Source organism: Caretta caretta, chromosome 6, assembly GCF_965140235.1.
Source record: "Caretta caretta isolate rCarCar2 chromosome 6, rCarCar1.hap1, whole genome shotgun sequence".
Classification (NCBI taxonomy): Eukaryota; Metazoa; Chordata; order Testudines; family Cheloniidae; genus Caretta; species Caretta caretta.
Window position 1 is genome coordinate 104626975 of NC_134211.1, and position 72089 is coordinate 104699063.

Below are 72089 nucleotides of genomic sequence, written 5' to 3' on the forward strand. Positions count from 1 at the left end.
GGAATTCCCAAGACGGAAGGGTGCAGTAAAGGAGGAGTGCAAAACTTGAACCAAATTCTCAATGAATATCAAGACTTGGCCTCAAACTGACAAAGTGGCCATCAGTTGCACACATGTAACTTTGTTTGTGTAAACACTGGGTTGCATACATTTCAAGACCAACACCTGTGTATGGAGGTGATGCGCTCATTTGCATAAATTCCACCATATGCAGATGTTGATGCTCAAAAAGTGAAAAAGTTGAAAGCACATAAATGAGGTTTAATCCCACTTTGAAAATCTGACCCTTGAAACTTTGAATGTGGTTTTCCCACGTTTGCAGTCATACTCTCTGTTCTTTTTACCTGAAGCACCTCTCATACTAAGTTCCCTCTAAGCCGTGCGGCTGCGCAGCTGCCTATTAAGTGCCATGCAGGTGCTCAGGGCTGCGGCGGAAAGAGATTCCTCTCCTCCAGCCCCAGACCCAACCCAGCCTGGCCCGGACCTGCCACGGGCGTGGGAGAGACGCTCCTCCCCGGCTCCAACCCAGCCCCAGCACAGACCTGCTGCGGCTGGGGGAGATGTGCTTATCCTGAAGCCCCAGCCCTGGAGCTGCTGCAGTGGGGAGAGGCACCCCTCCCCCCAAGCCCAGGTGCTGCTGTGGGGATAGACAGCTGGGGGGAGTTCTCTCTCCCTGTTGCAGCCCTGAGGCAGCCTTCACCTCAAACCCCTCATCCCCAGCCCTACACCAGAGCCCAAACCCGTAGCTGGAGCCCTCACCCCAGCCCTGAGCCCCTCATCGCCGGACCCACCCCAGAGCCCATACCCCCAGCCGGAGCCCTCACCTCCACCTCCACCCGAACCCTCTGCCCCAGCCCTGAGCCCCCTCCCACACTCCGAACCTCGGCCTGCCACATGAATTTTGTTATGTGCACCAACATGGAGGTGCTGTGTGACACATCACCTCCATATTGGCGCACATAAAATTCATTCTGCACATCAGTGGGGAAAATTAGAGGGAACACTGCTCTCATACACACTGGAAATCCCAGCCATAAAATATTTTATTGGATGTAGGAATTTAATTAGCTCCTGTGATTACAAGAGAAATGAGTGAGAGGCTTCCAGGAGCACATTCTCTTCTGTATTGAAGTGAATACAGTCTCTACAGAGAAAGGAATTTGGCCCACAGTTTTTTAAAGATGGAAACTGAAGGCCTGTTTTTTCACTTAGAACGAGAAAGGCAACAAACCATACTGAAACAATGTCTTTGTACGGACTGCATTTTCACTAGCTGCCCTACTTTACAATAACTTACCAATTACTTTACATTTTCTTAAAGCTAACCAATTAGAATTCCCATTCTTTTTGAAGCTTCAATTCAAAAGCCCTTCATAATTATTTTTAAGGCCATTGGAAATATCAGACTTAAATCAAACTGTATCATAGCGGTTATAACTTTCTGCAGGGTATGCCAACAAGCTACAAAAAGAGAATTGCTTACTGCCTGATTCTTTACATCTTCTTCTGGTGGAACATCATACAATCTTCAAGTTTTTGATGATCAAAGCATACAGATTTGGGTATTGAGCTGGACTATGCAAAAATAACTACTCTACAGTTTCTTAGCTTGATAAAAAGGATTCTTTTATGTTTTCAAAGACACTTTTTTTGTCAGATAAGCGTTGTGACACTGCACCCCATATTCATCCTAGTAATATTATTATAATATAGTTATGGCATAATTATGATGCCTTTTGTATAAGATAAGTCATGTGAGGTGTCATTGGAAAAGTTATGATTTGCTGAATAGGATTATCCTATTTGCATTCATCTATCATTTGTGTATCTGAAGTTATGAATACTGACTAGGGATCTGTATTTCAAATGAGCTTACTCTGAAAAATACCCACAGCCAGACTTTCAGGTACAACAATGAAGAAGCTAGATGGGGCTGATGACCCATCAGCAAAGACAATGGACTGTGGAATAGCTTAACCATCCTGTGGGTGTTTTAGCCAGCCTGTAAGCAATGGGTACTATAACGCTGCAAGGTCATGTGACCAGACCACATGTCTCTGGACTCCATCTTAGGATGTCTGTAATTTTCCACAAACCGGTCTGGGAAGTTTTGAAACAAAGGGTTCCCACCATGTGCTAAAACAATATAAGGCGGGGAGTGACATCATCTGGGATTCTTCACTCCCCACACAAGAAGACACCTGGAAACACCTGAGGAACAAAGACTGAACTGGGGGAAGTGCTGGGCTCAGGCTAAAGGGATTTCTAGCCTATGTATGAAAGACCTGAGGATTCCAAGCTGCAAAGCAAGTGCAGCTGGTCCCATAAGAATCTGCAGCCTGCCTGTATCATCAGCCAGGGTGAGAATTTGCTAGTTCATATCCTATCTTCCTCATGTCTTAGACTTAGTTTGTGTTTTGTTTATTTACTAGGTAATCTGCTTTGATCTGTTTGCTTTCACTTATAATCACTTTAAATCTATCTTTTGTAGTTAATAAACTTATTTTATGTTTTAATCCAAACCAGTGAGCTTTCACTAAAGTGCATGGGGGAAATCTCTGCTTGGTTACCACAAGTGTGCATTCTTCTCTTCACATTGAGGGAGCGGTTGGCTGGGTATTAAACCCATATACTGGCCAGATTGGACCAGGGAAGGATGGTACTGCTCTGGGATCCTAGGCTGGGAAGCTAGTGGTTAGAGAGCCTGTGTGTAACTGCAGCTGGGTGTGTCCCTACCTGTGTGAATGCTGGTGAAAGTGCTGGTTTGGAGGGCTCTGCAGCTCATCACAGCAGCACAGTGTGAGAGGGAGCCCAGGCTGGTGGGTCAGAGGGCTTGATAGTACCCCAGTTCCAGGTGGCACCCTGGGGGGAACCCCTCACAAGCATGTATAAGATTATATTAAAGTCACATCAGTATTTTCAGTTTTTCACACCCTTCTCTACTTCTTATCTTACATATATTCTCTTGTGATTTATTTATAGATATATGGCACATATGGAGTTTAAAATGAGGAGGAAATTCTTACCCTACTTTAAAGATTACAAAAGTGTGACCCAATCATTTTCACATAGTAAATGTGAGGTATTAAATAAAAGGGTAGGGAAAATACTTAGGCAGATTCTTGTGTTGTTTAAGTTTTTGCTGCAGATTGATTATCAATATAGCTTTAGTTAGGAGAAATAGTGATAAATTAGTTACTAGGAAAACAAAGTCAAAGTTCAGAAAGGTTGGTGGAGATCAAGGATAGAGAAGTGGGTGAGAGAAGAATAAAGGAAAAGACTTTTTTTTCTATTTAGTTGGCTTCAATAATTAATATTGCTTCAATTGTATATGGGACAGCTACATGGGAAGATGTAAAATTTGTGGAGATAAATAGTTTCTATGTAGTAAGCATGTTTTAAAAACCTTTCTGTGAACCTGGCTTGATTTGGAGTCTGTAATGAAATGAGGCAAACCTCTACTTGTTTTGTGTTTGATTTTGAAAGATCTGGAGTGCTCTGTTGATACTAATTTGGCTCAATAAATTGTACAATGTATAACAGAGAGCAGAATTTGCCCTGTCTTCTTAACCTTGAAACTATTTAAATCAGAAACACAACTCATTAGGGTGAGTTCATCAGGCAATTCTGTTGTATCCTATGTGGATTCACAGGGGATGTTAGTACAAAATTTAGTCCTATATTCCTACAGTAGACTGTTAAGAGAAATGTGTAATAGATTAAATATATTACGCAGCTAGGGAATTACTCCTGGCAGGTAGGAGTACCTGTTAAGTAATTCTGTAGTCTACAAAATGAAATGTGCTTGTGTGAAAATCTTGCTGACTGGCTGTGTTCTTCTTCTCGTCTATTTGTGTCTGCAAGTGTGTGTGTGTGTGTATGCGTGTGTGTGTGTGTGATTTACACACACAAAAATACATTAAAAGAATATTAAGTTTAAAAATTCAAGCACTCTGAAGTTAGGAAATGTCAGAATTAAGTTTGCCTATGCAACCTTCATTTGGCCTCTTTGTGCATATGCAGTCTTTGGGCAGGTCTACACGGCAATTAAACGCCATCAGCTGGCCCATGTCAGCTGACAAAGGTCAAGCTATGGGCCTGTTTATTTGTGTTGTAGATATTTAGGCTTGGGCTGGTGCATGGGCTTTGAGACTTCAGGTGAAGAATATGTTTCCTATCTTAAACACCACCTTCCCCACAGACAGCCCCTCTGTCCGAAAAATAAATAAATGCCATATAATTCCATTTTTAAAACTACACAAGTTGTGTGTGATTAAGCAATGCATGCACCCACAAGCTTAACACTGCTTCAGGCATGTGTATTATGGTTGGAATAGGTCAGAAAATGGGGGAAACTGAAACGTTAAAAAATGCTTTTGAAAAGAACTGAGTTTCAGTTCCAAAAATGATTTTTTATTAAAAATCGTTTTTTATGCATTTCCCCTCGTATTTTGTCCTCTGTTTCCCACTCCTCCCTTTTAGTTATTTTTTTCCAATTTTGCCATTGAAATGGGGAAGGGGGAAAAACAGGGAATAATCTAAAAGACAAGTCTCTGTGAAATGGAAAAAGTTAAAAAATTAAAAATTTGTCTGAAAAATTTTGATGAGCACTAATTATGATGCACTCTTTAAATGAGTGATTACATACTATTTATCAAATAATACAATCTAGCGTACTTTTAAATTGTTCTTTAGAAGAGAACAATATTACTATCTCAAGTATAAATACAGGTAAAAATGTATGCAGACAGAGGCAAATGAGGCTGCCATGTTCAAAAGTATCTGCTAATGAGTATATCTTCACAGCAGATAATATTTATCATAATGGAATTTCCAGAGCTTAGCACCCAATACTAAATCTTTAAGGTTTTGAAATATTATGAGTCAGGAAAATCCAGAAGTTAAAAGTAAAGGACTCAGCATCTCATTTTAACTGGCTTTAACTTTTTTAATGCACACCTTCCAGTATGAAAAGTCATCCAATATTTATGAAACCAGCACAAGTCTTTCAGAAGAAAAACAGAACATACATTTAAGCTGAATATTTTAGATTTCCAATGGCTGTAGCAGTTGTCTGTAGAACAAACCCATTAAAAGTGATTTAGTGTGACATTCTTAGTACACCCAGGAAGATGACAAAAATGCTACTTCATTAACAATAACCCTCACCCAGTTCAAGCTACTGGAAAGGAGCTGTCTATGAATAGGTGTCTAGTCAGAAGTGGTCACCTTGTAGGTGTTGCTGATGTAGAGAGGCAGACTATGTATAATTATGAGATGACTGTGAAACATGCCTAAAATTTGCTTTTCACTAGTGGTGTTGTGCTGTTTGTTCAAAATCCTCAGCCAGGGTATCTACAGGGTATTTCCTTAATTTTCCACATAAACTTAAGTTCATAACAGCAATAAAATATTAAGGAGCACATTTTGGAGGCTTTATTTACACTTTTCAAGAGGCTGAAAGCATTCAGCCTCTGGCCAAAGTCCTCAACACACCAGAGGTTTGTGGTAACCTCCTAAAAACACATTCTCTGGAGTACTCTAAGAAGGAATTATTAGTCATTGCATTAAACTTACCAGTGGAATAGTTGGATGACAAGTTTAACAAAATGTTGCTACACACAAAAGTAATTTTTAATTTAAAATGGAAAGTAGAACAGCTTACATTTCTATAGTTCCTTTCAACTCAAAAAATCCCCATAATGAAACTGTATAAAACAGCGTCTCAAGTGCAAAGAACTGTGGAGTGAAGGGAAGCAGCTGTTTAACATTGCAGAGCAACCCCACATAAGAGATCAACACAGGGAGTGAAGAAAAATAAATCTACAGAAGTAATTTCAGGTAGTTATAAGGTAATTTCCCAAGTTGGAGTTTGGCCAGAGTACTGCAGTTATTACCCGAAACTTGTGGGAAGTGCCAGAGGCTCTTTAATGAGCACAAGAGATCAAGACCCTTATTTTTATGTCTTGTACAAAAATCAGTCTGTCCCATAGCACAGTGTCCCCGGACACTATGGCAACAGTACTGATTTAAGCAAGAGTTCCACATAGATAACATTCCTGTATTTTGTGGGTCCGTCCTCAAACAAAAGATTCCTTAACAGGAAGCTCTGTAGACTAAAATCACGCAGTGTTGTTCCTCCACTGGAAGCAATAGTAACTGAATGAACAATTAAGATTGGACAAGGATAATTGGTTATTTGAGTGATGCTAGTGGTTTAGGAAATTGAACATTTGTTTTCTAATGCCTTCATAAATCTGGTGGGGCTCAATTCCATTACACTTAGTTTGTTTCTAAAGCAGACAGGTGTGGGTACAAATTTAATGACTGAATAGTGAGAGGTCATATTAATAAAGAAGGCTACTCCAGAAATAACAGACAGTAGCACATTATGATGATGTGATTATGAGTATGGATTGGAAGCAGGCTGTAAAGCTTCCTCATCTTCATTAATAATATAATAAAATAATAATAACTCTGATTTATATATAATTTTCCACCTATGGATCTCAAAGCACTTTACACAAGTTAATGTGAAGCTTCACATCCATGGTAAGTAAATATTATATCCATTTTACATAAGGGGAAATGAAAACAGAGGTAATATTATCACTAAGCGCTGTACTGGAGCTCCAGTCAAAAACTACAAACTGAAGTTGGACCAAAGTAGAGGAGATGAAAAGAGGAAAACAAGTAGTGTTTCTGGACTGCATTTCATTTTTCCAATGTGACTTATTATTCCATTTGATAGTCATAAGAGAATGCTTACCCAGACTTAGCTGTATAAGTTTAGCCATCACCAATTAGAAACAGAAGTACTAACTCATTGTAATATTCTATTCCTTCTTCTTTATATATACCTTGATTGATGCATGATGGGTTGGGTTCATTCATGAGAGCAGTGGAGTCCCAGTAGGCAGAAATATGACCTATTTTGACTGTGCTATCTTTGAAATGTGTGTTGAGATGCAGTTGGGGATGTGCGGACCACTAACTAAAGGTTTTTCTGTGCCATTTTTCACACAAATGCACAGAAGTCATTGCCATCCACTGTATGCATCAGAACAGCAAGTAACAAAATATTTGTAGTTTATTAAGCTTACAAACTAACATAAGGTGAGAATTATTATATATTCATAATATTCAGGCATTTTCTTTACAGTATGAAATTAGAGAAAATTTCAAAGAGAAGAAAACCAAAAAGCTATTACATCTCTTTAAAATATTTGTGTGGTTTCTACGCATAGAGCAAAGGCTACTCCTATAAGCTTGTGTTTGACAGAAAGCCTGGAGACTTTTGGCAAGTATGCAGAAATGTATATTTAAAAAAAAACACAGACTGTTTCTATGTTGTGCTTTCTGCTGTGCCACCCTGGGATGTGATCTCTTCAGATTTTATAATTGAAGCAGGGTTGAGCCTAGTTAGTAGTTGGATGGGAGACTGGCAAGGAAAACCCAGAGTGGTGTAGAAAGCAAAGTCGGTGATTCAGTAAACAGCATTCTTGCTTCCGAGTCACCACTGAACTGAGGCCCCAGCATGCTGCTGAAGGAGCTGCCTTTCAGATGGAACCTACAAGCAAGTTTGCATCCTTCAGCATCCTTAATAGGACTTTCTTTTAAAGGGAAGGGGTAAGGGCCAATTTCTCCCTTGAATTATATCCTGTGCTTCGCATCAACTTCCAGAGTAGTAAATCAGAATAGAATCTGGTCCAATAGGTGATGGCCAGAAGTGAAGAAAAATACCATGTCCAACTGAAACCCCAAGAGGAGGGTCAGGTAAGAAAGATATAATTATCCAAACTGAAATTTGGCTGGGTCACTGAATTGATATATTGAACCAGATTATATTCTGTACTAGTTGCGGGAACAAAGCTCAGAATGATTCCTTGCAGCTAGTGTTTTTCATTGTGACTGTAATAATCATTTGAACATAATTATGAGGAACCTGAAGCCAAAGAAACTGACAAAGATTTTGTATGTGGGAGAAATTCAATATTTCAATATTTTTAATCTTGAAACATGTTGATTTTTTACAAAAGAGAATTGGACAAGTGCTTTGGCCCAGTCAAGGCGTGTGTAGCTCAGGACCCAAGAAAAGAGGGCAGTGGTGGCATTACTCTACCTTTCTGCCTCACTGGTCCTGGTTTCTGACATAATTTATAGCAGCCTCTAAGTTGAGCCAGCTGTTAGCAGCCCCCTAGGGCCTGTGACACAGTCTGGGATCACTGTGCACAGTGTGTCGTTGACACTGTCTTCAAACCCTAAAAAAACATCCCCTATCTACATCAATGGGAGCTGGGAGTGGGAGACTCAGTAACTGGCTGGCAGAGCTGTGTGTACTTGGCAAAACCAACTCTAAGCATATACGTCCTTTTTTCCCCACTTGACAAATCCTGTTACTGCAAAGTGGTAACCACTGGATTTTCAGTATTACAAGGAATAGGCATGGATTACTATAATAAGAAAAGAGTGATCTCTGTAAGACTGACTTTTACAAATATAAACAAACATAGGAGGGACAACAAAACACAAATATGGGAAACATTAAACAGACCTTGCTTTCTAAGAGATTATTTTGTGGGGAAGTCCAGCCATATAGAATAATCACCAATAAACCCTCTGAGTATGACATTTTCATAAATTTAGACAGAGGGTTAACTAAGATAACTGTCACTACCCCATTACCTCTTCCCCATCATCTACTCATCCTCACTCCTTTCATGTGCTTTACCATGGCCCACATCTTCTTTTCCTTTTTGTTTTCTCCTTACATTGCCCCTTCATTCGCATTTATTATTATAAATATTATTTATTATTATTACTGTTAGGCCCAGGGGCCCTAGTCATGGACCACCCTGTTCATAGAATCATAGAATCATAGAATATAAGGGTTGGAAGGGACCCCAGAAGGTCATCTAGTCCAACCCCCTGCTCGAAGCAGGACCAAATCCCAGTTAAATCATCCCAGCCAGGGCTTTGTCAAGCCTGACCTTAAAAACCTCTAAGGAAGGAGATTCTACCACCTCCCTAGGTAACGCATTCCAGTGTTTCACCACCCTCCTAGTGAAAAAGTTTTTCCTAATATCCAACCTAAACCTCCCCCACTGCAACTTGAGACCATTACTCCTCGTTCTGTCATCTGCTACCATTGAGAACAGTCTAGAGCCATCCTCTTTGGAACCCCCTTTCAGGTAGTTGAAAGCAGCTATCAAATCCCCCCTCATTCTTCTCTTCTGCAGGCTAAACAATCCCAGCTCCCTCAGCCTCTCCTCATAAGTCATGTGTTCCAGACCCCTAATCATTTTTGTTGCCCTTCGCTGGACTCTCTCCAATTTATCCACATCCTTCTTGAAGTGTGGGGCCCAAAACTGGACACAGTACTCCAGATGAGGCCTCACCAATGTCGAATAGAGGGGAACGATCACGTCCCTCGATCTGCTCGCTATGCCCCTACTTATACATCCCAAAATGCCATTGGCCTTCTTGGCAACAAGGGCACACTGCTGACTCATATCCAGCTTCTCGTCCACTGTCACCCCTAGGTCCTTTTCCGCAGAACTGCTGCCTAGCCATTCGGTCCCTAGTCTGTAGCTGTGCATTGGGTTCTTCCGTCCTAAGTGCAGGACCCTGCACTTATCCTTATTGAACCTCATCAGATTTCTTTTGGCCCAATCCTCCAATTTGTCTAGGTCCTTCTGTATCCTATCCCTCCCCTCCAGCGTATCTACCACTCCTCCCAGTTTAGTATCATCCACAAATTTGCTGAGAGTGCAATCCACACCATCCTCCAGATCATTTATGAAGATATTGAACAAAACCGGCCCCAGGACCGACCCTTGGGGCACTCCACTTGATACCGGCTGCCAACTAGACATGGAACCATTGATAACTACCCGTTGAGCCCGACAATCTAGCCAGCTTTCTACCCACCTTATAGTGCATTCTTCCAGCCCATACTTCCTTAACTTGCTGACAAGAATACTGTGGGAGACCGTGTCAAAAGCTTTGCTAAAGTCAAGAAACAATACATCCACTGCTTTCCCTTCATCCACAGAACCAGTAATCTCATCATAAAAGGCGATTAGATTAGTCAGGCATGACCTTCCCTTGGTGAATCCATGCTGGCTGTTTCTGATCACTTTCCTCTCATGCAAGTGCTTCAGGATTGATTCTTTGAGGACCTGCTCCATGATTTTTCCAGGGACTGAGGTGAGGCTGAGTGGCCTGTAGTTCCCAGGATCCTCCTTCTTCCCTTTTTTAAAGATTGGCACTACATTAGCCTTTTTCCAGTCATCCGGGACTTCCCCCGTTCGCCACGAGTTTTCAAAGATAATGGCCAATGGCTCTGCAATCACAGCCGCCAATTCCTTCAGCACTCTCGGATGCAACTCGTCCGGCCCCATGGACTTGTGCACGCCCAGCTTTTCTAAATAGTCCCTAACCACCTCTATCTCCACAGAGGGCTGGCCATCTCTTCCCCATTTGGCGATGCCCAGCGCAGCAGTCTGGGAGCTGACCTTGTTCGTGAAAACAGAGGCAAAAAAAGCATTGAGTACATTAGCTTTTTCCACATCCTCTGTCACTAGGTTGCCTCCCTCATTCAGTAAGGGGCCCACACTTTCCTTGGCTTTCTTCTTGTTGCCAACATACCTGAAGAAACCCTTCTTGTTACTCTTGACATCTCTGGCTAGCTGCAGCTCCAGGTGCGATTTGGCCCTCCTGATATCATTCCTACATGCCCGAGCAATATTTTTATACTCTTCCCTGGTCATATGTCCAATCTTCCACTTCTTGTAAGCCTCTTTTTTATGTTTAAGATCCGCTAGGATTTCACCATTAAGCCAAGCTGGTCGCCTGCCATATTTACTATTCTTTCGACTCATCGGGATGGTTTGTGCTGTTGTGCTGGGGGCTGTAGTTTCATCTCTGTCTTTCCCCATATAATGTAATTTCATTCTAGGTTACACTCTTTATGCTCTGCCTCTCCCCTTGTCTATCTTTTCTATTCTATTCTATCTTCCCTCTTTTGGCTTTTCATTCTCTTCTGACACTTCTGCTTCTCCTTCTACCTTTCCTCAGCTACTTCTCTTCGCCTGGTGACCTATCTTTGATCATCTCCTTTCCTCCTCCTCCTTTACCCTTCCCTTCCGATATCTCTTCCTTTTTTATCCACCCGTCTTTCTCTTACCTGGCTACAAACTCATTGAGCACTTCAGAAAGCTCCTCCTGCAGAAGAGCTGGGAATTCTCAAATTTCTGATTGATCTTTGGAGAGGAGATGCAGCTCAGTTCTGGGCATGAGATATGTTTGAAGCATGTATAGTTCACAAAAAGTCAGAGTTCTCAGATGAGATCAGCATCAAATTTAAAAAATCTTGCTAGATGAGCCTATTATAGTATTTCCCATTCATCACAAGCCTAATTTCTAGCAAGCACTTGGTTGAAGCACTGTTTGAAAGCTATTGAAGGAATGCAGGCATAGCATTTTGATGGAGTTACTTTTGTTTGTTGGTGGACTATAAAAAAATAGCAGGTTCTGGATCATCTTGGTTGGGTATTCTGGGCACAATAGTTATACTTAGCTCTTTTAATCCTTCCTTAAAAGTCAGCGTCTTCAGTCTCCTATATGCCAGGTACAGCTGCATCAGTCAGATATATAGAGGGACAGACTGTTTGGGACTTGGAGTAGTGCATTCATTTCGGAGCACCTCATTACATGAAAGACTAAAAAATCTGAGGGGGGTGAGAGCAAAAAGTGATGAGCAGGCTTTATACTTCTAAGAAAAGATTAAGGACCTGATCCAAATCCCATTCTGTAAATGGAAAGACGTCCATTGTCTACAGTGGGCTTTGATCAGACCCTAAAAGAATTAAATAGCTCTAGTTTAGCTAGACTACAACTAACAAGGTAGGGGGCATGCATCTGCTCTAGACACATTTTATTTACTGATTTATAGGAAACATCTTACATCTTGACCTTAAGGGCCAGGCGGGGGGGAGGCGAAAAGGATAAATAAGTATGCTTGCATCTCCAGATAGTCAAATGGTAGCAGCCATTTTTAAAATCTGAAATACAGTCATTCTTCAGTAGAAGATCTTATATAGGTACAAGGAATTAAATCACCCAATTTAATCTGGATTAGAAATGGCCATATTGCATCTGGGTTTATATTCAGTGTTAAAAATAATGGTAACAATCATTATAGATAGCTGTTTTCACTCCTTAGTAATGTTCCTTGTTTATTGTCTCTTCACATTACATTTTACACACTGGACAGTGGTATCGGTCAATAGTCTTTGTTTTTAAGCATTTCGTTTCGGAACACAGAACTATTTTGCCATTTCAGTAAATTTTGCCAAGGAAATTGACTACTAAATTAATTATTTACCATAAGCAAATAACCAAGACAGATGAAAAAATTTGGCTTGGCTGTTATCCTTTCAGAATGACACCAGGAAAAAAATATATATTTGAAAGTCTCTGGTGCCCAGGGAGATGAATGTAATGCCTAAAATGAATTGATCCTTGCCTGTCAAAGCCATTTTCATGCTAGACTAATATGTGTGAAAATCTAAACGACATCATAGTCCATCAAACTGTGTGCTAAGAGGCCAGTTTTGCAAGGTGCTGGATGCTTCCCACTCCCATTGACTTCAATGGGAGTTGAGGATGCTTAGCACTTCTCATGAGGCTCTAAGCACTTTACAGGATCAGACCCTAAAGTACCCAGGAGTATTTCATATGGAGAGTTTCACTTTCCAATGTGAAAACAACACTTGGAACAAATTCCATTTTATAAAGTCAATATTTGAAATGACGCGTAGTCTCGTGGAAAGCTCTAGGTCACGTAGGGTTATTAATACTCTATCTTTGGGACATATACTCTGTAGATTTGAACTGGGAGAATGTGTACATATAAACCCTGAGGCATTTTGTCCCATATACTAGATGGCATTTCTTCAAGTTGTGAAATACAAGGTAAGCGCTTCTATTTAGGAATCAGTGGACCAATTGGCGATGATGTCCATTTTGTAGTGTGGAAACATCAAGTGGTTAATGGTTAAGTCATGGTGACAATTCCTAGAGCTAGTGATTTGGGGTGTCATCTTTTTCCACTGCCCAACCTGAGACAACTTAAAGGGGCCTGACTTTCAAAAAAACACTGAATACCGGCCCTCTGAAAATCAGACCTCTTTAAGAGTTCTCAAGTTTTGGACACCCAAAAATGGAAGCACCCAAAATCACTAGTCTTGTTGAAAAACAGAGGTCATCACAAACATATTTAAGGATCAAAATGTGTGTTAAGAATGGAACTGTATTGATCACTTTACATTGCAACACTACAGGGTTTGTTTGTTTTTTTTCCCCCCAGTAACCTTGCTTGGGAAGTTGATTTAAAAGGTTCTCTTTCTATAATGTACAATAATTTGTATTTAATTTCAGAGCTAACTGCTTATACAGATCAGGTGCAGGGTCCTTCCCATTCCCAATAACATATCTGACTGGCTAGTGATCAAAATCTTTTTACCTTTCATAAAGGATAGTACACGAAAAATCCGGTGTACACGTAAACCATGTTACCATTTGCTTCTTGTGCTAAATGTTCTTTACATTGATCCTGCACTTTCCAAAAAATGGAGTTAAAATGGTCCAAATCCTGCCTTCGGACAAGCATGTACAGCTGCCATTGACGTTAGTGGGACTCATGTGCGTGTATGTGAAGACAGAACTTAGCACCTAGTCTTGTGATATTTATTCATATTATAATATAAGGGTAGGCCATCCCTTCCATTTTTTTAGGCATGTAGAGGAATGAAAAGAGCAGAAAACCTGGTACATGGCCAAAAATCTCTGAGGGAGGGGAGATGAACCTAAGTAGTGAAGTCTACATGGATGCAGCTCTACATGTTTTGTGGGGTGTAGCGGGGGGATAACTATTGTCTGTGCCATCATTATCCAGCTTGGCTTAACAGTGAAATCCTTGCTGATCTTGAACACAAAAAAGAAGCTTACAAGAAGTGGAGGATTGGACAAATGACCAGGGAAGAGTATAAAAATATTCTCGGGCATGCAGGAGTGAAATCAGGAAGGCCAAATCACAGCTGGAGGTGCAGCTAGCAAGAAGATGTTAAGAGTAACAAGAAGGGTTTCTTCAGGTATGTTAGCAACAAGAAGAAAGTCCAGGAAAGTGTGGGCCCCTTACTGAATGAGGGAGGCAACCTAGTGACAGAGGATGTGGAAAAAGCTAATGTACTCAATGCTTTTTTTGCCTCTGTCTTCATGAACAAGGTCAGCTCCCAGACTGCTGCACTGGGCAGCACAGCATGGGGAGGAGGTGACCAGCCCTCTGTGGAGAAAGAAATGGTTTGGGACTATTTAGAAAAGCTGGACGAGCACAAGTCCATGGGGCCGGATGCGCTGCATCCGAGAGTGCTAAAGGAGTTGGCGGATGGGATTGCAGAGCCATTGACCATTATCTTTGAAAACTCATGGCGATCGGGGGAGGTCCTGGACGACTGGAAAAAGGCTCATGTAGTGCCCATCTTTAAAAAAGGGAAGAAGGAGGATCCTGGCAACTACAGGCCAGTCAGCCTCACCTCAGTCCTTGGAAAAATCATGGAGCAGGTCCTCAAGGAATCAATTCTGAGCACTTAGAGGAGAGGAAAGTGATCAGGAACAGTCAGCATGCATTCACCAAGGGCAAGTATGCCTTCTATGATGAGATAACTGGCTCTGTGGATGAGGGGAAAGCAGTGGACGTGTTGTTCCTTGACTTTAGCAAAGCTTTTGACATGGTCTCCCACAGTATTCTTGCCAGCAAGTTAAAGTAGTATGAGCTGGATGAATGGACTATAAGGTGGATAGAAAGCTGGCTAGATTGTCGGGCTCAACAGGTAGTGATTAATGGCTCCATGTCTAGTTGGCAGCCGGTATCAAGTGGAGTGCCCCAAGGGTCGGTCCTCGGGACGGTTTTGTTCAATATCTTCATAAATGATCTGGAGGGTGGTGTGAATTGCACCCTCAGCAAGTTTGCAGATGACACTAAACTGGGAGGAGAGGTAGATACGCTGGAGGGTAGGGATAGGATACAGAGGGCCCTAGACAAATTAGAAGATTGGGCCAAAAGAAATCTGATGAGGTTCAACAAGGATAAGTGCAGAATCCTGCACTTAGGATGGAAGAATCCCATGCACCACTACAGACTAGGGACCAAATGGCTCAGCAGCAGTTCTGCGGAAAAGGACCTAGGGGTTACAGTGGACGAGAAGTTGGATATGAGTCAACAGTGTGCCCTTGTTGCCAAGAAGGCCAATGGCATTTTGGGATGTATAAGTAGGGGCATTGCCTGCGGATCGAGGGACGCGATTGTTCCCCTCTATTCGACGTTGGTGAGGCCTCACCTGGAGTCTGTGTCCAGTTTTGGGCCCCACACTACAAGAAGGATGTGGATAAATTGGAAAGCGTCCAGCGGAGGGCAACTAAAATGATTAGGGGACTGGAACACATGACTTATGAGGAGAGGCTGAGGGAACTGGGATTGTTTAGTCTGCGGAAGAGAAGAATGAGGGGGGATTTGATAGCTGCTTTCAACTATCTGAAAGGGGGTTTCAAACAGGATGGATCTAGACTGTTCTCAGTGGTAGCAGATGACAGAACAAGGAGTAATGGTCTCAAGTTGCAGTGGGGGAGGTTTAGGTTGGATATTAGGAAAAACTTTTTCACTAGGAGGGTGGTGAAACACTGGAATGCGTTACCTAGGGAGGTGGTGGAATCTCCTTCCTTAGAAGTTTTTAAGGTCAGGCTTGACAAAGCCCTGGCTGGGATGATTTAATTGGGGATTGGTCCTGCTTTGAGCAGGGGGTTGGACTAGATGACCTCCTGAGGTCCCTTCCAACCCTGATATTCTATGATATTCTATGATGGAGCCCCAACCAGTCTAGGAGCTAAGGCCCTCAAGCAGGGCGGGGCACCAAACAGTCTAGGAGGCTCTGTCCCTCAGGCAGGGCCAAGTGGTAGTTGTCTAGGGGCCCAGGCCCTCACACAGGGCAGATCACCAAACAGTGTAAGGGATTCTGGCTCTCAAGCAGGACAGAGCAGAAACTAGTCTAGGGTGTAATGTCCTAGCCCTGGCAGACAGTAGACCAACACAGGCCTCCTAGCCTTAGGTGTGGAGGCTGCTGCCTCAGGGGTGGGGTTGGCAGCAGGAGGGTAGGGGAACCCCGGATCCAACCTACTCCACCGGGTCCCAGCCCAGGGATCTAACAGTGGCAGAGTGTTCCACCCCTGGGTCAGCAGGGAATCCAGCTGCAACACACTCACCTGGATTCAGGCAGCAATGCAGATGGACTAGAATCAGCTGTCCCTGGGCAACTTCCTATCCTCCCCTTGGAGTGTACCTGGATCCCAGGACGTCCTCTGTTACACCAGGGTACACCGCCAGTGGTAGTCCGAGCAGCTCTGGAATCTTGGGTGAGTACTCCAGGCAGCAGCAGTCCTCCTTGGCCTCTTGCTCCAGCAGCAGGGGAGAAGCATCTGTCTCCCTCCGCAGCTCTAGCCCAACTGTGCTGCAGGGCCCGCCTTTTGTACTTCCTGTCCTGTCCGAACATTCAAGCGGGGTGGGCATGGCCTTTCTGGCCCCATCCACCAGGGGGCGGGCGGTGGTTCCTCCCTGTCAATCTCGGAGGGAGGCCACACCCCCTCGCTACAGACCCTTATGGCCACATTTTCAAAAGAACTCAGCAACATCCAGTGTGCGTAGTTAAAGCCGACTTGTGAGCAATTTTCTCCTACTTCACCAGAGATGCTGCTGGATACAGCGTCTGTCCCTTAGCATTGCCCCACACAGCCTTGTCCCCATTAAACTTGTGGAACCCACAGAATGTTTTGTGATGGGCGAGGGATGATTAGCTCCACAACACTCCATTTGGCATTGTCATAAATATAAAGGGAAGGGTAAACACCTTTAAATCCCTCCTGGCCTGAGGAAAAACCCTTTCACCTGTTAAGGGGTAAGAAGCTAGGATAACCTCGCTAGCACCTGACCAAAATGACCAATGAGGAGACAAGATACTTTCAAAACTGAACGGCGGGAGAAACAAAGGTTCTCTCTGTCTGTGTGTTGCTTTGCCGGGATCAGAGCAGGAGTGCAGGTCAGAACTCCTGTAAAGGGTTAATAAGCAATCTAGTTAGATATGCGTTAGATTCTGTTTTGTTTAAATGGCTGACAAAATAAGTTGTGCTGAATGGAATGTATATTCCTGTTTTTGTGTCTTTTTGTAACTTAAGGTTTTGCTTAGAGGGATTCTTTATGTTTTGAATCTGATTACCCTGTAAGGTATTTACCATCCTGATTTTACAGAGGTGATTCTTTTACTTTTTTTCTAAGAATTAAAATTCTTCTTTTAAGAACCTGATTGCTTTTTCCTTGTTCTTAAGATCCAAGGGTTTGGATCTGTGTTCACCTATGCAAATTGGTGAGGATTTTTATCAAGCCTTCCCTAGGAAAGGGGTATAGGGTTTGGGCGGATTTTGGGGGGAAAGACGTTTCCAAGCAGGCTCTTTTCCTGTTATATATTTGTTAGACGTTTGGTGGTGGCAGCAATAAAGTCCAAGGGCAAAAGGTAAAATTGTTTGTACCTTTGGGAAGTTTTAACCTAAGCTGGTAAAAATAAGCTTAGGGGGTTTTTCATGCAGGTCCCCACGTCTGTACCCTAGAGTTCCGAGTGGGGAAGGAACCTTGACAGGCAGATTTTGGGAAACAACACTAAAAGGGTGATATGGAAGTCAGGTTTGTGGGGTTATCCGTGGTTGAAAGAGGCACCTGAACAATTTTTTAAAGCATGAAAAAGTCTTTTTGTCATGTTTGGATGACTTACAATTAGCCAAGTGGAATTTTACCAAACTTTAGAAAAAAAAATGAACACTTGTCTTTAGGCTGAGAACAACCATGGGACATTTCGGCCCCAAAGATAATTTTTTTTCTGATCGTTATAAGCACCTGATAACAGGTGCTCACAGGAAAAAGTTTTCCTCAGCCATAGCTTTATTTTGGCACTATAACTAGATTTAGGAATGTATGTTAACTGGAGGGCAAATTTAGGATTCAAACCTCTGAGATGCACTTCTCCCTGCACTCTCATTGCCTTTGGTGGCAGTTGAGAGTGTGCAGCACCTCGCTCCACCTGGCCCATATACTGCTGATGTTATAGGAAATCAGGCATGTGTAATTTAGATCCATTCAAACCTTTCTATTCAATAGTCTTGCAAAATGCCATAATCCCCTTTATATTGCAAGGTGGTGACCAAACTCTCATTGACTTTGATGGGAGCAGGATCAAGCCCAGTATGTTATAAAAAGCCTGAATTTTCCTTCTCTTTTTTTCTACCCATGGTATTTGCAACAGGAGCAAAGCTGATAATTTAATAGAGTCCTTTGCACACTGGCTATAATGCTAGAATTAACTGAGTAAGTACACATACTGTACTTTGCCAGAAGAGCCTGGCGGATCCAACAGATTTTTACTTTGTAAAACAGATTTTGCTGTATTTGTACTTTTTTTTCATCTCCCCCTGAGGAGTATTAACTCAAAGCAATCACAAGACACCATCCTTGCCTGGGCTGCTACTTGTATCTTCTTCATTCCTTACTGCTTCTCTAGCCATTTGAGTCATCTTTTTTAATCTGCCTTCTGCTCCTAAAATGATAACCCTGTCATTTGGGAAAGGCTAAACATGTAAAAGCATTTCCATTTCTGTAGTATTCACTTTCATTTACTCTCTTCTTTCTGTTCAAGTCAAGCAGTGCAGAGTGCTGTATAAATAGCAAAGCCTGTAGTACATCCAGTTCTGAAGTATTTTTAAAATAAAGTATTGAAAAAAGAAGAGACAAACTGCAAGGAAAATGCCAAGCTGCTCCTGAGCCTGATGACGATGTACGTATTTTGTCTTGGTTACCTGAGCAATCTCCAGAAGCTTGAATGGATTACAATAGTATTCTAACAAGGCTGCAGGCATCATCAACAGCTCTCATCTACAGAAGAAGATAAGAGATGGAAGAATGTAATTATTTCCATGTAAGCTAAATTCCAGTAGCTGACTTCCATGAGAGGGAAAGCCCTGAAAACTTTGCTGTCTGAAATGTTTTAATCTCATATAAGACAAATAGGTATGTTTTAGAGGCTTCTGTTTTAGTGTGTGAATTTGAGTGGAAAAATGTGTCTGATACGGACGCAGCCTGTGTATTATTTGAATGCTTAAATATGCAGCAGTACTTTACATGTTGTCATCTTCTGTTGGTCAGGTTATAAATCCACTCTCTATAGGTTGTAAAATTTATTTTGCTATATTATTGTCTTCCATATTCAAGAATATTAAAAGAAACTCCTAATTAAAAAAGGTATTAAAGACCTGCGTGCTTTTGTATATTGTAATGAGTAGTTGTACTTGAAGTAGCGTTAGCTAGTGAAGAACCTGTGCCTAAATCTTTTTTCATCACATTTCTGCTTGTAGATTGGACCTTCCTAGCTGTTTACCACACGGTTTGTTACTCTGATTAAAACAATGTTAATACATTTGATAGAATTGATAACCTATGTAGATGTGGCTTTCTGTTAAACTTCTCTTCAGATGCTTTTGATTGAATAGCTCTTCTGAGTAAACTGTTTTCTAAACTGAACTTTATTGTCACTTTAAATTTGACAGAAGTTCTGCGTCTTGTATTATGTTTCAGCTTGCAGAAATATTGTAGTAAGCAAAGGGTTTCCTAGCCCTTTATTGGGAATGTAACCAAGAAAGATAATTCTTTTTTCTTCTTCCCCTTGAAAGGTCAGCTCTTCTCTTTAAATATTGTCACTGAAGCTCTTCTAAAGGTGGGACATACAGTTTCTTGGCTTTCAACAGAAAAGGTATGTTATGTTTAAAATATATATCTTTTTGACTGTAAATCAATTGCTTGGTAAGTTTTCTCTTAATTAACATGGTTTCACTTTCATCTGAGAATATTTGCTAGCTTTAAAAGCAATTATTTTTATTAGTGAGGAATGTCTAAAGATGGATTTCTTTTTGCAGGAGTGTCTACTAAACAAGGCAGTATTGGGTTGCATTATTAATATTCATACTTTTAAGAAGGCAGTAATTATGCTTGTTTGCAGAAAGCAATTAATTTAAACCGTGTTTTCCAATTTGCCTATGATAATTAAAACCAAGCATGCTGGCAGAGAACAATTATACATAAAAATCTATGAATAATTAGATGTATAATTGACAGAAGACAGGACTATTATCACTTTCTCCCCTGTATAATAATTTAGCATAAGAGCATGAGAAATAGCTCTCATTAAAATCTCAACTGCAGATTAATCCATGAAAGGGATTGAGATATTAAAACAGAAAGGATTTAAGATGTGCATACACTGTGGTTAAATAATTAAAGATAGAGAGACACTAAAGGACTCAGACTGAAAAGGAGGCAAAAGAGAATATTCAGAAAATAGGTGTGTATTTTTTTCTTCTTTCTTGTCCTTTTAAAAGAGAAAGGAAAACGTTAAGTGTCATGGGAGTGATTTTTGTTTGTTTGTTGACTCTGAGTGGGCCACTGTTAATCCCTGCTCGTTATTCATTTGTAAATCTTTGCAAATATTCATCAGTGGACTGATAAACAGCATGGTCTCAGAAGAGACAAACAAAGGAGTCAAGTCAATTTTCACAACAACTCAAGTGTATTTGATATAAAGTTTAGTGATGGAGAATTTGTTCTGATGTCTTTCAGCAGAGGAATGCTCATAAGGGTGCCTTCACTCTTGGCAGAAAACAATTCTGCAGGCATTAACTAATTGCTTGATGAGGCTTGCTTTTATGAAGCAAAAGAAATAGACTAGTGCTGTGGAGGGTTTGGGGGTTTTTTTGGTCTTGAAAAGGGAATTTTGGAAAGAAATAGTACTTTTAATAGCAATGATGAGAACAGATACTTTAAAAAAATTATCTTATACCAAATCTCTCAAAGTGCACTTTTTTTCTAGTAACATTTTCCTGCAATACACTTACCCCTTTATTCAAAGTCTTTAATAATCTTTAGGGAGTACCTTGGCTAACATGAGGTATTCAGCCCCGCAAAGAATTTATAAAGCAGCAACCAAAAGTACTAGTATTGAGGTCCCAGTTTATCAATGAAAATTCCACTTGAGTGAATAATATGAATATATAATTTTCTTTTACTTATCCCAATACTTGGGGGATACCCCAGTGAAGGAAATTTCCCCTTTTTTTTCAGAAGACTGCTATTGCTTATAAATAAATATGAAAAAGAAACACTTTTTGCTTGTCTTTTATGCTTATGTTATTAAGCAGTAATATCATTTAATACACACGAGAGAGCATAACTAAAATTTAATAGGACTAATTTAGCTGATGCCTGTCTAATCCTTCTTTAACATACTGTAATGTTTTTTGCCCAGTAGGTATATTGCCAATTCAGAAATAATGTGCACTCAGCAGCAGTAACTGTTGCTCTGCTTAGCTTACTTGAGAGCTTTTCTTTGCCTACTGTGAATATGCTTCTGTAGAAAAGGATTTCAGGCAGAGGAGCACCCTTGAGATTCAGTGAACTCATGCATTGCATGTCCTGTCTTATTACACAGCTGTACAGAAGTTTTTTTTTTCTGATGAGCTTCAGCTATAAATAAAGAATGCACAAATACATCATTGCATTTCTTAGGCCATTCAAAGAATGGTATCTTAAACTCCTATTGTGTTTTAACATAAAAATTGGACCATTTTATGTAAGCAACATGAAATGCATTACTCGCTCTTTCTTCATTTGGTGTAACATGCCAACCACTTTGGTATGAAAAAGAATATAACTAATAACAAAAGAGGGCCCAAATCTAGAAGTCAAATGGAGTTTTGCTGCTGACTTCCATGAAAGCAGTGTCAGACTCCTCCTTTTGATTCAGAAGTTTGATTCGGCGCTGCTGACCTAAAAAGATAAAATTCGTCTTTCTCTTGTTATAATAAATTGCATTTTAGCACAATATGTCACTTTTAAATCTGCTGGAATTGAAATTGAGGTGTTAGCAGTATTCCACTGATGTGGTTTGGAAGTGTTTTTGAAACAAGGATTTTCTTTTCAAAGAAGAAAACATTTATTCTATGTATTTACTGCATGCAATGTGCCTGTAACACTAGTTAGATATTCTGATATCTATGTGCTGGGATACAGTTACTGTATAATACACTAAATTGTGCTCTCTGTCGCACCAGTGCAAATCTGGAGTATCTTCATTAAAGCAATGGGAAAATTGCGGTTTTATACTGGTTTAAGTGAGAGTAGAATGTGGCCCAAGAAGCCTGGTTGTGCTTCCAGTGTAAATCCAGAATGAGTTCACCAAAGTCAATGGAATTACACCAGTGTAAAGTCAATGTAAGTAAGATTAGAATCAGACCCATTACAACTATGTTTTAGATTAAAGTGACGAATGTAAAAGTAAATCCATCAATTTACAGTCATGAGCTGGAGACCTTTTTTTTTTAAGTCTTTTATTACACAAGTTACTTTTCAAGTTCCGGTGCAATAGTATTTACTTGAAGGAAACAAGAGCATGGATCTAAAAGTAGACACGGAAACTCCAACCAATTCATGATGCTTTGCATTCTACCAGCCTGATTCTCCTCTAACTTGCACCAATTTTTCCCTGATGTAACTACATTAATCTTGTTGTGCACTGGCATAAGTGAGAGAAGAATCTCACCTGTTACCATATGGAATGCAGATACAGATAAAAAGAATACAATAATAATGTGCTCATTTATTCGTAATAGTACTTGCTTTGTAAAAATCTTTTTTGTTAAATTTAAAGGTATAATGTAATATTTTATTGAACATATATTCCAAAGAAAGTCAGTTATTCTTTAGATTGTTGTGAAAACAGTGTATTACCCAGGTAAATATGATTATACATGTCTATTTTTTCAATATATTCTGAAGATTTAAAAAAAAAAACTTAACTGTACTTTTTCACATGGTTAGAGATTGTCCTGTTAATTGCTAATTGCGATCTGGAGAGGAAATCACTGAAACTCAAATATCTTAAACAGTATTTAAACTAAAAAGGCAAAAAATCAACTTGGTTGGTTTTACTGCAATAGACAGAATATTAATAGAGAAATGGGATTATCGAAAGGTCAGAGTTAGAAACATTTCCAGACAACTTCTTCTGATGTATGGATAACTTATTTCACATACTCTTCATTAAAATTCAGCATGTATTGTAAATTGCACATATTATTTAATACCTAATGATTTCCATGCACACTACACATCTTTTCACATATTCTACAAATGAGATTGTTTCTAAACAGGAAATTCAGGGAGTGAAAAATGACAACTATTTTGGCAAGACTGTAATTTACAAGTGGCGATGGAATGGTCTCTTTAATGTATTTAAATTTGATAATAGTTAGAATGAAGTTTGATCTTTTGGTATTCTAGGAACTGCTGGTAGGGTCAAGCAAGAATGTGGCAGGGAAGTGGATGAAATTGGAGGAGTGGCTAGGGGTTACTATGCTCAGCTTTCTCCTGCCACTTGAATCATATTATGCATGAATGCCACTGGCATGCTGTTTGGAGGAAATCTGGAGTGAAATTGTACCTCTCTGTGGATGGGGACCCAGTAATGATAACGGTTAGAACAAAAGTTAGGGGGTAGTAATGATGATATTGAAAGGATAGAAAGTGCGGGGAAAGATAAACTAGAAGAAAGTGGAACAGGAAGTGAAGCATATACTGTACCAGAGCTTCTCAGTGGATAATAATACATAGCATTATATCCAGTGACATTCAAGACCTATGCAGCACCTTTTTGAGGGCTGAAATGGAACTTAGATGGTTGTGCTGGCCCCTTGCATGGGATTCAATTTTATCTGTAGTGCTTTGCATTTTCTAAATATTATACAGACATTAACACCTCTTGTCTTTTCTCACTGAGGTTTTTTCTAATAATTTGAAGTCTCCCGATTCTTGTGTGCCCAGTTGGAATCACCAGTTGTTGTCTTGTTTACTTTTATAGTTGTTTCATTGTATTGCTTTGTCCTTCTGCTGCCCTTCCTTGGCACTTTTGATGAAATTTGCCTCTGTGCAGAGAGGTAGCATACATTCCACCTGAACCCAGTTTCTTATAAAAAGAATGGATTTCATGGTATAGAATAAAATACAATGTAAGATCTACTGAAATACCAGCAGCATATTGCCATTCTTCCCAAAGGGCTCGCTGCCTGCAATAAAAACAGATAAATACATAGTGTAACTGGGTAACAAATATGTGATGAAATGATAATAGAAAAATCACGACTGATAACTAATAGCTATTGCCAAGAATTATTATATACTCTGTATATATTGAGTTACTTTCATGCAAGCTCAGTGATTTATGTGCACAGAATAGTCAGGGAGACCTCCCCAGCTGTGTCTGTTCCCTGGATTGAAATCTTTAGGAATTTCCCAGACCCCTGGGCACATGTTTTCTCCTCCTCCTTATACATTTCTATATTTTTTTAACCTCACAATGTACTATTTGCCCAGTCTGTAGTTTTGAGACTTTAGCATGAGGTTTTCTATGGAACTTTATAAATCATTATACAAGCTCACAATAAAGATCAGTTTCCTTTTTTCTCTCACGCTCTGCCGTCACTTCTCCATTGTCTCCTCTCCTCCTTCTGTATAAACTTTTGGTTTCTTTCAGAAAAGCAAGTGGCATGCTAAGCAGGATCAGCACGATAGCATCCCTGTCTGGCAATGGGTCTAGTGGTTTTCCCTGGTTCTCCTGCTCTTCCATTCTGTGGATCATTTTGTAGGAGAGGTATTATCTCATGAAACTTCCTTTCACCTCTCAATGCATACACATGCACCCCTATATGCACATGCTACCAACCCTACTTCCTTTCCCACTGCACTGCCTGTATGTTCTTATGAATTTTTGGATTACCAGAAAGAGAACCTTGGGCAGTACATGGAAAACCCCTGCCCTATAGCACTGTAGCACTTTCATTGATGTGAGTATATATATCCAGGGGGTAAAGGCCAGGGAGCAATTTAAGAACATATAGAAGTTTCAGAAAAAGTTAATGAATTATTTGCATCAGTCACCACCACAGAATATCTATGCTGTCAGACTTACTCTTATCTGGTAATAGAGATGAGGTACTATCAGAAATTGAGATGCCAAAAGAAGAGGTGCCGTGACAAATGAATAACGTGGAATTGATTATATAAATCAGTGGCCCTTAGGTGGAACACTGTATTCAGTTCTGATTACCCCCATTTCAAAAGCTGAAGCAGAGGGGGTTCAGAGAGAAGCAGAGAGAATGCTAAGAGGCATGGAAAAACTCCCAAAGTAATACATCAAGGCCCAGCATAACGGAGGATCCACCTCCCCCAGTCCACTAGCACAAACCTCACTGTTATTCATAGTGTGGCCTTGTACCCTCCTCCACCAGGTAGTCAGCGCTTTATGCAGCACAAAACAGGATATATGTGGTAGCTTTTCAAAAGGGAGTTTTATGTGTCCATTTATGTGGCTGCATGTTCACATAGTACTTAAGACCCTGCTCTTCCTAATGGTGGCACTGGAACTGAAATAAATAGTTGATCTAGTTTATATCTTTGATAACCATCACATGTAACACATCTGGTTTAGGATTTGATGGGGCTTATAATGCCTGTAAGAATGGGCCAAGTCATGAGGCCATTTCACTTTTTCTCAGTCCTTACTCAGACAGTGGAAGTTTACCTAAGTAAGGCATGAGTAAGGACCTCAGACTTTATCCAATGTGACTGTTCAATACATTTGTTTGTAGCCATTTTTTAAATCATTGCATGGTTCTTCATTGGTCTATGTGGCCCTAATCTAAAGGTGATTGAAATCAATGGAAAGACTCCCATGATTTCAATGGGCTCTAATCAGGCTTTGTCTAGTTGCCTCTGATTATTTGTATAGTATTTGTCACCCTAGTATTGCTGTGCCTTCAATCTCATACTCTTCAGTCTCATGCCAAATTTTGGCCTTCCTTATTAAGGACCCAATCCTGCAGCCACATTGAAAACAATGGTAATTCTTCCAAAGGAGCAGCTGCCGGAATGACCCCTAAATGACAACTTTCTATAGCTCATCATTGAATTATCCAGTATTGCTGACTTAATGCTCAAAACTTATTGGGAAAGCATTTGTGCTGTTTTAAAAACTACAAGTGAGTTAGCTCATGAAATTTTGATCAAATTAACCAGAAGATCGAATAAACCAGTGACGGAATTAAGTTGTATAGCTCTGAAATGCATACTGTTGGAAATATATCCAGAGAACTGCAAACTCTATCTTAATTTACAAGCTCTTCTGGTCAGAGACTGTGTCTGTCTCTGTGTTTGGAAAGAGTGGTGTAAATGTACCATACAGGAGCTGTGATTGGACATTACAATACTGTCCAATGAATGTGATTGCAAGAGGATGGCTTCAGCAGTCACTGCTTGGTGGATGGTCATTAGTATAGTGTATTTCAAACCTGCATGCAACTATAATTACAAAAGTTGCTCATTGCTTTAACTACATGTTTTGCAACATGCATATAGAGCCAGAGGATTAATTCAGCTTCGCTTTTCAGTGGAGTGCTGTAATTTAGCTACTCCTTTGTCCCTCGCACCCCAGTTCATCCATTTCTCCCTGTGCATGGGTCGGTTTTCCTTTGCCACGCCAGCCCTTCTGACCTAGAGTGCTCCAGTCCACTGCAGCCCCTCTTGGGATTGTAGAGCCAGAGGAATTCCCTTTTACAGCAGCAGCAGCAGCATTGTCAGCATGAAGCAGGGCTATTCAGCTGAGTCCTGTCAGTGCAGCATGAGAGGGAGGAGGGCAACCCACATCCCCTCCCCTCTGCATTAATGTGGGCTTTTTCCTTTCCAGTGCAAAAATTTGCCAAGGTTTCCTGCAGGGAAACTGAACATACAATTGCGGAGAGGTGGAGGTAGGAGGGAGACAGAAACCATACCCTCTGGATCTTCCTCTTCTCAGTGCTGCTACTGCTGAGGCTGTGGTGAAGGTGTCAGTGTGACTCTCTAAGGTGCCACAAGTACTCCTTCCCAAGAGTTAGTTGCTCAGCAACTAGAATCAATTAATACGCTTTGCAGAAGGTACAGGGGAAGCCCAAGCTGCTGCCAAGGAGAAGGTAGGAGGCTCAGGATGGTTCAGGATCCCACTCAACTCCCCCCCGCCCCACCCATCTTCCCTTAGCCATTGTCCTTTATCCGTTCTCCTTTCCCTACTAGGGTGACCAGATGTCCTGATTTTATAGGGACAGTCCCAATTTTGGGGGCTTTTTCTTATATAGGCACCTATTACTCCCCACCCCGTCCCGATTTTTTACACTTGCTCACGAAAGCTCATGCTCAAATAAATTGGTTAGTCTCTAAGGTGCCACAAGTACTCCTTTTCTTTCTACTCCCTATAGTAATTTAGTGTATGCGTATCCATGGAACTTCAGACACAATATCTCTTAAACTCTCCTCTTCCTTAGGGGCTTCGCTTTTATACTTAATGTATTCTTTTATTTACTTACTTATTTTTGCCAAGGGTTCTCCAAAGCTAATGTAGAATTTCTAACGTCCACACTAGTTGGGAAAGAAAACGGATGGCTGATGTCTTGGTAAGATGGTTTCAAAGATTCCTTAAGATTACAAGGGTTGTTTGTTAGTGCAGCAATAATGAATATGCACCATGTGGGAATTAGGAAAGTTTGGTTTTGATTGGTTTGGTTTATTATATAGTAACCCGCTCTCCCTACATGATTAGATCAAATAGATCATATTGTTTACTGTGAACATATATAGAGAGAGGGAGAATACATTATTTTTTTCTTCGCATAGTAATTTTAGGGCCTCAGTAAGGTGTTTTCTTTCTTTCCCTCCCCCTTCCCCTTTCTTTCTTTGATTTTCTTTGGAGTCCCTCTGACACCATGTATCTGGGAATGAAGAACTTCTCAGAGCTGATTGGAAATGGCATTGCTGCACTGAAACTTAACTGGAGGAAATACATCTCCCGAAGAAGAAAATATAATGCACTTTAAGGATCTGACTTCTGGTGAAAAATTCAAGCCTAGAGAAAACTTGTCTGCTTTATTAAGAAGAATGGGTTGGACAATCTTCTTCAATTCCAAAAGATATCTGTATGCCATGCTGAGCTTAATCTCTGCAGCATGCTCTCTGCTTCTCTTCTCCTCCTGATGCACTGCATGGTAAGGCCTTTTCTTTCCTTACCAATAACATTCTTGGTATGCTGAGAGTTAAAAACAAAAAAGGGAAAAAAAAACAATCAAAAGAATGTTTTATAACCTGGTTGTTTTCAGGACTAGGGATCCTGATCACTACTGCAGTTCTCACTGATATTTTCTTTCTTACGTCCGTGTGTGTGTTGTCAATTGTGCATTGAGATGGGTTTCAAGAAATGTGTTTGTCTGTAAAAATTTGCAGACTAAAGTTGCCATTTAAGAGTCTTTCTTTACATTTTTCTAGAGGTGTAGGGGTGTTTGTATAGGGTGAAATAGGCCATATCTTTCCAGTACTTGAGCTGTTTGACCATACAGTACTGACAGCTAGAAGACAAAAACAGAAGGTTAAAAGAAAAAAAACCCAACAACCATATGACCAGTTTCTAACAAGTATTAGTTAAGTAAGTAAAAGCTATAGCAGGGTTTTGAAACAAATGCCATTTTTTAAATGCAAGACTGTAGAGATGATAGATTCTCCTCATTTTGTTCCCTGTGGGCAAAGAAATGTAAAGTGCACAATTGTGTATACACAGATGCTGGGATTAACATATGGGGTGTGTGGAAATGCTGTGCTTTTACACATTTCAGAAGGTTAAAAATAAGCTGTTTGACTCATCCTATAAAATTACTGTTGAAAAATTAATTAATAGAAAAGTTCTATGTGCAAATTATTTCATAGGGAATTATTTTTATCATGTGTTAATGAGATTGTCCAAGGTGATTGCAAATGGGAACATTGCTTCTTACGAGGCTGTTATGAGACTTTGTTCATCTACAATTGTAAAGTGCTTTGAGATCCTTAGGTGGAAGGTGTTAGAGGACTGCATGGTGGTGCTAGTAATCAGGTATTTGACCTGCTAATAATGCTACAGTCAGGAAATCTCCAAACAGAGCAGAAATCACAATCCCTGGGAAGGGAAGTACAGTTCAGTTCTTCACAAAACACAATTCCCTTGGATCTTCGTTCTGAAAATCAGGACAAGATTAAGAGGTGAAAGTACTCAGGGGCATGTTATTTCCCTGAAGGATGTTGTGTGAGTAGGGAACATGCTCAGTCCTTCTCCACACTGGTTGGCCACTGAGGTTTGGGAAAGACGGAGTGGCCACATCTTGAGAAGTGAACTGTAAAAAGGATCTCATGCTGCTCTCATTTAAATCAATGGCAAAAAAACAAGTAGGATCGGACCATTAGTGGATGTGCTTGGCAGATTTCATGTGATTCAACTATATAAACTGCAATGGAGGGTGATGGTTTCCTAGCAACAGCTCTAAAAGTCAGAAAGGCTCCAAAGAGCCAGGCCAGGTCAGATTGGACCCTAGGCCAAATGATGCCAGGATAGTTATGAACAAGGCTGAAGACTTAAAAATCTGACAGATTTGCCAAGTCTCACCAGTACAGAGGAAGTTCTCCCTTCTTCATTTGAGATCAAATTTTAAGGCAGATCTTAACACACCTCACTCTTTTATGATGAAGAATTTTACAAGGTGGGTTTCAGGGAGACCCTGCAACTATCACTCATTCAAATATTCACAACTGGAGGTAGCCCAGATCATCAGAGCACATTCCTGAAGTCTGACAGTACTCAAGAGAACTTACACTGATTGCAGAATCAAGGCTTGGGCCCCAAATATACACATACAATTAAGTGGATAGGGGTCATAACTAAGAAATCATTTAAAACATGATTGTTTAAAACATAATCATTTTACATGCTTACAGGAATATGTACTGCTAGTATAATTATTATAAAACAAACAATTATTACTTGGTTCTAACTAGGACGGAGTGGGACATTTCCAGAATACAAAGAGTACAATAAAAAGTTGGTATTCAGTTATACTGTAAAAATTTGGGGGCAAAATCAAATGTTAGACTATATGCGGAAATCAACCTTTAAAATGTATTATATACCAAATGTCAACACTTTAGCAGGACTATTTTTTTTATTCCTAAAATAACGATAATACATATAATTAACAAGGCTAGGTTTGATCATATTGTATTTGTAGTTGTAAGGACATGCACTACTTTGACTCAGAAGCTTTTGTACATAATACCAAAATCTTCGTTGTCATTTTTTCTGAAGTTCTGATATCAGTTTGTGTTTGTTACTGAGATTTAGAACACACTGTCTACCATGCCATTTTATCCATTTACTGTAAGGTAATTGCACAGGGGCTGTATTTAGCTTACCATCTCACTATGTATTCTAAAGTTGATGAAATCTAGAATCTTAAACAATATGAGTCTGATTCTGCAAAGACAACTTCAGTTAACTATGCATGTAACTGATTCCATGGGCTACTCATTGGACGTAAGCTTGCAGAACTGGACCCTGCATTAATGAGATGATCCCATATGTTAGAACTAGGGTGAGCAGATGTCCTGATTTTATAGGGACAGTCCCAATTTTTGGGTCTTTTTCTTATATAGGCTCCTATTATCCCCTACCCCCGTCCCGATTTTTCACACTTGCTGTCTGGTCACCCTAGTTGGAACTATTTTGTGTACTTACTGCGTCTGTTATATTCAAGAAGTCTATTCTTAATAATACAACAAATATACGACTTCTATGTATGGAATGCCTTTCCCAGACCAGGTCACCCCCACAGTCCTCAATCAAGTCCCTCCACAAAGCTGACAAAAAATAATGAGGCTATGACTTACTTTTGTATGACGAGGAAAAAAGATGCATGCAAAGTTATCCCATCCTCTGGATTAGAAAACTGTAATTTTCATCCCACCATAAATTATGATATTTTGACATGTGTTTGTCCCAAATCAGAACAAAGAGTTCTTTGCAGGGAAGGACTATCTTTAGTTTTTTGCACTGTACACCACCGAGTACCTCATCTGCATTAAAGAAATATTAATGATACTGAGTAGCAGTCAATATCTATTTTAGGTCTGTGGGAGACAGACATTATTGTTACCATTAATTATTTTTATTATAGTAGTGCCTAGAGTCTCCAATCAAGTGTAGGGTCCCATCATGCTAAGAGCTCTACAAACACACAGTAAGAAACAGTCCCTACAGCAAAGAATTTACAGTCTTAAATAGACAAGACAAACAAAGGGTGAGAGAAAGGAAATATCACCACAAGACCATCCCTTCTTTCATTAATTTTCCTCTCAACGATTTGCATTCAGACTTTTAGATTAATAATTGCAGTGGTTTTTTTAGGTTTCAGAGGAACAGCCGTGTTAGTCTGTATTCGCAAAAAGAAAAGGAGTACTTGTACTTTTTTTAGGTAGCAGATATGAAAGGGATTTGCTGATATATACTTTTAGTGTTGGAATAAATATCTCCCAGTTATTTTAGATCTCTCCTAAAGCATTCCTTTTAAATATAAACACTAGTTCTGTAATTGATTTACTATATATGGGAGTTAGGTCCTAGATTCAGTGGAGAATTTGCAAATAGAAAAATCCTATGTGGGCTTTACAAGCATGGGGGGGGAGGTGGCAGTGACTATGGGGGGTGAGAGAGAGGAGAAACATCCAGTTGTGAAATTAAAAGACTGCCCATTTATTATCAGGAATTTGTATAGGACATTATTAATACAGTATTTGTGCACAAAATGGTGGCACAGATAATATGGCAAATAAGAGATAAAAACATAATAACCCCAGTGATACTCCTCTATCCAAGGTAATCTTTCAGATTTTTTTTCCTTTATCAAAAGGAAAAAAATAAATGGTGAGACTAAAAACAACTTGATGGCAAAAATACATCAGAGACTGAAGAAGAACCACTTTGTTGTCTTAATACCATGCAATAAAAATATTTTATGTGGCGGGAAAAGTTCTCTGTAAATATGTCAGAGCTTTGGAAATAATTCCACAGCCATATATCCCTGAAAGCATAAAGGCATGTGCCTACCGGAGTGAATGGGGATACAGCTCCATGTGTGACTCAGCTACAGAAGATGGAGAATGTTATTCTTATCCACATTAACTAGACATGAATGAATTAGGAGAGGGCAAGTTAATTAAAACTAACTTTCTAGCTGGAAATCACATGCATTGATGTATGTGAGTATTTTGTTCCTGAGAAGTGTTAAGTAGAGGTATGGAAACATGCACTGACAGGACAATCACAGTCTTTTGCCATTCCTGATTAGTTTACTGTGGAAGAGAATATAAAGGAATGTCTGAATCCAGAATGCTCCTTTTAAGAGTCTGATTATATAGCAGAGCAGAGATATATGATCCAAAATATTATTCTCTGTGTTTAATGCATGGAGCTCAGGGCTGAAAATAAGGATACTGGTATTCTGGTCTCACCTTGAATAGTGCCATGCCATGTCACCTTGGGCCAGTCACTTAATATTGCCTCAGTTTCCCCATCTATAAAATGGAGATAATATTACTTACCATAATTATCCTAACAGGAGTTATGAAAGACCTATCCAGTTAAATTTTGTCAAATATTCAGAAGTCCTTGGATATAAGGTTCTGTAAAAGTACTAAGTATTAACATTCAGCCCAGTTGATGGAAATAGGACCAAACTTGAGCAGTTGAGGTACAAGGTGGATGTTAAGTGGGATAAGAAAAAGAAATCTGAAGAACAACCAGACAATCGAGACAAATAATAAGATCTTATTTAAGAAGATCAGAAGTTAGGAGGCCTGTAGAAAAGCTGGTGGACCACTAGGTTTTAAAGATAATAAAAGGTTGCAGAGAAGTTAAATAATTAATCTTTACCACAGAGCAGGATGGAGAAATACCTGTCCCAGGATTACTCCTTAAAGACAGGTTTCAGAGTAACAGCCATGTTAGTCTGTATTCGCAAAAAGAAAAGGAGTACTTTTGGCATCCGATGAAGTGAGCTGTAGCTCACGAAAGCTTATGCTCAAATAAATTGGTTAGTCTCTAAGGTGCCACAAGTACTCCTTTTATTTTTCCTTAAAGACAAAGCACATAGATAAGTCTGATATGAGAGGGGGCCACACCAGCATGACCTTTGTAAATGTAAATCATGCCTCTATAACTTGATGCATGCCTAAGTCAGTAAAGAAAATGATGTATTGTGCATTCTTAATACTTCTGACACTTTTAATCACATTCAATAGTACCTTATTTCACAAGTCATCCCATAAAAATCAGTGGGACTGTTTGTGGAGTAAAGTGCTATTAACCCAGAGTAAAAGTATCAGAAACTGTCCCTGATGAAAAATTGTATCAGGACCAAGTTTGATGCTTGAAAACAAAACCACATTTAAGTTTGTGGAATGCAAATGTCAAGACAGTGTATCTTAAAGTCTGATTCATGTATTTTTTTCATGTGTACCTAAATTAAAAAATACTTAATGGATTTTGTTCAAATTTTCAGAGTAGCCCTGGGATGCAAAGCCAAACATAGTTAAATTCCCTGCAGGAGCAGATTTTGAGAGCATTTCTTAAAACATACAAAAAATAATGGCTTTTAATGGAATACCCAGCTTGAACTTTATTATATTGTTGCTTCCATGATGCTAAAAATAAACACATCCTGTTCCCTATCCTGTTATATTGAAGATCAAAACAGTAGCCAAAAGGTCATCCATTCCACTGCTGTCCTTTCTATTTTGTTTCCATGCACCGATGTTTCCAAGGCTAGGACATGCCATATTAAAGGGTGGGCATTGCGTCAAAGCGCAATATGGCTTGGTACAGATGGATGCATTCTTTAAACACTGAAACATTTGACAGTGTACACTGTAACTGCTCCTTTGGACTATTATGTGTCATTACACAAAGTAAAACTATTTCCCCGTGTTTATTTTTTCCCTCTACTGTTCCTCACATGTTCTTGTCAACTGCTGGAAATGGCCCACCTTGATTATCACTACAAAAGGTTTTCTTTTCTCTCCTGCTGGTAATAGCTCACCTTAACTGATCACTCTTGTGATAGTGTGTATGGTAACACCCATTGTTTCATGTTCTCTGTGTATATAAAATCTTTCTACTATATTTTCCACTGCATAAATCCGATGAAGTGGGCTGTAGCCCATGAAAGCTTATGCTCAAATATATTTGTTAGTCTCTAAGGTGCCACAAATACTCCTGTTCTTTTTGTGGATCCAGACTAACACAGCTGCTACTCTGAAACCTGTCATTATAAAGTATTGTTACTTCAATACATAATATGAAATTGTTAACCGCATCTTTGACATGTGTTATAACTACAGGATATTTTGTCATTGGAAACACCCCATAAGATGAATAGTGTTAGTGACTTAGTGCAGTTGAGCTTATGGAAGTAGACTTGGTCAGTCCTATCTGATTCTACTTATGAGGTACCAAAAATCCTGCATCTGGCTATGCATTGTATTATTAGCTGGTTTCCTTTCCCAAAGGGAATTTTCCCTCCTGTGATTAATTCTGTAATGCATTTTTTGATTCAGTGGACTAATTAAAGTCCTCATTGACTTCAGTGGTGTTGCACCTGTGCACAGAGAACCGCATTTAGGCCAGTATATTTCGTGTAAGATGATGGCTATTCGTTTTAATGATGAAAATATAGAAGTGGAGCAGTGAAACGAGCAGAGATGTCTTGAACACCTGTATTTTATTGATTCAGTCAGAGTGAAATTCATCCGGGTACAGTGAAACTATGCAAAGCCCCTGTCACTTAAGCCCTATTGTGGGATTGTGCGGGAGGGGGAAGAGGGTTACGTGTGTGGTAGGCAGACCATCCTGCATGTGAAGGCTTCCACACCCTGTGTGCCATGTTGGTGGTTTCCACACTACTCTGATTGGCACAGTTAGGATAGACTGGGGAGAGCCCATAGGATCTGCACTTTTGTAGTCCCAGTGTCCCAGGTTCACTGAATAGAGATCTTGGCAGTTCTGCAACTGCAATTCTACCACATAGTTTTCTTTCCCATGGCCTGGAGGTAGCAGGATGAATTCCATTCCCTCCTCTGCTTATGTTACTTTCATAGGAGCTGAGGTGCTCAGCATTTCTGAAAGTCAGTCAACCTGTGGAACTCCTTGCTTGAGGAGGTTGTGAAGGCTAGGACTATAACAGGGTTTAAAAGAGAACTGGATACATTCATGGAGGTTAAGTCCATTAATGGCTATTAGCCAGGATGGGTAAGGAATGGTGTCCCTAGCCTGTTTGTCAGAGGGTGGAGATGGATGGCAGGAGAGAGATCACTTGATCATTACCTGTTAGGTTCACTCCCTCTGGGTCACCTGGCATTGGCCACTGTCGATAGACGGGATACTGGGATGGATGGACCTTTGGTCTGACCCAGTATGGCCATTCTTATGTTCTTATGTTATGTTCTTATGTCAGGCTACCAACCTCTATGTAAGTCAGTTTCCTCATCTGTAAAATGGGGCTAATAAATCTTATTGACATGTCCCAAACTGAGGCTTAGTCGGTTAATGCTTGTAAAAAATGCTAAGTATCATGATAAAGGGTCAGGCCCTGCATCACTTGATGGCCCTTTCTCCAGTAGGGGACAAGATGTTGCATGTTGTTTACTGACATAGCTTTGTTGGCTTCAGTGGAGTTATGCCATCTTACACCAGCTGAGGATCTGGCCCTAACTCCTTAGTTTATCTATAGCAGATGCAGTGCAAATAAGCAACGATGCTATTTCTTTCACATAGTATATAATAAAAACTGTATGTAGATTTATGTTATTGTTAGTCTGTGCTATAAGAGGAAGCCTGCTATTTTCTGCTAGAGAAGAATGTTGTCAAAACAGCTTGTCCCTACAAATAACTGTTTTTGTCTATACAAAAAGGTTTGTCTCAAAAGTTAATCACTCTATACAACTTGATACTCACTACAATGCTTCAGGTTTAAAGTAACATTCCCAGTGTGAAGGAACTTTCTAAGTAGGTTTTAATCATAATGCCTTTGATTTTCACTAGTTAGCATGTGTCTCTAGCTGACTCGTGCCATTGAGCTTCATGTGGAGAACAAAGTAGGTTGAGGGAAGGAATTCAATCTCCCACCTTCTCTCTGTCTGTGGGCAGGAAGCCTGTGGACTAGGATACCAGCTATTCCCTCTTCAGGCTCTATATGCAGGGATTTAAAACTGCCGTGTTGGACTTCAGTGGGAGTTTCACTGAGTGACTGGCCCAAGTATAACTCCTGACTCAGTGGTAGATCTGTGATTAAAAACTCAGGTTGCTTCTCGTCTTGTGCTCAGCACACTGAACCACAATTATTATTATTAGTTACTTCTATAACACTAGCACCAACTGAGATTGGAGCCCCACCATGGTAGGCACTGTACAAACACACAGTAAGAAAACCCCCTGCCCTGAAGAGCTTACTGTCTAAATAAATGCCACCTCCATAAAAAATACTAGATCCAACTAAGCAAATTAATAACCAGGTTTTTAAAAAGGCGGGCAACAAGACAAGCAACCGCAGGATTCACTGGCTGTGCTTATTAACATTTAATAAATATCATGTCCAGTCATTATCCTTAGCATGAATTACACATTGATATATTTTTTTTTTTTTGGTGAAAATGTTTGTCTCATTCATTCTCTGTGATGCTTCTCTTGGCATGTGTTTCCTGCTTTTTTGTGACGAGGTTCACTGTTGTCTCTGCAAGAATAGGTGTAGTGGTTCTATAATCTGTAATCAGGAACGTAGGTGGAGGGATGGAGCTGGGGAAAGGCTGTAAGCAGAAGCTGTATACTGAATCAGAGAGGGAGAGATTGTAACTTTCGAGATATTACTGTTTTCTTTATACTTATGAAGTTATTTGTTTAGTTTTAGAAGAAAGGGACTCTTTCTATGACTCTTACTATTGTCACACGACACTCTCCTCTGTGCTATCATACAAAGTGATTCAATGTTAGGGCCTTTTCCACAGGACTAACAAATTTAAGCTGGTTTCAGAGGAACAGCCGTGTTAGTCTGTATTCGCAAAAAGAAAAGGAGTACTTGTGGCACCTTAGAGACTAACCAATTTATTTGAGCATGAGCTTTCGTGAGCTACAGCTCACTTCATCAGATGTTTACCGTGGAAACTGCAGCAGACTTTATATACACACAGAAATCATGAAACAATACCTCCTCCCACCCCACTGTCCTGCTGGTAATAGCTTATCTAAAGTGATCAACAGGTGGGCCATTTCCAGCACAAATCCAGGTTTTCTCACCCTCCACCCCCCCACACAAATTCACTCTCCTGCTGGTGCTAGCCCATCCAAAGTGACAACTCTATACATAATCAAGTCGGGCTATTTCCTGCATAGATCTATGCAGGAAATAGCCCGACTTGATTATGTATAGAGTTGTCACTTTGGATGGGCTAGCACCAGCAGGAGAGTGAGATCTATGCAGGAAATAGCCCGACTTGATTATGTATAGAGTTGTCACTTTGGATGGGCTAGCACCAGCAGGAGAGTGAATTTGTGTGGGGGGGTGGAGGGTGAGAAAACCTGGATTTGTGCTGGAAATGGCCCACCTGTTGATCACTTTAGATAAGCTATTACCAGCAGGACAGTGGGGTGGGAGGAGGTATTGTTTCATATTCTCTGTGTGTATATAAAGTCTGCTGCAGTTTCCACGGTAAACATCTGATGAAGTGAGCTGTAGCTCACGAAAGCTCATGCTCAAATAAATTGGTTAGTCTCTAAGGTGCCACAAGTACTCCTTTTAAATTTAAGCTGAAAATTTTGGTGGATATTTTTTAAATTTAAAAATAAGTCATTTCTCGTTTTTGGTGTAATCTCTGATCTCAGTGACTTCTGCTTGTAGGGCCTGAGCCAATTCCCATTGGAGTCAATGGGAACTTTGCCTCTAGTTTCAACAACAACTGGATCAGGCTTCTGGTAGGTTTTATATACAAGCAAACAGCACTAGGCTGGTGGGGCTGCATAAAAATAGCTAAAAAGAATATCTGTGGAATGTGGCTTTACAACTTATTTCTTTGCCTGAAACTCCCTCCCTGTTCCTGAATTTTTCGAAGATTTATGTGTTATACACTGAGGACCTTATTAAAGATTCAGGTGTCAGACATACTTCAGTGTATCAAGGACCTGATTAGGCATTTCTTGTGTATAGATAAGAATTCCCACTGATAGTGAGTAATCAAGGAATGCTAGGCCAGTCCATAAGTGTATACGGTGATTGTCCATATGCTTCTCTTTTCTTTCCCGACTCACAAGGCCTGCTCCCAGTCACACATCTCCTTTAGGGACCATTCCACAATTGTGGGGTGAGTAGGGGGAATTGATAAAGAGGCATTTCTCATTCTCCGCCATAAAATGACCATATTTCTACATCTGTGTCAGTTATAAACAACTGCAGATTGGGTCAGCCAACATATTTTGTAAGTTTCACTTGCATTATTTACTGTTCAATTATTATTGTTCAATGCTAAAAAAACCAGCTGTAAATCTTCCTTAGCTGGAGGATGATGCAGCCAGTGGGATTCTAATTTGGTGGTTTTGACAGTTAAAAGAAACAGAAAAGCAAAAGTTAACAATTACAAGTCAGGACAGAACACAGAATGAAGGTAGCACAGAGATATAGTTGGAGAGGGTGAGGGGGGCATGGCTTTTGACAGATGGCAATATGCCTTTTACAAAGAGGTGTTTGTAGAGCACTTATTCTGCAAATCTCTAATTTTCTTGGTACTAATTGCCACCTAATAGGAGTGAGGGAGAAGGAGCATGTATTGTACCTGGCTATGGTGAAAATCAGGAACTGGAATAAAATGTCTGACACTTGTGCACAGGATCTTCCCAGCAGTGCATACTCTGTGGGGAGGAGTATTTGTAATTGTGGGAATTCATTTTAAAAGAAATAATAATGAATAATTAATATAATGCCTAGCTCGTATATAGCACTTTTCATCAGTAGATCTCAGTGCTTTCTCAGAACCATAATATTTTGCAGTTCCATGCTGACATAGATCAAAGAGTCTCAATCGGTTTCACAAACATTAATGAGCCTCAACACCTGACAGAGAAGTCCATGATAGAGATGGCACTAGATGCCATCTCTGGTGACTCCTAACCTTGTGCATTAGCCACAAGACCATCCATGTGCACACTAAAGGTAAACACACATGCTTTTCAGAAATATTTTCTTGATCCCCAAAGATTGTAAGGCTAGTTAAGCCATTTCCAGAAAGCGGATGACTTCATCAGTGGGAGGGATGTCACCTAACTTCAATGGAAGAAATTTAAGAAGGATCATGCAGGGGTCCTCACCAGCAGCACATCACTGGAAATAAATTTCTGACACTTGTAGTCTAGGTTGTTTGAAGCAAATTTTGCCAGTGTGCCTTACTCAAAGGGGTGGTTCTTGGTTCATTCCTGTGTGGGTCTGAAAGGAAGATCTCTGAGAATTGAACATCCCAAAGCCTTTTCTTGGATTTTGTGGACTATTTTTGGTATGAGGTCCTGGTTAAGGGATGTGTAAGTGCCTACAGGATCAGCCAAGGAAAGTTGCTTTTGAAAGTGGAAGCAAGTCACTGTAGGTTCAGGCAGAAACCCACCATCCCAGGCTTCTCTTCCTTTTGTTCCCATAGCCCAATGAGCCATGAGAGCAGACATTGTCCCCAACCCCAAGCTGAGCAGCACTGTGGGCAAATGTCTCTACCTAGTTTGGAGTTGCTCTTGGGAAAAAAAGTAAGTACATAAAAGAAGAACTGAGCAAAGAAGTGAGTAAGGAATTAGGGGGATGGGAAGAAAAAGAAGCCTTGAGCTTTGGAAGATACGCTTTTTGGTGTCCTCATTAGCAGGCATCTCTTTCATAGAGCCATAGTCAAGCATATCAGGGGCACAACCTTACCTTTCTGTAAATCAGAGCTGTTTTTCTACCAGTGTGGCTGAAGATTGGGAGAAAGGAATGATCTGAATCCATCCTGGGAGCCCGTGCCAGGGCTGCTTTTTGCACAGACCTTTCTAGCGTTATTGGAACTCCAGGAGCCCCTCCACAGAATAGACTGTCCCCTTCCGGACAGTGCTGCTAGCTACCTCCATAGCTCCCAGAATGATTTCACACATGCACATGAAACATAGGCAATGATAATTACAGTGCAGGGGGATGTTATGTTTCCCTAGACAGGTTTCCAAATGACAAAATGAATATAAATACTGGATCCATGGAAAGAAAACGTCCATTGTTAAAATCAATTGACAGGCTTGTATCAGGAAAAAGTGCTTTCTGTCTCAACCCAGTGTCATTCCTGCTGTGATTTTAAATTGGAGTTTGCTGAGTGAAGCACTCAGATTTTATTTAAAAAGTAAAGTCAGGTGTGTTAAGCCCCCCTAGCTTAGGTTTTTAAAATACAAGAAGTGAATATAGTTGTTATACAAATAAAGACTTTTAACCCCTTAGCTCCTGCAGTCTGTGGTTTCTGGCACAGAGAAGTTATGTCTCTTGATGTCAGGGGTTAAAAATAACTCACTGTGTAAATTCCCCATGCAACTTGGCTTTAGGGTTGCCAGTTTTGGTTGGATGTATTCCTGGAGGTATTCCATGCCTAAAATGCCCTGGATGTGCACGCATTTTCTGAGGTGAGGCCAGATATTAAAACAAAGTCCTTTTAAGTGAAAGAATCATTCAAAGGGTCCTGGGCCTGATGGGTGCCCCTCTCAGTCATACCTGAAGAAAGATGATATTACCTATGGCTTGGAGACAACCCCTGTGCTCCTGACTAGCCAGAGGCCCACTGCTGAGTACCTATGTCTGTAAAGTGGAAAGACACTGCAACACCTGCTACATTTTCACTACTTTGTTTCTCCTGTGTGCAGTGCATGAAAATGATGCTTTCCGATGCTGGTTCCTAATCTACTGCTAAGCACCAGAGTGGTCCATATAGAGCCTGATCCAAAGCAAAGTCAGTGGAAGTCTTTCTGTTGATGTCATTGGACTTTGGATCAGGCCCACAAAGAGTGGGAGATGCCAAGGAGGCAATTAACAGTGTAAATGGCTCAGATGAACTAAAAATGCTTAGTTATTCATGACCAGTTAGCTCCACCTATGACTAGGCTATATTCTACGGCTGGCATTTTTGCAGCAAATAGACTTTGCATCCGATAAGGCAGGTAGTTTCTGCAAGTAGCCTTCAGCAGGTAGTTTCAGGTAGCCCACAGTTTCTAATCCACTTCAATATATTTTATTCACTTATTTGTATACCAAAATAATATACACTTCAGCTAGCAAAAAAAACCCTGCACATTATACTTGCAGTTGTTCTCTTCCTTCAAGTCTCAGGAGCCATAGATCAACTGCGAGTGTTTAGTGACCTTCTGCCCGAGAGTGTACAGCCCCTGGGTGGGTCTAACTTTTGTGGCTGGCACTTATGTAGCAGATAATCCAAGATGACACTGACCTTGGCAGTCTTCTGGGAGAAATATTTTCAGTAGGATGAACTGTTCTTGAATAATTTCTTCAGTGTGCTATGTTAGACACACAACCATGGTTTTCATCCACATTGGTGTATGTTATGAGTTTTCCATCTACGCTACTGTTGTACAGATTTCACTGAGGCCAACAAAAATATAAATCATGGTCTCCACCTATGTTCCTGCATTGCCATTGGACACTGGATTAAAGTACGGATGCAGCAGATTGACTTGTTAAAAACGTGTGCCAGATCCTCAGCTGGTGTAAGCTGGTGAAGCTCCATTGTTTTTAATAGAGCTAGGTCAGTTTACAGCAACAGAAGATCTAGTTCAGTGGACAGGACACTGAACTGGAAGCCAGAAAAACTGGGTTGCATTCCTGGCTACTGACAAGCTGCGTGATCTTGGGTAAGTCACTTTCCTGCCATAGGTCTCAGTTTCTGCATGCACTTGTGGCGATAACGATAATTACCTACTTTGTAAAATACTGTAAGATCTATGACTGAAAAAAGCAAAGTATAGTTACCCCACTTTCTTACATTAATCAGTACAATGGTCTCTTTAGCTTACATTGTGCCATAGCTCCAGGCACCATAGTATCTATCATCACTGCAGTATTTTTCCTTCTCCCTTCTCAGGTTCTAGGGCTCTCTGCATATTAAGGAGGCACCAGTTGTAGTTATGTGGTTAAGGATGAGCTCAAACTTAAAGCAGGGATTCAACCTCTTTTATGCAGGAAGAATCAGCAAATCCTCTCCAAAATAATAACACTTCATCTGAGGATGAATGATTTTTTTGAGAATTTGCAAGAAGTTTCATCTTCAATTGCAAACCCTTTTTGTCCCAAATGATGTTAATAATGGACTAAAGCAGACATTTCAAACTTCCATATAATTAAAACTCATAAAATCTTGTGAATAGGCAATATATGAAGAATTATTCTATGATTACAGGTAATTTCTCCCCCATTCTTCTTCATAGCTCAGTTTCTCCTTCAGCAGAAATTGCAGAATAATGTTATACAACAGAGAATTCCATGAGGAACTGCCCTCTTTTGAAATGGCTACCATCTCCTATTATTATTCTCCATTGGACTGACTGAGGCCACAAGCTGCCTTTTGCCCAGATAGCCTTTGCCCCCATTCACTGGCTGCTCACACTGTTTCTGTTCACCTCCTTAGAGCATAGGGATTTCCCATCTTCCTTGAGAGCAGATTTACTTTATTCCTATTACAAATAATGGGAGATGATGGCCATTTTGATGGAGTACATCTTGAATCAAGGCAGCCTGTAGCAGTCTCACCATTAAAAATGCTCTCACCATTAAAAATGTATGCTTTATTTTCATTCTGAATTACTCTAGCTTCAACTTCCAGCCATTGGATGGTATACATTTCTCTGCTAGATTGAAGAACAAATATTTAATAATTGGCTCCTCATATAGGTACTTATAGACTGTAATCACATCACCCCTTAACCTTATCTTTGTTAAGCTAAACAGATTGAGTTCCTTGAGTCTATCACTATTAGGCAGGTTTTCTAATCTTTTAATCATTCTCAGGGTCTTCTCTGAACCCTCTCCAATTTATCAACATCCTTTTTGAATGTGGACACTGGAACTGGACACAGTATTCCAGTGGTTGTCACATCAGTGCCAAATATGGAAGCAAAATATCCTCTCTACTACTCAAGATTCCCCTGTTTATGCATCCAAGGATGGCATTAGCCCTTTTGGTGACAACATCGCACTGTGGGAGCTCATGTTCAGTTGTTTACCCACCATGCCCCCCAAATCTTTTTCAGTCACTGTTCCCCAGGATTATGTCCCCAATCCTATAAGTATGGCCTACATTCTTTGTTCCTAGGTGTATAAATTTACTTTTAGCTGCATTACATTTTCAGTTTTGAAAAATAAGTGCTAAGAGTTGTTGCAAATAATTAAAAAAAAATATTTTGCAAATGTTCTTATCTACAAACTATTCACCACACCAATTTTCCATGATCCTGTGCTCTTCCTACACACTAGGGACTTCTGGTAGCTATTAACATCCAATAAACTCTAACCAAAGATGGGGGTAGAGAAGTATCTGTGCCTCTCTGAATTTTTATGTCACCCAAATAATTTGACTATTTTAAGTCCTAATTGATAAGTGCCCTTTTCTTACCTATGAAATTTTAAAAGCAATCTATTATATGTTATTTAAAGATCTGTGTAATAGATCAGGGATCAAATTTGGGACTCTTGGTTACACTGATGTAAATCCAGAGTAATTTTGCTAGAAGCTATGGTGTTACTTCAGATTTATCCAAGTGTAACTGACAGCAGAATTTGGTCAATGTCCATAAATGAAAATGTAACTTAACGTTCATTTTTCTGTCTAAATCCTTAAAAGAGTGCCTTTAGTGCAAGGTAGCAAGAAAATACTTTTAGTTTTATGGGTAAATTCTTGCTTTTATTCCCATTTTATATGAGCATTGTTTTAAATTACTGACACTACATTAGAGTATGTCAGGATGCATCAGATAAACTGATACAACCTACTATGTCCTTGAGGCAATATGATATATATGTTGCATTACATTAAACATCAAAATATGTTCTTTATATAGTACACTAGCCACTGCAGACAGAAAAATGGTACAGGTCATTATGTATACTGTATAATATTGGAAGCCATCTGCAAATAATCTAGTAAATCTCTAGACAAACTGTATATTTGCAAAGGGACAGATAGTGGACCATAGACAAATATGAAAGGGCTTTGCTCTGCCGGTTAGATCTACAAAGGAGACTTAGACTCAACATTGCAATGCATAACATTTAGGTGCCTGCCGCCTAGAGGAATCCATAGACCTGAATTAGGTGCCTAAGCTCCCTATACAATGTATACTTCTCCCCTGTTACTGGCTACTTCTTCCAGACTCTTTGCCTAGTTAGTACCAGTACGCCCCCAAGACCTTGTCAGCTATGTCTCCCTTCACTGCCATTCCCTCCTGGTTCCTAGTCCCAGTCTCTCAGTTCCTCATCCAGTCTCAGTGTTTCCCCATCCCCAACCAACTGGCTCCCAATCCCGGTTCATTTTCTTAATCAGCTATTCTTTTCTATATAGCTAAGGATGTATACCTTATGCTCATGGCTGTAGTATCTGAGTGCCTTCCAGTAGTGCATTAAAATGACGTAACTATATGTCCATCAGGTATTGCTTGTTCACTCTCCCTCTACCAGGTGGAGAAGCATGTGCAGTGGCGTGTTTTGTTTTGGTGACCTCCCAGCGCCCAGTCCTCCCTGGTCCTGCTTTTGTCTCCTTTGCATACAAATCACATAGCTTCCTCCCCGACACTGCCTGGGTGCCAGCTGGGGGACTAATTGAAAGCACAGGAGAAATGCTATCATTTTCAATGCCTGACCCATAGCAGCTGGGATCAGCAATTAGAGGGTAAGTCTGGCTTCACCCCACAGCCTTGGGATGGAGCATAGAATCATAGAAATATAGGAATGGAGGGAGCCCTCCATAGGTCATTTAGTCCAGTTCCCTGCACTGTGGCAGGACTAAATATTATCTCTGACAGGCATTTGTCTAACCTGTTCTTAAAAACCTCCAATGATGCAGATTTCACAACCTCCCTAGCTATCTTGTTCCAGCATGCTCAGTCACTCTGTGGTGACGGCGTGTGGGTAGTCAGGAGCTGTGAGGAGGTAAAGCATGCTCAGTTGCTTTCTGAGGATGCCACATATACAGTGTAGTCAGCACTAGAAGCTGTGAGGGGCCTGAGCGTGCTCAGTCAGGAGATGGAATCTTTGGAGATTTTAGCTGCTAAAATCAAAGTCTCCACTGAGCATGTGCAAACTGTAATTTTTTTCAACTTGGCCAAATGTGGGCAAATTTTGACAGGGACAGAAAAAGGCAATCTCCCCAGCCAAATTTCAGGGGAGTTTGTCCCTGCTCCAAAGCATGAGGGCATTAGATTTTTTCAAAGAGGTCTCAAGAATTTTTTAACCTGGGCAGAATATATGTTCCCCTAGCCTCATTCTTAGAAATAGCTGAATTGTTTTGGCTGAAATTTTTTTTAAAAAAATCAGCCTGAGGCAGACACCTTGCATGAAAAAGTTCAGCCCAAACTGTTAAAATCTGGCAAAGTTTTAAGCAACTGAAAACAGGGTCTAATAATGGGAACTGTTGGTCAACCTGAATAACATGAGGTGTTACCAGCCATGGCTATAGTTAGCTTTCAGAGCAAAGATACTGGTGGAACTGAAAGCTGAGTCTTCAGGCTAAATAGGTGATTGCTATATACCTAAGATAGAAGTTGCATTATAAAGTGTTGTGTTATGTTGCTAGGTATTTTGATGACAATTCTTCCTATTTGTACAAAGTAGATTATAGTATGCTTGTTAAAGGAAGACTCACTTCATAATTCCATTGCAAAGTGCTTCTTCATTTAAAAATAGTTTGTCACGCTAAGGGCCAAATTGTTTCCTGGTGTAACTTGAAGTCAGGGGAGTTACACCAGTCAAGAACTGGATTCCAAATTTATATTTATTTCTTAGCTCTTTTTATAGAAACAAAAATGTTCTTCTATGAATATTTTTTAAAATGTCTTTCTATGGCAGATTAGTATGAAATACAATTTATAGTGACATTAGGACAATTCTTCAGACTGCCTATGACAAAGGTTATGTGACTCTTTGCTGGTAATTGAAGGGCTGTCTCTCACTGAGACACAGCAATTCCATTTTTTTTATAAGTCCTCGTGGGCTGTTATTTGTAAAAGATAACCCCAGAAAGACCTTAGAGAATGAGTTTGATGAGCTGAGATCTGAGGACCTGGAAGCAGTTGCTTTAGCATGTCCCCCTTTCCTAATCAAATTCCTTCGAGTATTTTGGTTAACACTATATCGCACTGGAGTATAAAAATACAAATTTTGAAGGTTTTTTATTTTTGTGTTTTTCCACATGGTTTTAGTTTAATAACAGGAATGGATACTAATGAGGAATATTATTCAAAGATAAATAAATTGTGTTTCCTGATTTATAAGATCACATCCACATATTACAAGGAGGGTACACATCTATATCTTCCAGCATCCAATTGTTGTTGCTGCAGAGATTCTTTGTTTTTATTTCTCAGGAAGGATGAGTTTGTGACTGAAATACTGGACTATGAATCTCAGAAGATGTGAATTCCATTCCATTCTAGCACTGCATAAAAGATCCAGAGCAGCCCAAAGGAGGCTAATATCTCGGCACAGAAACATTGTGAGGTGTCCCACAATTTCACTGGCATTTGGACTGAGCCCTGAAATTCAAATCCAAACATTCCTAAATGCATGGGATTTTGGTTCAAGCCCATCATAAACTGACACTGTGTTTCCCCTCTTTTCTTTCTCTTTGTCTTAATGATGCCTCATGTTTATACGATGCTTTTCATCCCAAAGCATCCGTAGGATCTTTATGAACAAAGACAGGAGTCTCTGCACCCACCACTGAAATGCTTCTGGGGAGGAACATGACTACTGTTTAAGAGCACTCAATGCACAACTCAGCAGTTTAGGCCAGAAAGTGAAGAATATCCTGTCCATGGGAATGGCATAGGGATTCTATGCAGGTAGAATGTGGGAACTTTGCCATAGCAACTTGTTCAAAAACTGCCAGTGGATCCTTAGCAAAACACAGGAGCTAAGGATGTTGTTTGACATCTCATTCCAAAAACAGCACCTCCGGCAGCACAGTATCTCTTAATGATACTGGGAATGACTGGCTGGTGCTGAGCAAGGCACTCAACTTTCCCTCCCAACTTAATCCTTAAAGGGACAATGTGATTAAAAGAACTTTAGAAAAATCACTTCCATCTGACTTTTCAAACTCCTGATGTTCAAGTGGGTCACACTCTCTAGAATCCTCTCCTCCCCTGCTTTGTAATTTGAGCACGGCTAGAGCTTCCCTCCTTTGTGAGATAAGAAAGGTGTCACACTTCAACAGCTTATGAACTCTTTGCATGATTTCAGTGTCCTCTTCAGTTTACTAATCAAAACCAGTTTTGCTGTGTATTTCTCATCCCTGGAGGGTGAAACTGTCTTCAGAAAATGAAAGCTCTCATATCTGTTAATGTGTCATCACAACTAATAGCCTGGGGACTGTAAGCAAGTTTAAATATCAGAACAATTTTGCTGGTGATTGTCTGTGATTATGGATTAAGCATGCAGAATTTATAGCATCTGATCTTCAAGCTAGATTGAACATAATGGGCCAGATCCTCAGAGGGTGTTAACTGATGTAGCTCCATAGAAGTCAGTGGAGCTCTGCTGATTTATACCACCTGAGGATCTGGCCCAGGGGGCTTTTCAAAATGTTGTTTAGATAATACATGATAGCATGGGGATGATCCAGCAGCATGCAAAGCATCTCCCACAAGTCACCAATCACACTTAGCTCTGCCGGAGCCCATCGGAGTTCAGGGCACTCAGAATAAGCCTTTAATCCAATTGAGGACCTTATAAATAATGATTGTACTCATGAGTCATGTCACTTCCAAAACTTTTTCAAGAGCAAATCAAAGTGCCAGCATGTACAAAGTCCGTCAAACATAGTAGAGCAGGCAGTTCTTTAGGGATGTGTGCCAGATCTTAGATGGGGCAAACCTACTGCAGTAAGTTGGGTTGCGTGTACTTGGTGCTGCTCTTGTTCAGAATCCTAATGACTCTGTGTCATAGAATCACTACCGTGAACAGAGCAGTTTTACTTCAGTTGTGACTGGTCTGTGCTATCGGAGGATCTAAGTGTCCCCCCCATCCACCCCTCATTGCCACGGTGAAGTTCCCTGTGGCCAGGAAGTCCTATAGATGTGCTAGCGGCCATGTTACAATACTATTGGATTTGGACTCTGCCTATGGTAACCTATCTATTTTAGGTACTCTGAGGGCTCCCATTACTGTAGTATCTGAGCATTCACCATATTTATCTTCACAACATCCTTGTGGGGAAGTGCTGCTATTCTAGTCTATGGATGGGAAACTGAGACCCAGAGAGGCAAAGTGACTTGCTAAAGAACACACAGGACAGCAGTGGCAGGGCAGAGAACTGAGCCATGGGCTCCTATGTGCCAGACTAAGGCCCTAACCACTGGCTCATCCTTCCTCCCTTGCTCACAGTAGAGTAAAGAAAATATTACGCTTTCCCAGAGATTACATTAAAATGATAATGGATCCCACAAAATGAAGCAGGGAGCAGATTAATTCTGAGTGAGGTAATACTTGGATGACCGGGCTGTTATGTAATAATCAAGTTGTCATTGTACATGCAATGGAATACTATGTCAACAGATGAATTCTTGGATAGGGAAACAGTATTGTTATTTGAGTAAAGGTTTCTTCTTTGGTTGCCGCCCGTCAGTTCGGCAGCAATGATGGAGCCAAATGAAGACTTTCCAACATTTTCTGTCTTGTACCAGCTTCACGGCTTTGTTAATCTTTAAACCTTTTTGACCTCTTTAATTTTTCCCCATGTCTAGCCAATACAGCCTCATTTCTAGTTCCTTGTGCTCTGGTATGTATTCCCATTTGTGGTATCCTTTCCGGGTCCATTCTTAACACACATTCAAACCACCGCAGCCATCTTTCTTGGATCATCTGTAACCGCATTATTTCTTGCCTAAGCCATTTTCTTATCACTTCATTTTTTCTTTTTGTCATCTTGAAACTCAGCATTCCCCGCAACCCGTTGATTTCTGCAGTCAATATCTATCATTTTTTGGCATTCCTCATATTCCAACTTGCTGACCCATACAGCAGTATCAGCATGAGAGTTGTCTCATATATGCTGATATTTGTTTTTACCTAAATTTCTTTAGTCTTCCAGCTTCTACAGAGTTTTCCTAATACAGTAGTGGCTAATGCGTGGCTGCACAAAGGAGGCTAATCTTCACAATTGTCACCCTTTAATACCAGTCCTTCAAGGTACACACATTTTTCCACTTGTTCTAATTTTTTTTTCCGAGTTTGACCTTTACCTCTTCCTCTTGCCTTCCAATTGCCATCATTTTTGTCTTCTCCGTGCTGATCTTCAGTCTGAATTTTCTGCTTTCCTGGTCTATCTTGTCAGTTATTCTCTAAATCCTCTTTGGTCAATGCTGTGAGGTCAATGAGAGCGAAGACTTATCAGCTTTAAAAAAATGTTTGAAGGGAATGAAGTGGTGTAAGGCTCTCAAAAATACAATACAGCATGGTGTAAAAGAGATCACAGCACCAAAGGAGCTATAGAAGCTGCCAAGAGTTGGATAGAAGAAAGAGGAGCACAGCAAGCCAGAGGGAGAGACTTGTCTGGAATGAGGCAAATTATACTAAAACTGTGAGCAGATAGTTTTGCAGTAGCAAAATATACCTCTGCCTACTAGAGGGGTGAAGATTAAGGGGCTGATCCTGCCACATATTGAATGATCTCAACTGCCATTGACAACATGGGGAGATGAGAATGCTCAGCCTCTCGCACGATCAGTCCCTCCATTTGTAAAAGTAATTTTGATTCTGCTCTCATTGACGTCAATGTTCAAACTTCCATTGACTGCAATAGTGCTAGACTGGGCCAAGTCAGGTACTAATAAGGTCATATTTAGGACCCAATCCTGTTAGGTGCTCAGACTTTCTGTTTCTTTCAAGAGTAGTGAGAGCTGGCAATGCTCAGCACTCCCCATACTAAGCCCACTGAGTACTGTGTGTAGTTCAGAGTCCCCGGGTTTGAGCCTGCAGAGTGCATGAAGGTTGTGCGAGAGCAGTGCTGAGCCACAGAGTGCTTGTTACTCATGAGTCAATCAAACTAAGAAAGATGAGGGCAGCAGATAATGCAGGTGTTTTGCTATTGGCTGTTAGAGATACGGTTGCATTGAAACTTCCATTGCTCTCACTTTCTTCTAAATGCCGCTCATAAGCTCTCTCCAGTGAGCAACAGCTCCTGGCTGGCAGCAAGAGTAACTGACAGACCTATGCACTGGATTACATTTAAATACCTATGCCCTGACCACATCCTTTCTCTGCGCAAACATTCCCCCCCCCCCCCCCCCAGTGCCCAGCTCCTGTTGCTGAATGTGGCATATTTATTTCTCCACGTTGTGCTGAACTACTCCACTCAGGTGAGGCCTGATTAAAGTGCTGAATACCACTGGGACAGCCTCATTGACATGGAAGGGAATTGAAGGCGCTCAACACCACGTAGCACATGATTAGCTCATTGCAGAAATCAGAGCCGTATTGAGCAAACATGGCACTCTAGATCTCTTAAAAAAAAAAGGAGGAATTGTGGCACCTTAGAGATGAACAAATTTATTTGAGCATAAGCTTTCGTGAGCTACAGCTCACTTCATCAGATGCATGCAGTGGAAAATACAGTGGGGAGATTTGTTTTTTTTCTCTCCTGCTGGTAATAGCTAACCTTACCTGATCACTCTCATTACAGTGTGTATGGTAACACCCGTTGTTTCATGTTCTCTATGTATATAAATCTCCCCACTGTATTTTCATAGAATCATAGAATCATAGAATATAAGGGTTGGAAGGGACCCCAGAAGGTCATCTAGTCCAACCCCCTGCTTGAAGCAGGACCAAATCCCAGTTAAATCATCCCAGCCAGGGCTTTGTCAAGCCTGACCTTAAAAACCTCTAAGGAAGGAGATTCTACCACCTCCCTAGGTAACGCATTCCAGTGTTTCACCACCCTCTTAGTGAAAAAGTTTTTCCTAATATCCAATCTAAACCTCCCCCACTGCAACTTGAGACCATTACTCCTCGTTCTGTCATCTGCTACCATTGAGAACAGTCTAGAGCCATCCTCTTTGGAACCCCCTTTCAGGTAGTTGAAAGCAGCTATCAAATCCCCCCTCATTCTTCTCTTCTGCAGGCTAAACAATCCCAGCTCCCTCAGCCTCTCCTCATAACTCATGTGTTCCAGACCCCTAATCATTTTTGTTGCCCTTCGCTGGACTCTCTCCAATTTATCCACATCCTTCTTGAAGTGTGGGGCCCAAAACTGGACACAGTACTCCAGATGAGGCCTCACCAATGTCGAACAGAGGGGAACGATCACGTCCCTCGATCTGCTCGCTATGCCCCTACTTATACATCCCAAAATGCCATTGGCCTTCTTGGCAACAAGGGCACACTGCTGACTCATATCCAGCATCTCGTCCACTGTCACCCCTAGATCCTTTTCCGCAGAACTGCTGCCTAGCCATTCGGTCCCTAGTCTGTAGCGGTACATGGGATTCTTCCGTCCTAAGTGCAGGACCCTGCACTTATCCTTATTGAACCTCATCAGATTTCTTTTGGCCCAATCCTCCAATTTGTCTAGGTCCTTCTGTATCCTATCCCTCCCCTCCAGTGTATCTACCACTCCTCCCAGTTTAGTATCATCCACAAATTTGCTGAGAGTGCAATCCACACCATCCTCCAGATCATTTATGAAGATATTGAACAAAACCGGCCCCAGGACCAACCCTTGGGGCACTCCACTTGATACCGGCTGCCAACTAGACATGGAACCATTGATAACTACCCGTTGAGCCCGACAATCTAGCCAGCTTTCTACCCACCTTATAGTGCATTCTTCCAGCCCATACTTCCTTAACTTGCTGACAAGAATACTGTGGGAGACCGTGTCAAAAGCTTTGCTAAAGTCAAGAAACAATACATCCACTGCTTTCCCTTCATCCACAGAACCAGTAATCTCATCATAAAAGGCGATTAGATTAGTCAGGCATGACCTTCCCTTGGTGAATCCATGCTGGCTGTTCCTGATCACTTTCCTCTCATGCAAGTGCTTCAGGATTGATTCTTTGAGGACCTGCTCCATGATTTTTCCAGGGACTGAGGTGAGGCTGACTGGCCTGTAGTTCCCAGGATCCTCCTTATTCCCTTTTTTAAAGATTGGCACTACATTAGCCTTTTTCCAGTCATCCGGGACTTCCCCCGTTCGCCACGAGTTTTCAAAGATAATGGCCAATGGCTCTGCAATCACAGCCGCCAATTCCTTCAGCACTCTCAGATGCAATTCGTCCGGCCCCATGGACTTGTGCACGCCCAGCTTTTCTAAATAGTCCCTAACCACCTCTATCTCCACAGAGGGCTGGCCATCTCTTCCCCATTTTGCGATGCCCAGCGCAGCAGTCTGGGAGCTGGCAAAGATGCTCTTCCCTCTCTTCGTAAGATGGAGCCCATCTCTGCCCAGCACTCCTCCTTCATGGAACACCATCCCATGGTCAAAGAATTCAAAGCCTTCTCTCCGACACCACCTGCGTAGCCATTCGTTGACTTCCACGATTCGACGGTCCCTACCTAGGCCTTTTCCTTCCACGGGGAGGATGGACGAGAACACCACTTGCGCCTCCAGCTCCTTTATCCTTCTTCCTAGAGCCACATAGTCCGCAGTGATCCGCTCAAGGTCATTCTTGGCAGTATCATTGGTGCCCACGTGGAGAAGCAGGAAGGGGTAGCGATCCAAGGGCTTGATGAGTCTCGGCAGTCTCTCCGTCACATCGCGAATCTTAGCCCCCGGCAAGCAGCAGACTTCCCGGTTTTCCCGGTCAGGGCGGCAGATAGATGACTCAGTCCCCCGGAGGAGAGAGTCCGCGACCACCACCACCCGCCTTCTCCTCTTGGGAGTGGTGGTCGTGGAACCCCCAACCTCAGGACATCGCATCTCATGCCTTCCAACCAGCGGAGTCTCCTTCTGCTTTCTCCCCCTAGACATATCATCTGGTCCACTCTCCGCAACGGTACCTGTGGAGAGAACATGAAAGCGGTTAGTTACCTGTGTCTGTGTTACTGGAACCCGGACATTCCGCTTACCTCTTCTGGAGGTCACATGTTGCCAAGCTTCTTCACTGGCCTCTTGGCTCCTCTGTGCAACCTGCTCTATATCTTTAGAGCTTTGTGCCCCTAGAAGCCTATCCTGAGTTTTGTCTAGAAAATCCTCAGTTTCTCGTATGCAACGCAGGGTCGTTATCTGTTGTTCCAGACCTCCAATCTTCTCTTCCAATATGGAGACCAGCTTGCACTTTGTACAGACAAAGTCGCTTCTGTCCTGTGGAAGAAAGACAAACATGGCACATCCAGTGCAGGTCACAACAGCTGAACCCCCCCCCTTCCATATCACCTTCCTACTATGAGCTTCCTCAGAGCAGTTTGCAAGACGTAAGCCTCACTGGGCTCACTCCAGGCGAACTCCCAGGCAAACTCCTGCTGCGAGCTGCTCTGCTGTCCCCCTCTGCTCTGCTGGTTCGCGAAGCTCTGGCTATTTTTAAACAGCCAGGCTTCCCTGACGCAAACAAACAGACACCCTACTGCCTGCCCCCTGCAGGCTAGCAGCCAATCAGACACTCACTCAGGCTCTCACACTGCCCCCCCAGCAAACACACGCTCGGATACTTCCTCAGCAAGCAAACAAACACACACTCGGATACTTACCAGTCCCAGGCAAACTCCTGCTGCGAGCTGCTCTGCTGTCCCCCGCTGCTCAGCTGGTTCACCGCCACTCGCTCAGCTGGTTCCACTGCATTTTCCACTGCATGCATCCAATGAAGTGAGCTGTAGCTCACAAAAGCTTATGCTCAAATAAATTGGTTAGTCTCTAAGGTGCCACAAGTACTCCTTTTCTTTTTACGGATACAGACTAACACGGCTGCTACTCTGAAACTCTAGATCTCTGTCATTTTGCCAGCAGTGCTTTGCAGCCTGCACGATCAAGACCACTACCCTCTATGATTATTTTTGTTTCAAAGGTAGTGCATTTAGTGCTTCTAAAAATGAGGGGTGGACAGCACTGGCTAGCCCTAGACAGAATGGGCGTGAACCTGCAAGGTACTGATTGCACTTAATGGGAATGGAGAGTGCTCAACACCATAGGGGAGGTGCTCAGTATCTCACAGAATTGAGCCCACTGTAGGTAGCTACTGTATAAGGCTTTGGCCCACAACTTGACATCCCCCAATATTAATTTGCAACTTCACTTTGTTCCAGGCCTGGGATTTTTATTTGATTTGGTTTGGAGCTTTTTTCTTGAGCAGAGACTCAAATCCTGCAATGGATTTTATGTCTGGGACCAATTTCATCACTTTATTATAGGGAAAGCATCATGGCTACCAAAGTGTTTGAGCAGATGGGCAACCCAACTGATTCATGGGTTTGGAGGTGTGATGATATATTTACGTGATGGCCTGGTGTGTAGGTTTGTGATGTGGTGTCAGACTGACACGTGTTTGGGATGATACAACGATGGGAGGATATGAATTCGTTCTGAGGTGAACTTATCTTAAAAGCTTTTTGTAAAGATTCTACTCAGAACTTTCAGGGCCAAGTCCTGGTTAAGCCAGCACAGTGTGGATAGCAGCAGTTACTCACAAAAGGTACTAAGTGGGATCTCTGCTGCCCTAGGGCAGGTTACCAGAAGCAGAGCACTGTGGAACATTGTCTATCACTGGTATCGCTGCTCTGTCCAGGTGCACGGTGCTACTGTCTTGTGCTTGCTGCAGATGCCCACCAGATTTTGATCCAGTCATTTTCATCTTCCACCAAACCATGTGGGAATGCTAAGCCCCATTGTGTTATCATGTGTGTCTGCTAATGCTAGTTCGTGTGCAGAGCCAAGTAATTGTGTGTGGAACTGGCACTGCTTACCCCCTTTCACACGGCCCTGCCAGCATTGAACCTGAAATATTGTTCTAGGCATTCATTAAGAATGCACTCTGTAGTTACAGTATGGAAAATACACAGAAATCACAAAGCGTAGAGACTCATCCTCTCTAGCCAATCTCTCTCTCTCTCTCTCTCTCTCTCTCATGGCAGCCCAGCTTCCTCAGTTCCTTAAAGGCCCCCTCGATACCATATCTTTTCTACCTTTTTCTCCCACCTGGGCTCAGATCTTCCTGTCATTCAAGGCTGCACTCAGCTTGCAAGGTGTGACCTTTATGCTTCCCCTCCTGTGCTGCATGGAGGGAAGAGCTGTGTGAAAACCACAACAGGTGGTTAACTGGGTGTTCGCCCTTCGCCCCTCCTCTGTATACACTCCAGCATTATCTCAGTGTGATTCACCAGCCTCACTGAGATCAGGTCAGTAAGGGTACGTCTACACAGCAATCAAACACCTGCGACTGGCCCGTGTCAGCTGGCTCAGGCTACGAAGCTGTTTAACTGCAGTGTAGATGTCTGGGCTCAGGCTGGAGCACCTGAAGGTCCCAGAGCCCTAGACTCCAATTAAACAGCCCCATAGGCCAACCCACACGAGCCTAGGCCAACCCACGTGAGCCCAAGCCAGCTGACATGGGCCAGCCATAGGTGTTTAATTGCAGTGTAGATGTGTACCCTAAGTGGGTGGCTGTGGGGAGGAGACAGGGAACAGTTGATCTACAGTGCATGTTCTCCCTTCTGTTCTGTGTAAAGCCCACCCATAAAATATGCTGATTGGGCATTTTCACCACATTTTGTGACCCCCCCCCCCGGGGAGGAATTGCAGAGTGCAGCCTCGGAGCTCAGGTAGCATGTAACCTGAACCCAGATCTTGGTGGGTCATTTTGTGTTGGGAAACAAAATGGCCCTTTCCAGGTTTGTGGGACTTCGGGGCTTACGCAAAGGACCCAGAGCCATCAGCTGGAACTGGCACAAACTGAAGACTCCCCTCTGTAGGAGCCTCACAGGATCTGAGGCTGCTCCTTAGAAAATGTCTGAATCCTTCACACTGAAGGGTCTGATACTTTTCGGCTGACTGCGCTGCAAGTAACTTTTTATCTTATATTAAGAATAAGGAAAAAAGTGAAGATGGGGGGTTATTTTGTCTCTGCTTTTGTTCTGAATTATTTATTGCAGTCACTGTTGTCTTCTTTGTAGTCAGGAAACAAAATGTTTTTGTCTTGTTGTTTTTCCTTTTAAAAGAAACAAAATCTGCTCGGTTTTACTTCTCTTACCCATTTGCTGCATAGTCCTATAGTATAAACCAACTTTCCCCACCACTTCATGGGCTGTACCTTGCTGTTCTTATGCAGACAAAGCTCCCACGGACTTCAGTGGGAGTTTGTCTGAGTCAGAAGACACACTTTATATGAAAGGTACATTTATAAACAGTTTATAAAGTTAATACACATTATAATCATGTTACAGACATGAGTAGTATGTTATGGTCATAAGCACATCAGTAGAAACCGTTATAGGCAGTTATAACTAACTTTCTGAGTGTTGGACTATAGCATTTGATTAAGCATTTATTAAAACATCTGTTAGTCATTTGTGAGCCCCTTTATAAACTATTTTAAAATGTACCCTTATTATAAAATATGATGGGGGTAAGGACTGGCTCCAATATTAGAAACAAGTCATTTGTATCTAACAATTCACTTTCTAATTCTAGGTTAGCCTGAGGAGAAGGATAAAGAAACTGGCCACCAAGATGGTAATCACTAGTGGGAATGAAGATGATAAAGGCAATCAAGAAAAGGAGAGCAAAGAAGAAACCATCCTGGCAATGCTTGGGATTATTGGAACAATTCTGAACCTCATTGTGATCATTTTTGTGTACATTTACACAACATTGTGAGCCAGAAGGCACACAACGAGAACTGATGAAACGGCCTCTAACGGCGACAACAAACATTGTAGGCTATTGACATGTTGCTTAATCAGAATTGATTCTGTACTATATTACCACATCGTAAAAGCTCTGCCTGCAGGCAACGAAAGCTGAAGCACAATTCATTTAACAAGACCTTTTCACGCAGTAACAAGCTAAACTCTTCTGTCCTGCTCCTTTCCCTTTTTATTTGGGTTTGGCTTTGGGGGAATGACTGCAATTATGTAAGTAGCAGCTTTGAAGAACTCAATCTCGGATACAAACACAATAGAAAGAGACTGTACACTATTTAGAATTACTAATGTATACCGTATACTCTTAAAGATAGCTACATAGCACCGATTTGGGGTCCATTAGGTCAATTTTTTTTTCTCCTTGACTTTTCAATTTTATTTACATTGAAACTGACAGGCTTTTTATTTAGAATGAACATATGGTGCAATCATGGGAAAACAATTCTGTTGAGCAAGATCTGCCTAAAAACAACAAAATGTTGGGGGAAATAAGTGACGATTATTTTTTCTTTCTCATTTGCTTGACATTTGTGTCTGTTCATACCAATGTTTATAAATATATATTTTTAATAAATGTGCTATATTTTTAGCATGAACCAAATATTTGGAGACACTCTGGTATTCATGCAGCCTGGTTCTGTTTGGTGAAGTGCCCTTTGTTGACTATGGATGGGATGCTCTTCAGCAATTATATACCAATCTTGTTTGCAGCCATTTCATTGTAGTCTGGAACAAACTCACATCATGCTTGACTTGAAGTTGGAATGTCAGCTGAAAAGCATTGCTCTTTAATACAGGAGATGGGAAAACATTATAAGGTGACCTTTATAGACTGGTTGCAGGGACATGGCTCTATTTATAGAACAATGACAAATGAAAAGGATATTAAGGTATCTCACATGACATTCGAAAACTCATCAAATATATGGTTCTTTAAACCCCGTCCCATTAGATAAGTACCTACATAGGGAAAAGATTTGAGAGTGGAGAGATCTTGAATTAAGCGGACAGGCATAACGAGATCCAGTAGCTGGAAGCTGAAGCTAGACAAATTCAGACTAGAAAGAAGGTGTACATCTTTATATCTTTCTTTAAAATATGCTTTAACTTAACCAGAAGTTGTGGGCTTGATGCTGGAATCACTGGGTGGAAGTCTATGGCCTATGTTTTGCAGGAGATCAGACTAGATGACCACAACATTCTCTTCTGACTGTAATATTTATGAATCTCTGAGTCATTAAAAATTACATCCCACTTCTATCCTCAGATAGCCAGGGACCACACCCATTGACTTCAGCATACATGTCTGTCTGAGGATGTAATTGGACCCTTAATTGGTTGGACAGAAAATTTCTTACTAAATTATGGACCAAATTGGGTTTTCAGAGACACATGTGGAACCCACATTTAAATCAATGGGAGTTATGTGAGCTCATCTAGGGTGTAGACCAAAGCCATCCATAGTCAATGGAAAGGCTCCCACTGACATCAGTGGACTTTGGATTAGGACCCTAATTCTAGATCCTGCTCCACTGAAATAAATGACAAAACTGCCATTGATTTCATGATGCACGATCTGACCTTAAGAAGGCAGAACTTTACCCTGCACCAGAAGGGCCTGGCCCCAGAAGGCACTCAGCAATACCTCCCAGAAGGGACGTACTTGCTATCTTGTGAAGTCAGGCACTAACTGACAAACATATTAGGAAGAAGGAAAAGGTCAGCAAACAAAATTAAATGAAAGCCAACACAATTTGAAAGGGCAGAGAGAATTGTGTGATAATGATAAAGTGACAGGCCAATGAAGCCTTGAAAGAGTGAACACACGAGTGGAGGTCTGAATAGAAATAGGACAGACTAGGAAGGGGGCTTACGCAATTAGGGGAGTATAAGGCATAATTCATCCATGCTTGTAAAGTGTTTTGATAACAGCTGATCTTTGGGAATGCAAAAAAGCATTATTAATGTGGTTATTGTCAGCTTGATATCACCTGGATCGAGCTGGTGCTGCATCCTGGTTTTGTCATTTTGAAGAATGGGTAAGGTGCTCAGAGAGTGTGTATGGGCATTCTTTCTTTGTTCTGAATCAAAAGCCAATGAATAAACAATATTAGCCCCAGCCCTGCAGTCCTTACTCAGGCAAAAACTGCCATTGATTTCGCTATGTGTCAGCATATCCCTGCTCCATTGGTATTGCCATCCCAAAACGCATGCATAAACTCCCACGGCTGTGTTACCCACCATGAAATCTGTTTGCCCCCTTTCCCACATTGGGATGCTCCCATCAGTGACAAGCACACCTATCTTCTATATGGCAGCATTGAACCCCTTCCCCAGTGCCTCCCCAAAATGTACCGGGATGATTCTGAAAGTCTGAGGTGCTTACACATCTTATTTGACAGAGGGGATCTCAAACCCAGGGCCAGCCCCAAAAGAAAGGAGCCTCTAATTTGAACCAGCAGTATTTAAATACTGATTGCTTATCTTAAAATCAAAAGCTAAGAACTTGCAGAACCTACTTCTTGGAGATTTAGTAAGATAGAATCAGTCGTGCCAACCCTGAATGTGCAAACAACATGAGACAGGGCCTAGCAAATCTTGAGATTGGTTTAAAACCCATGAAAATGTTGTAAAAATTAATACATTTGGGGTTCTTTTTATTTGCCATCTGGGTTTTGAGCTGTTAGGGTTCACGTTTACAATCAAGAGGGCTAGACACTTACTTTTTTTTTTAAAGGAAAGGCAAGATGATTTTGTAATCACAAGACCCCAGGGGCTGGGGCTTTAAGAAAACCACCAAATATCACAAGCCCCACAATAAAATAATGAGAATTGATGACACTGTAGAATACACTTGTGACCGGCTGCCTGGATGGGCCACACTGAGAATATTATACTCAGGGCAAGGAATAGGGCAGACAATCCCCCAAACTTGTAGTTTGTTCTATAATTAGATTCACCAAGACAATGACAAAACAGTGTCTGTAATACCACACTGGTCACCAAGAATCGGAATACAGTCCCCTTTAAGCATTCCAGCCCTTGACTTCCATCCAGATAGCCAAGTCTAATATAGTGAATGGTTACTGAAAATCTGATTCACCATATGTGAGGTTCACCAGTCCCAAAAGACCAGGCACTGATCCCTAGGTCAACATGAGTCTCCGATCTGACCCAATAATCACGCTTCTGCTAATACTTTAGTAATTAAAAGGAAAGGTTTTAGTCATAACAGGAAAAGAAAGAAAAGAGTTGCAAAAGGTCGAAAGATCAATATACATACAAATATATGTAAAGTCCTTACGTCAGTTTCATAGCAGAGATGGTGAGGCTCCTGATTTGTAAAAGTCTTTCTGGAATAATTTTAAAAGGTCATAGTCCAATAGGCAGTTCAGGTGTAGAGTCTGTTCAAGGTCTTCCATGAAAATCTCAGGGTAATCCAGATTGTTTTAAACCTTCCCTGTTAAAGTTTAAGCAGACCTGAGATGGCAGGATCAGGTCCGGGGCTTTCTTTTATAATCCTCTAGCAAGCTGATAAACCTCCTTACAGCACCTGTCACAACAAGACCTCCCCCCAGTGAAGAATAGGCTGCGCAGTTAGTTGCTTTGAAGCTAATGTTTCTATCATCTCTGCACACACAGGTAAACTAGTTGCATTCATTCACATAAGGCAATTAGCTGGCAGTTCATTAAAACATAGATAATTAAGCTGAAGACAATGCAAATAATAATATTTGTTTCCTGCAGTATCTTACGTCTTTGATCTTAAGGTTATCTGAACCATCCACATGCATAATATAAGGCCATTAAGATATGAAAGGGAGATAACATCTACAAACTAATCTTGTTACATTGTTATACGTCTAACAAGATATAGCTAAACGCAGACAAATACACGGCATCTACTCTTGATTCTCTAACAGTACAGGTTTCAGAGTAGCAGCCGTGTTAGTCTCTATCTGCAAAAAGAGAAGGAGTACTTGTGGCATCTTCGTAGCTCACGAAAGCTTATGCTCAAATAAATTTGTTAGTCTCTAAGGTGCCACAAGTACTCCTTTTCTTCTAACAGTACAGGAAAACATGTTAAAGATGCTAGTCTACTTAACATGGCTTGGATGACTATCTACAAGCAATGGCCCTGTTTACCATAGCAATACCCCTTTGTTATCTCCTTAAGGGTTGCTCCCAGGTCTTGCTGATTGTTCAGTCTTCGCTGGCTCAGCATTACAACATTTAATATTGCCTACCCCATAGAGCAATTCCAGGAAACTAATTTTAGACATTAGAATAGCAAAGGAGATGACATGAAAAGGTGATATTTTCCAGCCTTTCTGAATGGGGAAGATGAGTTTGTTTCACAAATACTCCATGTTAAGGGCCTGCGGCAGCCCCCATTCAAGTCAGTGGGAGTTTACCAACCATTTCAACGGCAGCAGAAGCAGGCCCTAAGAGAGGAAGGATGGTCTTGTGGTATAAGTGTAGGACTGAGAATCAAGAAAGTGGGGTGTAGCTCTGGCTCTGATTCATACTTCCCGTGTATCCCTAGCAAAGCACTTAACCTCTCTCTACTTCAGATAATAATGTTTATCCTTCTCACGGGGTATTCCGAGGCTAACAAGTAAATGTTTGTAAAGCGTTATGGAGACCTTGGATGGGGGTGCTATAGAAGTGCAAGGTGTTCTGCTGTTATTTATGCTCCAAATGCAATATCTATATACTACTACAGCATAGAAAACTATCCAAGTATCAGACTAGCTAGCTCTGTTAGTTGCACATATGCTCCTTGGGGACACCAGACAAGCGTGCACATCATAAGGAGACATCAGCAACTGCCCAAATGAAACTAGCTTTGCCAGCCTCAGCAGAACCCAACGATGAAAAAAGCCATGGAAACTTCAACTACTCTGCACTCTTCCTCCCTGGAAGTGGACCAGTGTGGGGAAGCTTATGCTGCTAATGTCTGTGCTGAACTTGTTTTTTGAGTTAACAGAAGATTTCAGTATCTAGTGTTGTCAATGTCACATTTGTCACTAGTACTAGATCCATTAAGACAAACAGTAATCATTTTCAACTTGTTGAATATTAGCTTTGATTTGTTCATGTAGTATTAATCTTATAGGTATAGCGTATGCCAGCCGTCTATCTGCAATGTCCATATACAAATCCCATGGCTGTATGTTGTACATCTTGCCATAGTGTTTTAATGACCTAGTCCCACATCCAGCTAGGAAGAACACTTCATCCCAGCACGTAAAAATTTTAATGAATACTTATTTCCCATATATTCCTTAATATTTTCAATTTACTGGGTTTTGTTAGCAGATAGAGTATTTTTAGAACTGGGGAAATGCTGCTGAAATAGATTCATTACATCTTTCAAATAAAAAACATGAATTTGTTTTGAAGTTGTTTGCTTTCATGAACATCGACATGAGCAAAAGTTTGCAAGAATGTTTATTTGCAGAAGTAACCGAGTCAGAATCAGGGTTTAATGATTTATTTATGCAACAGAATGTGTTCCAGCCCCTATCAGCACACAGTATAAGTATGGGGATATAACTGAAAGGCTCTGGATTACTGTCTAACTGACAATACTTTGGTTATATAACAGTATATTAATATCTAGTAGGGTGTTCAAATGCAGCTAACGCCCCTTCATTCATACAGATAAAGATGGAGCACTGCATATTGGGAGGGTTGTTTCTGCATACCACACCTCCTTATTAAAGAAGAGAGTTGCTGCTCTGTGCTCCATTTTATGTAAATTAGCAAGTTCCCAAGATGGATCTCAGTGGAGCAAAATTTGGGTGCCCCTCAGCATGGGAAAATCCAGTATTGTGCTTAACTTATTTGTTTGTAAAAGCCCTAACCGGGATTGTAAACAGGAAGGGTGGCCTCTTCAAAAGCACTCAGAGTGGGACTAACTTTGGCCCCAATGAAGTCAACGAGCATTTTACCATTGATGTTAATGGAAAAAGAGTTGGGCAAACATTGATTGCCTTAGAAAATCTCATCTTAAAAATATAGCTATAATATGCTTTATTTCTGCAGCCTTATGCAGCATTTCACTAGATAACATTTATAGCATGGAATGTTGACGAATACTCAAAAATTCATGACTAAAACCTCTAACTTAGAAGAAATGTGCAGCATATCCACCTTTGGCCAGGAAAATGGTAATTAGATGTAAGCAGAGTCAGGATGAGCTCCACCCTGACATCTGGTGGCGAGATGTGGCAAGTTGTGGAAAAGAACTTCAGGGGCTGATCTCATTTGCATAGGCACATCCACCCTGCCTAGAATGAGGCCATAACTGCCCAAATGGTCACTTTGGCTGTTGTGGGATCCCCAGTGTCTCTGTTATTGGGGTGGGAAGAATAAATTGTTATTACCCTGATTATGGGAACTGTGCTTGGAACTGTACTTGGCCTTTTGTTATGATGGAGGGACTCACCATCAACTAAGTAGCACTCGCTAGGCAAGGGACATGGGTTCCAAAACTCTATGAATTGAGAGAGGTTTGAGATAGGTATTAGTATTTGGTGGTGTGGGCCCCTTTGTGAGGGCCTGAAGCACCAATTGCACCTCTGTCTCTCTCCACTGTGGAATGTCAGAGCTAATTTTGGGTCTATTAAGAGTCTTGCTACAGGTACTGTGCTGAATTCACTTTGGCTTTATGGTGTACCAGCACTAAGGCTCCCACTACTATGAGCTGGAATCACTGAGAGCTGTGTCAAGTAGTGGGAACCGGAAGATCTAGAGTGCAGTGGTGCTGTTTGTGGATAGGCTGGTGGAGTGTTCGTGAGACGGCGAGGTGAGCTGTGCAGAGCCGTTTGTGAGACAGCGGCGTGTTTGTGAGACGGCGAGGCGAGCTGAGCAGAGCTATTCGTGAGATGGCGGACTGGAGCGTTCGTGAGACGGCGAGCTGTGCAGAGCAGAGCCGGTCGTGGTGGAGCGGAGCCGGTTGTGAGACAGCAGAGCAGAGCCCTGTGGGGCAGTCAGCTTCAGGACACGTAAGGTGCCCCTTACCTCTTTCCCCCACACACAGGCACATTTTAGCCAGACTGGGGAGTAACACTCTGCAGATGAACTTTTGAACTCTGGGGCTGGACTTTTTGGACTTTGGGTAATTTGTGGATTGCTGGACTCAAGAGATGTTTGGGTTCTGGGACTCAAGAACCGGAGGGAAAGGATGTGGCCCAATTTTCTGGGGTGGGTCTTTGCTCATGGTTTGGTTAATGAACACTAGTTGTGGTGTTTCCCCAATTTAATGCTGATGTCGTTTACCTCATGTTATTAAAGATTCTCTGCTACACCGAGACTCTGTGCTTGCGAGAGGGGAAGTATTACCTCTTTGAGGCACCCAGGGGGTGTGTAAGATTTTCCCAGGTCACTGGGTGGGGGCTTGAGCCAGTTTTGCATTTGCTTTGATGAGAGGGAACCCCTGTGTACTGAACCCGGCTGCCCTTGCTGCTATCAACTTGGCCTGGCAGAAGGGTTACATATATGTTGAATGGTTTACCTACCAAGTAGAACTTGGTACTTGATGGATAACAGTCTTATGTCTGACTGTTGGTTAAGCAGCACCACATCAATGACAAGAGCCTTCAGTTTTGCATTTATCAGGATGGAAGAAAATTAACTGGTGTACAGTGATTTCTGAAGCCTACAATATCTTAATATTAGCTGAAAACCAACACTGTATGCCTTTGCACATGAAGGGATCTATTGTGTCCTTATAGGTCCCCTGCATCTCTTTGATTTTCATGTTCTTTGAGTATGAAATGGCTTTCTGCAGGTTTTCATGTGAGGTGGATGTTACATGAAATTGATATTCCCCTTACTGCAGTCTGGGGCATGTTGCTGGCAGCCTTGCCTGGTCCCATGGATGGTGGGAAGTGCAGAAGGTTTGAAATAAGTAGAGAAACATAGGGAAACAGTGACTCAAACAAATAAGTTACAATAAATATGCTTTGAAAAGGTAAGTAACAGCTGTAGCTCACGAAAGCTCATGCTCAAATAAATTGGTTAGTCTCTAAGGTGCCACAAGTACTCCTTTTCTTTTTGCGAATACAGACTAACACGGCTGTTCCTCTGAAACCAGCTATTACCTTTAGTTTTTTGCCCCCTCCATCTGGGGAGTAGGTGGGAGGAAAACTTTCAAAGAAGGAAGAAACAACTATTTTCAGTAGAAATTCTGCATGTTTGCAAAATTAGGCGTATTCTTCTTGATAGATTCATGTGTGCTCCCATTTACACTAATGGGAGTTACATGTACATACTGATCAGAGGAGAAATCTATTTTATAAGGAGAGTGAATGTCTAGACAGAAAGGGTAACACAAGGCCTGATCCAAAGCGCACTGAAACCACTGAGACGCCCACTGAGTTCAGTGGGCTGTGGCTCAGGACCTAATTGCCTACCCTTAATGATAACTTCTGTAAAAGATTGGAGCCAGACCATATACAGCAAAAAGAAAAGGAGTACTTGTGGCACCTTAGAGACTAACCAATTTATTTGAGCATGAGCTTTCGTGAGCTACAGCTATTACCAGCAGGACAGTGGGGTGGGAGGAGGTATTGTTTCATATTCTCTGTGTGTATATAAAGTCTGCTGCAGTTTCCACGGTATGCATCCGATGAAGTGAGCTGTAGCTCACGAAAGCTCATGCTCAAATAAATTGGTTAGTCTCTAAGGTGCCACAAGTACTCCTTTTCTTTTTGCGAATACAGACTAACACGGCTGTTACTCTGAAACCATATACAGCGCATCCCCTCAGTGCATGGAGGTCCCACCTTGCACATGGATGGTATCTCAGCTTCTTTCACAGAACTCTCTCCCCTTCTTGTGGCTCCCATGGGCCAGAGAGAGCTGAAGGCAGGGAGGGCAGCAGAGGAGCTTACCTGCTGACTTCTCCATGCTGGACAGCTGGACCCAGAGGAACAGTGAGAAGGCCAGAGGGAGTGGGGGATGCTCCACTGGCAAGGATGACCCCAACAAAGAGGCTGTGGGAGTTTCTGCTGGGGAGAGCAGGGTTGGTCTCCAGTTGGAGGGGCTAGGGTGGCTGTCATGGCAGCGAGGGATAGAAGAGGACTGACAGAGTCTGGGCTTGGTGAAAGGGACCAGTGTGCGATATGTGGGGCACCTAGTGGTGAGATATCTTGGGATTTCAAAGACTACTTGCATTGGGGTGATAGATGGACTGTTTGGGATTTTATTATGGACTGTTTTGAACAGATTCGACATGTGGGGGGGGGCATGCAGGGTCACATGCGCCCCCCGGTTTGCTGCTTGCCTTCTACTGAGCATGCTCAGTAACACTGCTGAAGTCAGCTGCCTTCACTCTTGCCCTGCCCCGCCCCACACTCTCGGGAGGTACCAGGTGTCTCTGGTTTTGAACTCTGTTCTGGTAATAAACCACACTGATGGCCTAAAGGATAAGCTTGCCCGGAGTCCTGGGGTTACCTGAGGTGAGAAATTGAGACTGAGCGCCTCAGAGGCATCCCTGGCCAACCCTGCTAAACTGAAGCCTAGGTGGGACTTGGTATCTATAGTTCTTGCAATCTTAATAGAACACATATTTTTTAATATTGGTGGCTTTGTCACTTTTAATATGTGTATTATAATTTCCCATATGCATTTTCAGTTTTCATTGCGTTGCCTCTTTTTTTCCAAAGGCCAGTTCTGTTTTAGCTTTGAAGGTCTCTCACTCACATCTGCAATAGAGAACTTCAATACTGAAATGCTGGTGGTGGGTTCTCTGTGAAAAGAATGACGGTAATATTATCAATAGCTTATTTGCTCTTGGCGCAAGCAGCAAAATTTATATTCAACATATTTTTCACATCGGTTCACACTTTTAGCAATATTTTAAAATATTTGGATGCCATAATTCCTGGTGCCTAAAGAAACCATGTGGGGCAAAAGAAATTCTATGGTGCAAAAGGTTCTTTGATTCAATATTATTTTCATTTATTTTCAAATTCCCATCAATACATGCATAAAAGTCTAAACTACTTGCATTAATTTAAGAATTAGGACATATTAAATAACTATCTCTTAATAGATTTGCATTCCTTATGTGGGCCCACATTCTGGATCACTCCCGCTGTTTTGCCATCTTTCTAGTTATTGTTACATGTTACACTTTGCAGGATGCTGTAGCAGTATTAACTAATTAATGCCACTTATAATTTTTGTTGCATTTAAACAAGGATAAGCCTGTGATGCAGTGTACTTCACACACCAGCTCCGAGAGAGCTGAATTAGGCTGGTGGGCCCAATCAGCCAGTTAAGTGGCAAATGAGGGAGATTTAGGCGGTGTGAAGAGCCTTGATTAGAAAGAAGCTCAGTTGTGAGGGAACAGGCCTAGGCTTTTATAAAGCCAAAAGGCTGGAAATAGCAAAGGGGGAACAGTAGGGAGGGAGCCTGCAGTCCCCCTTCTGAGGTAAGGGAGAAGGAAGAGGAGAAGAAGCCTGGTAGGAAGGAGTCCAAGGTAAGAGGGTGTAGATGCAGACCTTAACTGTTCACTCCAGGGCCCTGGACTGGACCCAGAGTAGAAGATGGACCTGGCTTCCCCTATCAACCACTGCAGCATGGTATTGCTAAGGGCAGTGGATATGAAGACTGCTGGAGTCACTGCTGGAGTGACATAGTTAGGGCTGCAAATGTGAGGACTGCCTGCGCTGCTTGTGGAGAGAGACTTTGAAAGACCACCCTGGCTGGGGGAAACCACTGAGTGAGCTGGCCAGAGGGCTGAGTCACAAAGAGGAAGCTGGAGCCTGCAGCTCCTGGCCACAGAGTGAGTACAACAGCAGGAAGGGACATCGGCGTCGCAGAGCTAACCCCCAGCACTGCCAGGAGAAGATGCCATCCAGAGGTGAATAGAGTGCCCACGTCACAAAGTCTTTGTCCAGTGCATACGTAATCTCCTATTATGAATATCCACAAGAAAGCTCCAGAGGAGAAACTCCCACTCCCAACTCCCACTATCACACAGTATAGTAGATTATGCAAAAATGATTACCTATTTAGATGAAAGCCACATTGCTTCTAAATACAAAATAGGGGCCTGATCCTGCTGGTTTCTTATATGGACATCTCCAATCACCTTTGATAGGAGGTCTGGGTATGAAAGGCTTACAGGTTTACACTCTACGTTGTTTGTCGGAAGCTGAATTCAACTGTCAGGCTTTTCAGAGGGGTGTGTCTTCCCTGCTCTGGCAGTGATGGATGGCTCCATCCACCTTCCTACAGCAGAGCAGGGTAAAGACTCCTTGTGACAGGTACCTTGATACTTGCAGAAAGGAAATGTGTAGGTATGTGAGATCTATCACCCTGAATCTGCGGTGTCACTATTGATAGTATACTGATGGAAAGGTGTAAATCTGGTGTAACTCCACCAAAGTCAGTGGAGTGACTCCAGCTAGATGATGGTGAGTGTAGAACTCTGGCCGTGGTCTTTGGGAACATTATTGTACAATAATACCTCTCTCAACCTTTTATAAAGGTTGATCAGTATTTTTGCTTTTCAATCTTTACTTGAGAATGAGAGAGAATTAAATATGGACAGGGAATCCAGTAACTAACTTCTAGCTCACTGTCTCCCTGTTCCAGATCATTGTGCACTGAAATAATCATTCCAGGTGGAAGGCATGGAGACTCTCTGGCCTTGTTCACTTTACAACTTGGCATTTTAAAATAAATTAACATCTGCAAAAATAATTTACTGGGATCAATCCAATATATGGGCCTGATCCTGCAAAACATACATATCCTTGTGCAGAGGGTACACCAGGGGAAGGCTCCTAGGCCCAGATCCTTGTGCAGAGGGGAGAGGGTGCACAGGGGAAGGCTCCTAGGCCCATATCCTTAAAAGTATGTAAGCATTGCTCCTTTCAGTGGTGCAGCACTGAGCTCCATGGAGCAACTGCCCAGTGGCAGTCCTGCCCAGGATCCCCACACAATGCCTGGGGAGAGCGACACCTCCGAAATCAGCAAGCTGAGCAAGGAGCCACTTAAGTTATCCAGCAGTGAAATGCTGAGGAATGGGGCTAAATTGTCTGATCTGGTGCCAAAGAGCAGCACCTCCTTCCACTCAGGCTCCTCCCCTAACCCCTCCTGGAGTTAGCAGGACTGGCTGTAGGCACCAGCAAAGCAAGCACGTGCTTGGGGTGGTACAATCGCAGGGGCAGCATTCCAGCCATCCTTTTTGTTTGTTCGTGTGTTTTTTGCTTGGGCAGCATTCCAGCCACCCCCCTCTTTTTTTTTTTTTTTTTGCTTGGGCAGTTGCACTCTCGGAGCTTGGGGCGGCAAAAAACCTAGAGCCGGCCCTAGGAGTGAGATGGCTAAGCCAGGTCAGCCTCTTAGGTAGCCCATGCTCTAGGAGCCAAAACCATCTGTTTATTTCTCTCTCTCATACACTCAATACTTCTCTCACACTCACCTTACATTTCCCTGTGGCCCTGGCTGTCTTGTGTGTGGGTGCTATGCTGCTTCCATTTATTAGTGGCCTACAGCCAGCCCCACTCTGGTTATTTCTATATTTAAACATTATGGGGTTGCTCAGATGCTGTGGTGGTGCAAGCCATCGGCAATGAGAATCAAAATAGAGACGATGGATATTTCTTTGAGAAATGAGTATTTAACCAATCGACAGAGCCCTGGTCTACACTAGGACTTTAGGTCGAATTTAGCAGCGTTAAATCGATTTAAACCTGCACCCGTCCACACAATGAAGCCCTTTATTTCGACTTAAAGGGCTCTTAAAATCGATTTCCTTACTCCACCCCTGACAAGTGGATTAGCGCTTAAATCGACGTTGCCGGCTCGAATTTGGGGTACTGTGGACACAATTCGATGGTATTGGCCTCCGGGAGCTATCCCAGAGTGCTCCATTATGACCGCTCTGGACAGCGCTCTCAACTCAGATGCACTGGCCAGGTAGACAGGAAAAGAACCGCGAACTTTTGAATCTCATTTCCTGTTTGGCCAGCGTGGCAAGCTGCAGGTGACCATGCAGAGCTCATCAGCAGAGGTGACCATGATGGAGTCCCAGAATCGCAAAAGAGCTCCAGCATGGACTGAACGGGAGGTACGGGATCTGATCGCTGTTTGGGGAGAGGAATCCGTGCTATCAGAACTCCGTTCCAGTTTTCGAAATGCCAAAACCTTTCTGAAAATCTCCCAGGGCATGAAGGACAGAGGCCATAACAGGGACCCGAAGCAGTGCCGCGTGAAACTGAAGGAGCTGAGGCAAGCCTACCAGAAAACCAGAGAGGCGAACAGCCGCTCTGGGTCAGAGCCCCAAACATGCCGCTTCTATGATGAGCTGCATGCCATTTTAGGGGGTTCAGCCACCACTACCCCAGCCGTGTTGTTTGACTCCTTCAATGGAGATGGAGGCAATACAGAAGTAGGTTTTGGGGACGAAGAAGATGATGATGAGGAGGTTGTAGATAGCTCACAGCAAGCAAGCGGAGAAACCGGTTTTCCCGACAGCCAGGAACTGTTTCTCACCCTAGACCTGGAGCCAGTACCCCCCGAACCCACCCAAGGTTGCCTCCTGGACTCAGCAGGCGGAGAAGGGACCTCTGGTGAGTGTACCTTTTAAAATGCTATACATGGTTTAAAAGCAAGCATGTGAAAGGATTACTTTGCCCTGGCATTTGCGGTTCTGCCTTTGCAAAAGGTTTCTGGGGAGGGCAGCCTTATTTCGTCCTTCATGGTAGGACACTTTACCACTCCAGGCCAGCAACACGTACTGGGGAATCACTGTAGAACAAAGCATTGCAGTGTATGTTTGCTGGCATTCAACCAAAATCACGCGGTGGGAGGAGGCAAAATGCGACCTTGTAACGAAAGCACATGTGCTATGTATGTAATGTTAACAGCAACACGTACTGGGGAATCACTGTAGAACAAAGCATTGCAGTGTATGTTTGCTGGCATTCAACCAAAATCACGCGGTGGGAGGAGGCAAAATGCGACCTTGTAACGAAAGCACATGTGCTATGTATGTAATGTTAACAGCAAGGTTTACCCTGAAAGAGTGTAGCCACTGTTTTATAAAATGTGTCTTTTTAAATACCGCTGTCCCTTTTTTTTTCTCCACCAGCTGCATGTGTTTCAATGATCACAGGATCTTCTCCTTCCCAGAGGCTAGTGAAGCTTAGAAAGAAAAAAAAACGCACTCGCGATGAAATGTTCTCCGAGCTCATGCTGTCCTCCCACACTGACAGAGCACAGACGAATGCGTGGAGGCAAATAATGTCAGAGTGCAGGAAAGCACAAAATGACCGGGAGGAGAGGTGGAGGGCTGAAGAGAGTAAGTGGCGGGCTGAAGAGAGTAAGTGGCGGGCTGAAGACAGGGCTGAAGCTCAAAGGTGGCGGCAGCGTGATGAGAGGAGGCAGGATTCAATGCTGAGGCTGCTGCAGGACCAAACCAGTATGCTCCAGTGTATGGTTGAGCTGCAGCAAAGGCAGCTGGAGCACAGACTGCCACTGCAGCCCCTCTGTAACCAACCGCCCTCCTCCCCAAGTTCCATAGCCTCCACACCCAGACGCCCAAGAACGCGGTGGGGAGGCCTCCGGCCAACCAGCCACTCCCCCACAGAGGATTGCCCAAAAAAAAGAAGGCTGTCATTCAATAAATTTTAAAGTTGTAAACTTTTAAAGTGCTGTGCTTAAAGTGCTGTGTGGCATTTTCCTTCCCTCCTCCACCACCCCTCCTGGGATACCTTGGTAGTCATCCCCCTATTTGTGTGATGAATGAATAACGAATGCATGACTGTGAAGCAGCAATGACTTTATTGGCTCTGCAAGCAATGATTAAAGGGAGGAGGGGA

General features: G+C 41.8%; 1 protein-coding gene across 10 annotated transcripts; it reads left to right on the forward strand.

Annotated features, from left to right (window-relative positions):
* The first annotated feature begins 1756 nt into the window (after positions 1-1756).
* TUNAR (transmembrane neural differentiation associated intracellular calcium regulator) lies at positions 1757-57846 on the forward strand. 10 transcript variants are annotated; one of them, XM_075129851.1, is made up of 6 exons: positions 18300-19165; positions 19825-19904; positions 22258-22417; positions 24735-24851; positions 27978-28269; positions 57011-57846. In XM_075129851.1, exons 5-6 carry the CDS (start codon positions 28231-28233, stop codon positions 57194-57196), a joined length of 225 nt encoding a protein of 74 aa, XP_074985952.1. In that variant the 5' UTR covers positions 18300-19165; positions 19825-19904; positions 22258-22417; positions 24735-24851; positions 27978-28230; the 3' UTR covers positions 57197-57846. The 10 variants fall into 10 exon arrangements, 8 of the variants coding, with proteins under 8 accessions (XP_074985950.1, XP_074985952.1, XP_074985951.1 ...); XR_012669048.1 differs by lacking the exons at positions 22258-22417; positions 57011-57846 and adding an exon at positions 26943-27204 and having other exon boundaries at positions 18246-19165; positions 27978-28230; XM_075129850.1 differs by lacking the exon at positions 22258-22417.
* Positions 57847-72089: the final 14243 nt, after the last annotated feature.

Excerpts from the sequence above, each read along its gene's own strand:
- TUNAR (XM_075129849.1), top strand. The coding sequence starts at position 2,273 with ATGTATGAAAGACCTGAGGATTCCAAGCTGCAAAGCAAGTGCAGCTGG. Across the intron at positions 2,361-19,824 it reads TGCCTGTATCATCAGCCAGG|GTCAGCTCTTCTCTTTAAAT; the intron begins GTGAGAATTTGC and ends TCCCCTTGAAAG. Across the intron at positions 19,905-57,010 it reads CTTGGCTTTCAACAGAAAAG|GTTAGCCTGAGGAGAAGGAT; the intron begins GTATGTTATGTT and ends TTCTAATTCTAG.